General features: G+C 38.2%; 2 non-coding genes across 2 annotated transcripts; one reads left to right on the top strand and one right to left on the bottom strand.

The window, feature by feature from the left end:
• Positions 1–6,561: 6,561 nt before the first annotated feature.
• On the bottom strand, positions 6,562–6,669 carry LOC112739024 (small nucleolar RNA R71). Its single transcript, XR_003169966.1, has one exon. It is a non-coding gene; the product is annotated as a small nucleolar RNA R71 (small nucleolar RNA).
• Positions 6,670–61,519: 54,850 nt separating this feature from the next.
• Positions 61,520–61,627, top strand: LOC112738462 (small nucleolar RNA R71). The gene has a single exon (XR_003169422.1). It is a non-coding gene; the product is annotated as a small nucleolar RNA R71 (small nucleolar RNA).
• Positions 61,628–72,089: the final 10,462 nt, after the last annotated feature.

The raw sequence follows: 72,089 nt of genomic DNA on the forward strand, positions 1-72,089 counted from the left end.
TAGTAATTTTCGAAAATTAGAAGTAGAAAAGTAGTTAGGTGGTTTTGAAAAAGATAAGAAATAGTAAACTTTTTAAAATTAAAACAAACAAGTCAAGTGGTTAATTGAAAAAGATTTGAAAATAAATTTTGAAAAGATAGAAGTTAGAAAAAGATTTTGAAATTAAATTTTTAAAAAGATATGATTTGAAATTTAATTTGAAAAAGATTTGAAAAAGAAATTAAAAAGATTTGATTTTTAAAATTAAAGTTGATGACTTGACAAACAAGAAACTAAAAGATATGATTCTAGAATTTAAAGATTGAACTTTTCTTAACAGGAAAGTAACATACTTGAAATTTTTGAATCAAAACATTAATAGTTAGTAAAGTTTTCGAAAATGTGAAATAAAATTAAGAAAAAGATTTTGAAAATTTATTTTGAAGAATTTTCGAAAAACATGAAAGAAAAATGAAAAAGATTTGATTTTGAAAAAGATTTGAAAAGATAAAATTTTTAAATTGAAATTTTGGCTTGACTAACAAGAAACAACTAAATTTTAAAATTTTTTTGACTAAGTTAACTCAAAATTTCGAAATTTATGAGTGAAATAAGGGAAATATATTATTTTTTATTTTTTTTTTGAATTAATGAAGAAAGAGAAAAACAACAAAAAGACACAAGACACAAGATTTAAGATCAAAACAAATAATGCATGCAAGAACACTTTGAATGTCAAGATGAACACCAAGAACATTTTAAAGATCACGATGAACATCAAGAACATATTTTTGAAAAATTTTAAGAAAAGAAAGACATGCAAGACATCGAACTTAAAATTTTTTTACTTTTAAACACAATGAATTCAAAAATGCACAAGAGAAACAAGAAAAGACACAAAACAAGAAAATTTAAAGATCAAACAAGAAAAATCATCAAGAACAACTTGAAGATCAATGAAGAACACAATGCATATATTTTGAAAATTAAAGAAAATTAAAACATGCAATTGACACTAAACTTAAAATTTGACATTAAACTCAAACAAGAAACACAAATTTTTTTTATTTTTATGATTTTATTAAAATTTTTTGTTTATTTTTCAAAATTATTTTGGAAAAAAAAATAAAGAAATTCAAAATTTTTAATAAGAATTCCAGGATTCCTGTAATGTTAGTCTAAAGTTTCGGTCCAAAAGATTAGACATGGCCAATGGCCAGCCAAGCTTTAGCACAGAATTATAACTGAATCCAAAGGCTCATGCAATGTTATTCTAAAGCTTCGGTCCAAAAGAATTAGACATGGCCAAATGGCCAGCCAAGCTTTAGCATAACAAATACAGACATGTCCTTTCTACAATGGAAAGTGGAAACCTCGGTCCAAAAGATTAGCCATGGCTTAACAGCCAGCCAGGTTTCAATATATCTCATGAAGCTCTAGAATTCATTCTTAATAATTCTGAAGTACACATTTTTTTTGAATTTTTCAAAAACACATATATATATTTTTTTTCGAAAATAAAAATAGAAAGCTTAAACATAAAATAAAATTACCCAATCTAAGCAACAAGATGAACCATCAGTTGTCCAAACTCGAACAATCCCCGGCAACAGCGCCAAAAACTTGGTGCACGGAATTGTGATCACACTTTTCACAACTCCGCACAACTAACCAGCAAGTGCACTGGGTCGTCCAAGTATTACCTTACGTGAGTAAGGGTCGATCCTACGGAGATTGTCAGCTTGATGCAAGCTTTGGTCATCCTGTAAATCTTAGTTAGGCGGATTCAAATGGTTATGAGGTTTTGATAATTAAAAGATAAATAAAACATAAAATAAGATAAAGATACTTATGTAATTCATTAGTGGGAATTTCAGATAAGCGTTTGGAGATGCTTTGTTGCTTCTGAACCTCTACTTTCCTATTGTCTTTCTCCAATCATGCGTGCTCCCTTCCATGGCAAGCTGTATGATCCTCTCGGGTGAAAAATACCAGGTACGATCTCTGCACGGCTAATCAACTGTCAGATTTCTCATCTCGGATGAAAAATACCAGGTACAGCTACCGCACGACTAATCATCTGTCGATTCTCACTAGCGTCGGAATAGGATCTCTCTATCCTTTTGTACACTGTCATTGTGTCCAACATTCGTGAGTTTAAAGCTCGTCACAGTCATCCCTTCCCAGATCCTACTCGGAATACCACAGACAAGGTTTAAACTTTCCGGATCTCAGGAATGCTGCCAATTGATTCTATCCTATACCACGAAGGTTCTAATCTCCCGGACTCAGTCCGTAGATCAGAGACCCAAGAGAATATACTCCGGCTGTCATTCAATGACTACGTTGAACATCATGTAGACCGCTTGTGGTTGTCAGGCACGCTGATGAGTGGATAATTTATACCCTTTTTGGCATTGTTTTTACATAGTTTTTAGTATATTTTAGATACTTTTTATTATATTTTTATTAGTTTTTATTCAAAAATCACATTTCTGGACTTTACTATAAGTTTGTGTATTTTTCTGTGATTTCAGGTATTTTCTGGCTGAAATTGAGAGACCTGAGCAAAAATCTGATTCAGAGGCTGAAAAAGGACTGCAGATGTTGTTGGATTCTGACCCTCCTGCACTCGAAGTGGATTTTCTGGAGCTGCAGAAGCCCAATTGGCACGCTCTAAATCGCATTGGAAAGTAGACATCCTGGGCTTTCCAGCAATATATAATAGTCTATACTTTGCTCAAGATTTAATGGCCCAAATTGGCGTTCAAATCCAGCCTAAAACTTTCTGGCGTAAAACGCCAGAACTGGCACCAGAATTGGAGTTAAACGCCCAAACTGGCACCCAAGCTGGCGTTTAACTCCAAGAACAGCCTATGCACGTGAAAGCTTCAATGCTCAGCCCAAGCACACACCAAGTGGGCCCCGAAAGTAGATTTCTGCACTATCTGCACTTAGTTATTCATTTTCTGTAAACCCTAGTAACTAGTATAGTATAAAAACTACTTTTAGAGATTTATTTTATAACTTTTATCTTATGTAACTTTTTACATCTTGGAACCTCCATTGGAGGCTGGCCATTCGGCCATGCCTAGATCTCTTTTCACTTATGTATTTTCTACGGTGGAGTTTCTACACCCCATAGATTAATGTGTGGAGCTCTACTGTTCTTCATGAATTAATGCAAGTACTAATATTTTTCTTTCAATTCACGCCTACTTCTTCTTCAAGATATTCTCTTGTACTTAATTCAGTTAAGTCAGAATGAAGGGGTGACCCGTGATAATCACCCACTATCTTCGTTACTCGCTTAGCCATGATCCGCGTGCCTGACAACCACAAGCGGTCTACATGATGTTCAACGTAGTCATTGGACGATAGCCGGAGTATATTCTCTTGGGTATCTAATACACGGACCGAGTCCGTGAGATTAGTATCTTCGTGGTATAGGCTAGAACCATTGGCAGCATTTCTGAGATCCGGAAATTCTAAACCTTGTCTGTGGTATTCCAAGTAGGATCTGGGAAGGGATGACTGTGACGAGCTTCAAACCTGCGAATGTTGGGCACAGTGATAGTGTGCAAAAGGATAAGGGTCCTATTCTGATGCTAGCAAGAACCGACAGATGATTAGCCGTGCGGTAGCTGTACATGGTATTTTTCATCCGGGAAGAGAAATCCGATAGTTGATTAGCTGTACAGAGATCGTACCTGGTATTTTTCATCCGAGAGGATCATACAGCTTGCCATAGAAAGGAGCATGCATGATTGGAAGAAGGCAATAGGAAAGCAGAGGTTCAGAAGCAATAAAGCATCTCCAAACGCTTAACTGAAATTCCCACCAATGAATTACATAAGTATCTCTATCTTATTTTCTGTTTTATTTATCTTTTAATTATCAAAACCTTATAACCATTTGAATCCTCCTGACTAAGATTCACAAGATGACCATAGCTTGCTTCAAGCCGACAATCTCCGTGGGATCGACCCTTACTCACGTAAGGTATTACTTGGACGACCCAGTGCACTTGCTGGTTAGTTGTGCGAAGTTGTGAAAAGTGTGAATCACAATTTTGTCCACCAAGTTTTTGGCGCCGTTGCCGAGGATTGTTCGAGTTTGGACAACTGATGGTTCATCTTGTTGTTTAGATTGGGTAATTTTATTTTATGTTTAAGCTTTTTATATTTTTTATTTTTGAAAAAAATAAAAATATTATATATTTAGTATTCGAAAAATTCATCAAAATTTTTAAGAATGAATTTCATCTTCGAGCTTCATGATGGTATGTTAAAGCTTAGCTGGCTATTAAGCCATGTCTAATCTTTTGGACCGGAGCTTTAATTTATCATGTTCATTGGATTGTTGTATGTATTTGTTATGCTAAAGCTTGGCTGGTCATCTGGCCATGTCTAACTCTGTTGGACCGAAGCTTTAGAATAACATTGCATCATCTTTGGGATTCTCATTTATAATTCTATGCTAAAGCTTGGCTGGCCATTGGCCATGTCTAATTCTTTTGGACTGGAGCTTTAGACTAACATTACATGAATCCCGGAATTCTGATTAAAAATTTTGAATTTCTTTATTTTCTTTTTCCAAAATAATTTCAAAAAATACAAAAAAATCAATAAAACCATAAAAACCAAAAATTTCGTGTTTCTTGTTTGAGTTTAGTGTCAAATTTTAAGTTTGGTGTCAATTGCATGTTTTAATCTTTCTTAAATTTTTGAAAATATATGCATTGTGTTCTTCATTGATCTTCAAGTTTTTCTTGATGATTTTTTTATTTGATCTTTAAATTTTCTTGTTTTGTGTCTCTTCTTGTTTTTCATTCGCATTTTTGAATTATTAGTGTCTAAAGTTTAAAGATTTCTAAGTTTGGTGTCTTGCATGTGTTTCTTTTCTTAAAAATTTTCAAAAATATGTTCTTGGTGTTCATCTTGACATTCAAAGTGTTCTTGGTGTTCATCTTGACATTCAAAGTGTTCTTGCATGCATTATTAGTTTTGATCTTAAATGTTTATGTCTTGAGTCATTTAGTTATTTTTCTCTCTCATTAAAAATTCAAAAATCAAAAAAATATCTTTTCCTTTTTTGTCTCATAAATTTCGAAATTTTGGATTGAGTTAGTCAAAAATTTTAAAAATTTAGTTGTTTCTTATTAGTCAAGTGAAAATTTCAATTTAAAAATTTCATCTTTTCAAATCTTTTTCAAAAATCAAATCTTTTTCTTTTTTTTCTTAACATTTTCGAAAATTTCAAAGTTGATTTTCAAAATCTTTTTCTTATTTTTATTTCATATTTTCGAAATTATTGCTAAAAATTAATGTTTTGATTCAAATATTTCAAGTTGTTACTTGCCTATTAAGAAAGGTTCAATCTTTAAATTCTAAGAATCATATCTTTTAGTTTCTTGTTAGTCAAGTCATCAACTTTAATTTCAAAAATCAAATCTTTTTAATTTCTTTTTCAAATCTTTTTCAAAATAAATTTCAATCATATCTTTTTCAAAATTCAATTTCAAAATCTTTTCTAACTTCTTATCTTTTCAAAATTGATTTTCAAATCTTTTTGCAATTAACCACTTGATTTTTTGTTTGATTTTAAAAGTTTACTATTTCTTATCCTTTTCAAAAACTACCTAACTACTTTTCTCTCTCTAATTTTCGAAAACCACTAATAACTTTTTCAAAATTCTTTTTAATTAACCAATTGTTTTTAATTTTAATTTTATTTTATTTCTTTTAATATATTCGAATTCTAACCTAATTAAGTAAATGAAAATAAAAATACTTTTCTTCTCCCTCTTTTTAAAATTTGAATACTCTATCTCTCTCTCTCATCTCTTTCTATTTTATTTTATTTAATTACTATCACTTCTCTTCTACTCATAATTCGAACCCCCTCCCTCTCTCTATGTTCGAAATTTTCTTATTCTTTCTCTAACCTCATTCTTATATTCTTCTACTCACATAAAGGAATCTCTATACTGTGACATAGAGGATTCCTCTTCTTTTCTGTTCTCTTCTTTTTCATATGAGCAGGAATAAGGGTAAGAACATTCTTGTTGAAGCTGATCCTAAACCTGAAAGAACTTTGAAGAGGAAGCTAAGAGAAGCTAAAGCACAACACTCTAGAGAGGACCTTACAGAAATTTTCAGAAAAAAAAAAGAAGACATGGCAGCCGAAAATAACAACAATGGTGGAGATGCAAGGAAGATGCTTGGTGACTTTACTGCACCAACTTCTGACTTCTATGGAAGAAGCATCTCAATTCCTGCAATTGGAGCAAACAACTTTGAGCTTAAGCCTCAATTAGTTTCTCTAATGCAGTAGAATTGCAAGTTTCATGGACTTCCATTGGAAGATCCTCATCAGTTCTTAGCTGAATTCTTGCAAATCTGTGACACTGTTAAGACCAATGGGGTTAATCCTGAGGTCTACAGACTTATGCTTTTCCCCTTTGCTGTAAGAGACAGAGCTAGGACATGGTTGGACTCACAACCTAAAGAAAGCCTGAACTCTTGGGAAAAGTTGGTCAATACTTTCTTGGCCAAATTCTTTCCACCTCAAAAGTTGAGTAAGCTTAGAGTGGAAGTCCAAACCTTCAGACAGAAGGAAGGTGAATCCCTCTATGAAGCTTGGGAAAGATACAAGTAATTGATCAGAAGGTGTCCTTCTGACATGCTTTCAGAATGGAGCATCTTATGTATATTTTATGATGGTCTGTCTGAATTGTCCAAGATATCATTGGATCACTCTGCTGGTGGATCTCTTCATCTGAAGAAAATGCCTGCAGAAGCCCAGGAACTCATTGAAATGGTTGCAAATAACCAATTCATGTATACTTCTGAAAGAAATCTTGTGAATAATGGGATGACTCAGAAGAAAGGAGTTCTTGAGATTGATACTTTAAATGCCATATTGGCTCAGAATAAAATATTGACTCAGCAAGTCAATATGATTTCTCAGAGTCTGACTGGAATGTAAGCTACATCCGGCAGTACTAAAGAAGCTTTTTCTGAAGAAGAAGCTTATGATCCTGAGAATCCTGGAATGGAAGAAGTGAATTACATGGGAGAATCCTATGGAAACACTTACAATCCTTCATGGAGGAATCATCCCAATCTCTCATAGAAGGATCAGCAGAAGCCTAATCAAGGCTTCAATAATAATAATGGTGGGAGAAATAGGTTTGGCCATAGCAAGCCTTTTCCATCATCTTCTCAGAAACATACAGAGAATTCTAAGCAGAGGCTCTCTAACTTAGCAACCATAGTCTCTGATCTATCTAAGACCACTCTCAGTTTCATGACTGAAACAAGGTCCTTCGTTAGAAATTTGGAGGCACAAGTGGGTCAGCTGAGTAAAAGAGTTACTGAAATCCCTCCAAGTACTCTCCCAAGCAATACAGAACAAAATCCAAAGAGAGAGTGCAAGGCCATCAACACGTCCAACATGGCCGAATCTATAGAGGAGGGAAAGGCAGTGATTTCCAGTGCGGAAGACCTCAATGGACGTCCATTGACCACTAAGGAGTTCCCTAATGAGGAACCAAAGGAATCTGAGGCTCATATAGAGACCATAGAGATTCCACTGAACTTACTGTTGCCATTCATGAGCTCTGATGAGTATTCTTCCTCTGAAGAGAATGCAGATATTGTTGAAGAGTAAGTTGCTCGGTATCTAGGAACAATCATGAAGCTAAATGCCAAGCTATTTAGTAATGAAACTTGGGAGGATGAACCTCCATTGCTCATCAATGAACTGAATGCTTTAGTTCAACTGAAATTACCTCAGAAGAAACCGGATCCCGAAAAGTTCTTAATACCTTGTACCATAGGCACCATGACCTTTGAGAAGGCTCTGTGTGACCTGTGGTCAAGAATAAACCTCATGCCACTCTCTGTAATAGAGAAACTAGGTATCTTTGAGGTACAAGCTGCTAAATTCTCACTAGAACTGGTAGACAAATCAACGAAACAGGCTTATGGACTTGTAGAGGATGTCTTAGTGAAGGTTGAAGGCCTGTACATCCCTGCTGATTTCATAATCCTAGACACTGAGAAGGATGAGAATGAATCCATCATCCTTGGAAGACCCTTCCTAGCTACAACAAGAGCTGTGATTAATGTGGACAGAGGAGAGTTAGTCCTTCAATTGAATGAAGACTACCTTGTGTTTAAGGCTCAAGGATCTTCTTCTGTAACCATGGAGAGGAAGCATGAAAAACTTCTCTCAATACAGAGTCAAACAGAGCCCCCACACTCAACTTCTAAGTTTGGTGTTGGGAGGCCACCATTAAGCTCTGAGTCTCTGTGAAGCTCTCTAAGAGCTCACTGTCAAGCTATTGACATTAAAGAAGCGCTTATTGGGAGGCAACCCAATGTTATTTAATTATATTTATATATTTATTTTTCATTGTCATTTTATGTTTTCTTTAGGTAGATGATCATGTGAAGTCACAAAAACAATTGCAAAATTAAAGCGGAATCAAAAATAGCATCAAAAACAGCACACCCTGGAGGACAGGCTTACTGGTGTTTAAACGCCAGTAAAGATAGCAGAATGGGCGTTTAACGCCCAGTCTGGCAGCATTCTGGGCGTTAAACGCCAGAATGGGCATCATTCTGGGCGTTTAACGCCAAAAAAGGGTGTCTGGCATCTGGCTGGCGTTAAACGCCAGAAAGGGGCATCAGACTGGCGTTTAACGCCAGAAAAGGTAGCAGAGTTGGCGTTAAACGCCAGAATCGGCACACAGTGGGCGTTTAAATGCCAGAAAGGTGTAGGGAGCGGAATTCCTTGACACCTCAGGATCTGTGGACCCCACAGGATCCCTACCTACCTGACAAACCCCATTTGTAGGGTTTATCTTGTATTGATTTTTGGGGATTTTATCAACTTTTACCCACATTTATTCAAGAAATAGCATGGTTTTGTATATTCTCCTTTGATTGTGCTTAAGTGTAAAAACATACTTTTTAAGCCTTATTTTGGTGAATTCTAGTTTCTGTTTGATTTCATAAGATGCCTTGATGTGTTTGCTAGTAATTCCAGGGTTGAAATAGGCTAGGCATGGATCAAAGGAAGCAAGGAAGGAAGCATACAAGTGGAGAGAAGCATAAAAAGTCAAAGAAGCAAAGTCAGTCATGCACGCGCACGCGCACAAGGCGCACGCGCACAAGGCGCTCGCGCGCACATCGCAGAATCGACCAGGGACGCGCACGCGTACCATGCGCGCACGCGCCGATGATGGCACATGACCTCATTAATGCAACACGTGCCTGGCGATTTGAGAGGTTTTCTGAACCCATTTTGGCGCCAAATTGCTAAGGGAAAGGAATAAAAGGATGAAGGATTAAGGAGAAGGCATAATTGATCACTTTAGGTGTTAGTTACCAATTAGTTTAGTTTAGCTTTGTAGTTAGTTTCTAGAGAGAGAAGCTCTCACTTCTCTCTAGAATTAGGATTAGGTTTAGTTCAATAATCTTAGATCTAGATTTTAATTCATGCTTTCATCTCCTTCTATCTCTCAATTTTTTGTTGCTACATTCATCTTCTTCTATTCTTTTATTGTAATTTCCTTTATGTTGTTCTTATATTTTGTTGTAGATCTACTTTTGCTCCTTCTATTTTCTTTCAATTCAATAAGAGGTAATTCATAATAATTGTTCTTCTTTGCTTTTCTATTGTTGATCTCTTGCCTTTGTAGTTGTAGATTCCTTTAATTCTTGCAATTAATAATGTTTACTTCTATTGCACTCTATGTGTTTGTTGAAATGCCTCTTTTAGTTTTAGTGTAGATTTTGTTCCTCTTGGCTATGGTAGAGTAATTAGTGACGCTTGAGTTATCTAATTCCTTTGTTGATTGATAATTGGAGAGATTGCTAATTGGTTTGGAGTGCACTAAAGCTAGTCTTTCCTTGGGAGTTGGCTAGGACTTGTGGCTCAAGTCAATTCATCCACTTGACTTTCCTTTAATTAGTAAGAGTTAACCAAGTGGTAGCAATGAACAATTCTCATCACAATTGAAAAGGATAACTAAGATAGGACTTCTAGTTCTCACACCCTTCCAAGAGCTTTTTATAGTTTTTAGTTTATTTTCATTGCCATTTACTTTTCATGCTCCCTATCCAAAACCCCAAAACAAGTCCATAACCAATAACAAGAACACCACCCTGCAAGTCCTTTGAGAGACGACCCGAGGTTTAAATACTTCGGTTTATAGATTTTAGGGGTTTGTACTTGTGACAAACAAATTTTTGCATGAAAGGATTATTGTTGGTTTAGAGACTATACTTCAACGAGATTTCATTTGTGAAATTCTAAACCGTCAAAAATCCAATCGTCAAAATGGCGCCGTTGCCGGGGATTGCAATGGTGTTATGTTATTGGTTATTGTATATATGTGAATAGTGTGAATATGTTTGCTTTTGTTAGCTCTTGCTAGTTTTAGGATTTAATTTTCTTGCTTCTTATTTGATTTTGTTTTTATTTTCTTCTTGCTATCATGAATTCTCACCTTGGCTATGAGTTTGGTTATCAACATGTTGTAGGAAATGAGGACTATAATGAAGATGTGTATCAAGAATGGGATGAACAAAGGTGGGAGGAGCCATATGCATATGATCAATCCTCATGGCAACAACCTCCACCAATGCACTATGAAGAAGAGCCATTCTATGATGCATACCAATCCAATGGCTATGGTGAATCACCTTGTGACTTTCAAGAACCACCACCATATGCCTATGATCCATACCCTCAGCATAACTCCCAACCATACTCACAAGCCCCTTCTTACCAACCATCTTCATACGACCCTAATCCATATCCATCCTACCAACAACCATATGAGCAATATGAACCACACATAGAGCCACCACCACGCCAACATCAACATTTTCAAGAGCCACCTCCTCCACATTATTACCAAGATGAACCACCTCCAATATATGAAAATTTTCAACCACAAGATGAATACTACTTTTCACCACAACCTCCCATGGAAGAATACTCATATCCATTGATCCAAGAGCCACATGATCCTAATCATATTATCCAAGAGGAACAAGAGTCAAGGGATCGTCTCAAGGAAGCATTGGATCAATTTCAAGCAACCATGGAGTGTGTTGTGCAACAAGTGGAAAGAGTGGAAAACATAGAACCACCACAACTCTACCAAGAAGAACCACCTTCCTACTATGAACCCTCTCCCCAATTTAATGAACCCTTCAACCCACCCCAATCTCTAATGGATGAAACCCTTAGTGTTCTTGTTCAAGGGCAAGAAGAGATGAAAAGGGATGTGCAAAATATCATGGCCACCTTGGATGCGGTAACAAATCAATTAGCCTCCCAATGCTTGAACACTCAAGGAACTTCCATGGCTACATGTGGAGAATTAAATGAAGAACATAGCATGAAGGAGAGATTGGAAACTCCGGTGGAAAATAAGGGAGGTTGCTTTGTATTGGAACAATTGGAGGAAGCTTTAATTGTTGAAGACAAGGAAGAAATGGTAGAAGACTTAGGAGATGCGGAGCTTCCATGGGAACATAGAGTTGAAGAAAACCCCTCCAAGATGATTGAAATTGATGCTAGGGAGGAAAGTGCACACCTTCCAAGGCATATCCCATATGAAGACTTGGATGAGATAGAGAAAGAATTGAGTTCCCTTGGTGATGAAGATCACGCATCAAGTCTTAGTGGTGAAGAATCCTTTAAGCATGAAGAACCTTCTCCGGTTGGATTTGAAAGCGTTGAGGAGGTAAATTTTTCTCACCCTCCCTATTATGATTTGAGTAAAGGAAAAGGTTTAGATAAAATTGTTGAACAAAGGATTGAGATTAAGAGATCTTGTGAAGAGGTGGAAGTCCCTAGAAATAGAAGAACGAGGGTTGGTTATGCTTTGTCAAGATCTTTGGAAGCATCTTTGCCTAGGTTGTCATCTACCCCTTCACTTGAGTGGGTAAAATTCATTTCTATTAGCTTTATTGTCCCACTTGAGTATGGCTTGCTTGAAACGGATGGTCAACTTAGAATGCTTTGTGGGATGAAGCGTAAGCGAAAGATGTTTCGTGGTTGGCGTTGCAAATCAAGGCTCATTTTGGTTGATACTTCAAGAGTTGAATACAAAGGTGGGAATAATGCTCAAATAGATGGGTCTAGGAGGATTGTTGGCCACTATATAGAGAATTCACCTTACTCACCACCCGATTGGACTAATAATGATGACCAACCTCAAGACGGGTGTGAAAACAAAGTGTGGGATCCCGGATTACAAGAAGAGGATCAACTTTGGGAGCCCCAAGCTTGTGAAGAACTCCATCAAGACTTGGCTCAATCCATGAAGAATCTTGGGGCACAATGGAGAACCAAGCATTGGTGGGAGTTCCAAGATGAATACAAGCACAAGCCACCTTGATGAGGAGCTCCCCATAAGTCCAACTTAAGGACAATAAACAAAAGTGCTAGGTGGGAGACAACCCACCATGGTAAAATCCTTTCATTTTCTCTTTTGTATATATTGGTAGAATTAGTTTAATTTCATATTTTGTTTAGTTAGTTAAGTATGTTTGGTAGTTTAAGTATGTTAAATAAGGTTTTATGGTGTTTTGGTAGCTATTGGAGGTTTGGAATGCTTGGATTGGTGCAAAAACATAGAAAAAAATTTTTTGAAAAACAGAGCACCATCCACGCGTACGCGTACATGGCGCGTACGCGCACTTACAGCATTTTCGACCATCCACGCGCACGCGCCATGCGTGCGTACGCGTGGATTGAGAAGTTCCAACCTCCATACATTTTCCAGAGAGTTGTGCCTGCGCCGCGCCAACGTTATGCCTCTGGCACAAACCTATTTGCGCGCTCGCGCACATGACGCGTATGCGTCACTCTCGAAATAAGCCATCCGCGCGCGCGCGGCATGCGCGCGTATGCGCGGATTTCCTTCCTTCACAACATTTCTTTTCTTCTCCTCTTTTTATTTCTTTCCTTCTCCTTTCTCCTACTCCTCATCCAACACTTCCAAACACCATTGATAACCATTTATTTTAGTTAACAAATTAGTTAGTTAGTTAGTTGATTAGTTAGTTTTAGTTTAGTTTTCATTTTATTTTCTCTCTTTTCATCATAAGTGTTGGAGTATTGACTTTGTTTACTATACATTGCTATATCCCTTATTGCCTAAATGCTATTTTAGCATGAATGTTTTTAGATAATCTTTGTTGGATTCTATGATTGAGGTTATATTTTGTTACTTGGTTTTGAGTTCTTCATGCTTACCTTTTGAAAAATACCAAGTGATGAGAATTGTCTTCGAGCTTATAACTCTTTTGAATTGCATGTTGTAGCTAGCCACCATGTGATTTGGATCCTTTTCCCTCGATTAGGCAACCTCTTGATGGATGATGTTGTGCATTTACCTTAATGCATTGTGTTCATGATTATATCCATCCATATGTTTGACTTGAATGCTTTCATGCTTCTCTAATGCTTGTCTTACCTTACAAGCTTACTTAAAGCATCTCGAGCACACTAGGATAAGTGAAGTGCATGCTTCTTTTGTGACATAGCTTTTATGCTAATGTGTATTCTAAACCGCGCAATTTAGAACTCACACACCTAATATTTCTTAATGTCACACTAATTCACTCACCTCATTCTAGTGATTTACCTCATTCCAACAATGTATGCTTCCTTGCTTTTATATCTTCTCATCTTATGGTGTTATATTTTTGTTTTTCATAACGAATGCACCACAAGCAACCTTGGAAGCGGAAGAAAGAACACATAGCAATCCGGAGAGTCGTCGTACCCCCTTGCTCATCTTTGAGTGCACCGAGGACGGTGCAAACTTTTAAGTGTGGGGAGGTCGTCCGACCGATCGGCAATCGTGGGTGACAAATTTCTAACTCCAATACTTTTGCATTTCATTCTAGGATTTTAGGATTTTTACTTGCATTTTCTTATTTTTGCATAGGCATACACAATAAGCTTAGTCAAAATAATGAGAATTTTTCAAGATTTCTATCTATAGGGCATGTCAATTGATTTGAGTGAAAACTTTTCATAGAACTTGCTTGAATTATATGTATTATGGATCATGTTTTGAGCTAAGAACACAAGCTTGTGAGACTTGAGCCTAATGATGTGGTTACATCTTATAACCACTTATTTTTCCTTCTTGTGTGCATTATTCTCTTTCTATGATTGTAATCTTTGATTTGTTTGATTCTTTATGTCCATTATTTTGTGTATTCATGCATTTATGTGATTGAGGCCATCATTTCATTTAGCTCACTTACCCAAATAGCCTACCTTTTATCTTCCATTGTTAGCCAAATTTGAGCCTACGATTAACCCACTTGTTCTTAATTTAGCACATTACAAGCCTTAAAGCGAAAAATAATAAATGTCCTTATTTGGATCTTTGATTAGCTTAGGCTAGAGTGTGTGTATCATTCAAGTGTGGGAACCTTGGGACATTGGGTGAATAAAAGGGTAGTTTTGTATTATTATTGTAAATATTGGGAATTGGGTACATGCTCATGTATTGATTAAATGTATAGACCTTATGCATTGGTACTCTTGTATATAGTTTGAAAGAAAAAAAAATGAGAAAAACAAAAAAAAATATATGAAAAGTATAGAAAAAAATGGAAAAAGAAAGAAAACGAAAAAGAAAGAAATAAAAAGGGGACAAAATGCCCCAAGGTGAAGCTCAATAAGATCAATGCATATGAGTTGTGAAATGAAAAGAAAATGCATGAGTATGTGAAAAAGATGAAAAATGGGTAGCTAGATTAGAACTTAATTGTATAGGATGTCATAGGTTAGGTGGGAAGTTTAAGCTTATCAAAGATTCAAATTTCAAGCTCACTTGACCAAATATGCATCCTACCTTGACCCTAGCCCCATTACAACCAATGAAAAGACCTCATGATACTTGTATGCATGCATGAAATAAATGTTGATTGTTAGAAGAAAAACAAATCTTGGAAAGCATGAAATAGAGGAGAATTGAGTGAATCAACCCTAAACACTTGAGTGAATAGAGTGCAAACACTACCGGTGAGGGTTTGATGCTCAATTACATGTTTTCACCTATGATCATCATTCTTCATGCAAGTTTGTAAAAATATTTAATAACTCAATTCAATTGTGGATTAGACTTGCTAGTCCTTAGCCCTTGTGCATATATGTTTCTTGGGAATTGATTTATTTTGACCAAGCACTTGCATTCATTTAGATAGTTGCATATAGGTAGATTGCATTTAGTTAGTTTCCATTGAATAAATGCCATACCCTTACTTCATTCTTGGTTTAAGCATGAGGACATGCTTGGTTTAAGTGTGGGGAGGTTGACAAACCCCATTTGTAGGGTTTATCTTGTATTGATTTTTGGAGATTTTATCAACTTTTACCCACATTTATTCAAGAAATAGCATGGTTTTGTATATTCTCCTTTGATTGTGCTTAAGTGTAAAAACATACTTTTTAAGCCTTATTTTGGTGAATTCTAGTTTCTGTTTGATTTCATAAGATGCCTTGATGTGTTTGCTAGTAATTCCAGGGTTGAAATAGGCTAGGCATGGATCAAAGGAAGCAAGGAAGGAAGCATACAAGTGGAGAGAAGCATAAAAAGTCAAAGAAGCAAAGTCAGTCATGCACGCGCACGCGCACAAGGCGCTCGCGCGCACATCGCAGAATCGACCAGGGACGCGCACGCGTACCATGCGCGCACGCGCCGATGATGGCACATGACCTCATTAATGCAACACGTGCCTGGCGATTTGAGAGGTTTTCTGAACCCATTTTGGCGCCAAATTGCTAAGGGAAAGGAATAAAAGGATGAAGGATTAAGGAGAAGGCATAATTGATCACTTTAGGTGTTAGTTACCAATTAGTTTAGTTTAGCTTTGTAGTTAGTTTCTAGAGAGAGAAGCTCTCACTTCTCTCTAGAATTAGGATTAGGTTTAGTTCAATAATCTTAGATCTAGATTTTAATTCATGCTTTCATCTCCTTCTATCTCTCAATTCTTTGTTGCTACATTCATCTTCTTCTATTCTTTTATTGTAATTTCCTTTATATTGTTCTTATATTTTGTTGTAGATCTACTTTTGCTCCTTCTATTTTCTTTCAATTCAATAAGAGGTAATTCATAATAATTGTTCTTCTTTGCTTTTCTATTGTTGATCTCTTGCCTTTGTAGTTGTAGATTCCTTTAATTCTTGCAATTAATAATGTTTACTTCTATTGCACTCTATGTGTTTGTTGAAATGCCTCTTTTAGTTTTAGTGTAGATTTTGTTCCTCTTGGCTATGGTAGAGTAATTAGTGACGCTTGAGTTATCTAATTCCTTTGTTGATTGATAATTGGAGAGATTGCTAATTGGTTTGGAGTGCACTAAAGCTAGTCTTTCCTTGGGAGTTGGCTAGGACTTGTGGCTCAAGTCAATTCATCCACTTGACTTTCCTTTAATTAGTAAGAGTTAACCAAGTGGTAGCAATGAACAATTCTCATCACAATTGAAAAGGATAACTAGGATAGGACTTCTAGTTCTCACACCCTTCCAAGAGCCTTTTATAGTTTTTAGTTTATTTTCATTGCCATTTACTTTTCATGCTCCCTATCCAAAACCCCAAAACAAGTCCATAACCAATAACAAGAACACTACCCTGCAAGTCCTTTGAGAGACGACCCGAGGTTTAAATACTTCGGTTTATAGATTTTAGGGGTTTGTACTTGTGACAAACAAATTTTTGCATGAAAGGATTATTGTTGGTTTAGAGACTATACTTCAACGAGATTTCATTTGTGAAATTCTAAACCGTCAAAAATCCAATCGTCACTACCCCACCTCTCCTTCTCTCCTCTTCACACCTTTCCATAACACTCTTTCCCAAATACCCTTGACCAATCCAATCAATACCTCTTCCCCAAACACCATTCACCTGTCAAATCCTACCCTCTTCTCCATGCTCTCTTCACCACTTACATCCATCTATCATAATACCCCACCTACCTCACCATTCAAATTCAAACCATTTCCCTCCCAAACCCACACCTTCATAACCGAATTCCCCCTCTCTCTTACCCTATAAATACCCCCTCCTTACCACCTTCAATTTCACACATTATACACACTTAAACCCCCTTGGCCGAATCCACTCCTCCCCTCCATCTCCTCTATTTCCTCTTCTTCTCCTTATTTATTTCTTCTTTTGCTTGAGGATGAGCAAACATTTTAAGTTTGGTGTGAAAAAAGCTCTGCTTTTTGTTTTTCCATAACCATTAATGGCACCTAAGGCTAGAGAAACCTCTAGAAAGAGGAAAGAGAAGGCAATTGCTTCCACCTCCGAGTCATAGGAGATGGAGAGATTCATCTCAAAAGTGTATCAAGACCACTTCTATGAAGTTGTGGCCAAGAAAAAGGTGATCCCCGAGGTCCCCTTCATGCTCGAAAAGAGTGAATATCCGGAGATCCGATGTGGGATTCGAAGAAGAGGTTGGGAAACTCTCACCAACCCCATACAACAAGTCGGGATCTCAATGGTTCAAGAGTTTTATGCTAATGCATGGATCACTAAGAACCATGATCAAAGTGTGAACCCGAACCCAAGGAATTGCCTCACAATGGTTCGGGAGAAATACTTGGATTTCAGTCTGAAAACTGTAAGGTTGGCATTCAACTTGTCAATAATGAGAGGAGATCCTCATCCTTTTACTAAAAGAGTCAACTTTGATCAAAGGTTGGACCAAGTCCTCATGGACATCTGTGTGGAAGGAGCACAATGGAAGAGAGACTCAATTGAGAAGGCCTGACCTCAAACCCGTGGCTAGGAGATGGTTGGAGTTCAGCCAACGCTCTATCATTCCTACTAGCAACTAGTCTGAAGTTACTATGGACCGGGCTATCATGATCCATAGTATCATGATTGGAGAGGAAGTAGAAGTTCATGAGATCATATCTCTAGAACTATACGAGGTGGCTGAGAAGCCTTCCACTTTGGCAAGGTTTGCCTTTCCTCATCTCATCTATCACCTATGTAGTTTAGCTAGAGTTGTCATAGAGGAAGACATCCTCATTGAAGAGGACAAGCCCATCACTAAGAAGATGATGGAGCATACAAGAGAGCCCACTCATGGACCTTAACAAGAACATGAGGAAATTCCTCATCCAGAAATCCCCGAGATGCCTCAAGGGATGCCACAAAACTATTAGGAGCAACTCAATACCTCTTTAGGAGATTTGAGTTCTAACATGGAACAACTAAGAGTGGAGCACCAAGAGCACTCTATCATCCTCCATGAAATAAGAGAGGACCAAAAGGCCATGAGAGAGGAGAAACAAAGGCAAGGAAGAGATATTGAGGAGCTCAAGCACTCCATAGGATCTTCAAGAAGAAGAACTAGCCGCAATACTATTTTGATGTGGTGGCAATACTTTTTGTTTTTTGAATGAATGCTTGAACAGTGCATATTTTTGATATTTTTGTTTATGAATGTTAAAATTGTTGGCTCTTGAAAAAATAATGAAAAAAGAGAAATGTTATTGATGATATGAAAAAATCATAAAATTGATTCTTGAAGCAAGAAAAAGCAATGAAACACAAAGCTTGCGAAAAAAATGGCGAAAAAAAAAAAGAAAAAGAAAGAAAAAAGAAAAAGCAAGCAAAAAAAGCCAATAGCCCTTTAAACCAAAAGGCAAGGGTAAAAAGGATCCAAGGCTTTGAGCATTAATGGATAGGAGGGCCCAAAGGAATAAAATCCTGGCCTAAGCAGCTAAACCAAGCTGTTCCCTAACCATGTGCATGTGGCGTGAAGGTGTCAAGTGAAAAGCTTGAGACTGAGCGGTTAAAGTCATGGTCCAAAGCAAAAAGAGTGTGCTTAAGAGCTCTGGGCACCTCTAACTAGGGACTCTAACAAAGCTGAGTCACAATCTGAAAAGGTTCACCCAGTTATGTGTCTGTGGCATTTGTGTATCCGGTGCTAATATTGGAAAACAAAATGCTTAGGGCCACAGCCAAGACTCATAAAGTAGCTGTGTTCAAGAATCAACATACTGAACTAGGAGAATGAATAACACTATCTGAATTCTGAGTTCCTATGGATGCCAATCATTCTGAACTTCAAAGGATAAAGTGAGATGCCAAAACTGTTCAGAAGTAAAAAGCTACTAGTCCCGCTCATCTAATTGGAACTGAGCTTCATTGATATTTGGAATTTATTGTATTTTCTCTTTTTTTATCCTATTTTGTTTTTAGTTGCTTGGGGACAAGAAACAATTTAAGTTTGGTGTTGTGATGAGCGGATAATTTATACCCTTTTTGGCATTGTTTTTACATAGTTTTTAGTATGTTTTTGTTACTTTTTATTATATTTTTATTAGTTTTTATTCAAAAATCACATTTCTAGACTTTACTATGAGTTTTTGTATTTTTCTGTGATTTCATGTATTTTCTGGCTGAAATTGAGGGACCTGAGTAAAAATTTGATTCAGAGGCTGAAAAAGGACTGCAGATGCTGTTGGATTCTAACCCTCCTGCACTCGAAGTGGATTTTCTGGAGCTACAGAAGCTCAATTGGCGCGCTCTCTATTGCGTTGGAAATTAGACATCCTGGGCTTTCTAGGAATATATAATAGTCCATACATTGCCCGAGATTTAATGGCCCAAACTGGCATTTAAAGCCAGCCTAAAACTTTCTAGCGTAAAACGCCAAAACTGGCACCAGAATTGGAGTTAAACGCCCAAACTAGCACCCAAGCTGGCGTTTAACTCCAAGAACAGCCTATGCACGTGAAAGATTCAATGCTCAGCCCAAGCACACACCAAGTAGGCCCCGAAAGTGGATTTTTGCACTATCTCGGAGATTTCTTGATGAGGAATTTCCTCATGCTCTTATTGAGGTCCATGAGTGGGCTCTCTTGTTTGCTCCATCTTCTTTTTAGTGATGGGCTTGTCCCCTTCAATGAGGATGTCTTCCTCTATGACAATTCCAGCTGAATTGCATAAGTGACAGATGAGATAAGGAGAGGCTAACCTTGCCAAAGTGGAGGGCTTGTCAGCCACCTTGTATAGTTCTAGAGATATGATCTCATGAACTTCTACTTCCTCCCCAATCATGATACTATGGATCATGATAGCCCGATCCACAGTTACTTCGGATCGGTTGCTAGTAGGAATGATAGAGCGTTGGATGAACTCTGACGAATGATTTTTTGCCAGTAAAAAAATTCACAAATAAATTCTCGTTGTAAGTATAGTTTCTAAACCAACAGAGAATTCTTTCGTACAAAAGTTTGGTTGTCACAAGTAACAAAACCCAATAAATTTTATAACCAAAGTATTTAAACCTCGGGTCGTCTCTCAAGGAATTGCAGGGAAGTATGATTTATTATTGGTTATGGAAAAAGGTATATTTATGGGTTTTTGAAATAAGGAACAAGTAATTTAAAAGGCAAGAAAGTAAATTAATTATCATGAACACCAGTGCAAGGTATAAGAACTGGAAATCGCATCCTAGTTATCCTTATCAGGTGTGATGAGAATTATTATTGCTCCCACTTAGTTAACCCTTACTAAATAAAGGAAAGTCAAGTGGACTAATCAACTTGATTCCTCAAGTCCTAGTCAACTCCTATGGAAAGACTAGCTTTAGAGGGATCCAAATCAATCAGCAATTTCCAATTTTCAATCAACCGCTGAGTTTGACAACTCAAGTTTCACCAATTACTCAACCAAAGCAAAGGGGGAAAATCTAAATTATTTATATCATAAATAAAAGAAAGCAATCATAAATCTGAAATACCTCAATTTATATTAAATAAAGAAAACCAAATTCAACATAAGGATTCATAAACCAAATTGGCAACATCAAGTAATCAACTAAAGTAATAGAATAAATAAAAGTAGAAGAGAACATAAAGTAAAGGAACATTGAACCTGGAATGAAGAAATAACCATAAGCTAAGAGAAATCCTAATTCTAAAACCTAAGAGAGAGGAGAGAGCTTCTCTCTCTAAAAACTACATCTAAAACCTAAAATTATGAATATGAAAGTTGTTCTCTTAATTCACTGCACGTTCCCTGGCTTTAATCTGTGTTTCTGGGCCAAAAATTGGGTCAAAATGCGGCCCGAAATCGCCCACAGTGTATTCTGTTATTTCTGCAGATCACGCATGTCACGCGTATGCGTCGATGGTCATTTTGGTGTGTCACGCGTTCGCGTCAAGTACGTGCACGTGTCATCTTGCAGATTCCAATCCACGCGTACGCATCAGGCACGCGCACGCGTCGCTGCAAATTTCTTCATATCGCGCGCACGCGAGAGCCATGCGTGCGCGTCAATGCTCGCTGGTTATCTCCTTAGTTTCTTGTGTTCCTTCCATTTTCGCAAGCTTCCTCTCCATTTTCTAAGTCATTCCTGCCCTATAAAGCCTGAAATACTTAACACACGGATCACGGTATCGAATGGTATAAAGGAGAATTAAAATACACAAATTAAAGATCTTTAGGAAGCAAGTTTTCAATCATAGAATAAAACTAGGAAGGAATTATAAAATCATGCAATTAGTATGAATAAGTGGGTAAAGACTTGATGAAACCACTCAATTAAATATAAGATAAACCATAAAAGAGTGGTTTATCAAACTCCAACCATCCTCTAGCCATGGGCTTGAGGTCAAGCCTTCTCAGTTGAACCGGCTTGCCTTTGGAGTCTCTCTTCTATTGCACTCCTTCCACACAGATGTCCATGAGGACTTGGTCCAACCTTTGATCAAAGTTGACTTTTCTAGTGAAAGGATGAGGATCTCCTCTCATTATTGGCAAGTTGAATGCCAACCTTACAGTTTTTGGACTGAAATCCAAGTATTTTCCCCGAACCATTGTGAGCCAATTCCTTGGGTTCGCGTTCACACTTTGATCATGGTTCTTAGTGATCCATGCCTTAGCATAGAACTCTTGAACCATTAAGATCCCGACTTGTTGGATGGGGTTGGTGAGAGTTTCCCAACCTCTTCTTCGAATCCCACATCGGATCTCCGGATATTCACTCTTTTTTAGCATGAAGGGGACCTCGGGGATCACCTTTTTCTTGGCCACAACTTCATCGAAGTGGTCTTGATGCACTTTTGAGATGAATCTCTCCATCTCCCATGACTCGAAGGTGAAAGCAATTGCCTTCCCTTTCCTCTTTCTAGAGGTTTCTCCAGCCTTATGTGCCATTAATGGTTATGGAAAAACAAAAAGCAGAGCTTTGTCCACACCAAACTTAAAATGTTTGCTCGTCCTCGAGCAAAAAAAGAAATAAATGAGGAGAAGAAGAGGAAATGGAGGAGATGGAGGAGTATGTTGGATTTGGCCAAGGGGGGTTTAAGTGTTTATGATGTGTGAAATTGAAGGTGGTAAGGAGGGGTATTTATAGGATAGGAGAGAAAGGGAAATCGTGTATGAGGGGGTTGGGTTTGGGAGGGAAATGTTTTTGAATTTGAATGGTGAGGTAGGTGGGTTTTTATGATGGGTGTGATAAACCCATATTTTATGATATATTTTGTGCTTAATTTAAGTGATTTATTCAATCCTTCACCCACTTATTCATGTAAATTGCATGGTTTTACTTTCCCTTCCTTATTATGTGATATATGTGAAAAACATGTTTCCTATGTTTCAAAAATAATTATTTTAATTATCTTTTATTACCATTCGATGCCATGATTTGTGTCTTGAGTAGTTTCAGATCTTCTAAGGCAGGAATAACTTAAAGGATGAAAAGGAAACATACAAAAATGGAAGGAAAGCACAAAATGGAGTTTTTGAAGAAACTGGCAGCGACGCGAACGCATGGACGATGTGGCTGCATGCCTAGCGCGAAAAGGCAGCGACGCGAACGCGTGACTGACGCAGACGCGCGCCTTAAGCAGGACACAGATGACGCGGACGCATGACCAAAGCGAACGCGTGATAAGGAAAACTCCAGATGACGTGACCGCGTGACCCACGCGGACGCGTGACAGATGCCACGCCCTAGAAATTACAGAAAACACCCCTAGCAATTTCTGAAGCCCTTTTTGGCCCAGATCCAAGTTCAGAAAGCACAGATTAGAGGATATAAAGTGGGAGAATGCATCCATTCAAACGGAGGCCCTCAATTATTGACTTTTTATAGTTTAGATGTAGTTTTTAGAGGGAGAGGTTCTCTCATCTCTCTTAGGTTTTAGGATTAGGATTTCTTATTATTTCAATTAAGTATTTCAATTCCCTATCAGGTTCAATATTTCTTTTACTTTCTATTTCTCTTTTGCTTTCAGATATTTTAATGCTTTCCTTTAATTACTTATGTTGCCAGATTGATTTATGGACTCTTTATGTTTAGATTGATTTTCTCTTATTAATGCAATTGAGGTATTTCAGTTTATAATTCTTATTTAGCTTTTCATATCCTTGGCTTTAATTGATTAACTGGAAACCCTTGAGTTATCAACTTTATCGTGATTGATGGTTATGTCTGCTAATTGACTTGAATTCCACTAACTCTAGTCTTTCCTTAGGAGTTGGCTAGGACTTGGGAAATGTAACAAATTAGTTCACTTGACTTTCCTTACTTTTGTAAAGGTTAATTAAGTGGGATTAACTTCAATTCTCATAGGAGTAACTGGGATAGGACTTCCGAATTTTCATACCTTGCCAAAAGTTTATTTTACAGTTATTTATTTATTTTATTGTCATTTAAATTACTCGTTCATTACCTTCAAAACCCCAATTTACAAAACTCATAACCAATACTAAGAACATATTTCCCTGCAGTTCCTTGAGAAGACGACCCGAGGTTTAAATACTTCGGTTATCAATGTTAAAGGGGTTTGTTACTTGTGACAACCAAACGTTTGTAAGAAAGGACTTTTGTTGGTTTAGAATCTATACTTGCAATGGAAATTTATTCTGAATTCTAGATCACGCAAAAGTTCTCTCTTCAAAATGGCGCCGTTGCCGGGGAACTGCAAACGTGTGCCTTATTATTGGTTATTGTAAATATTTTTCTTTTAATTGTTTATTTGTTTTGTTTTTCCCTTTTTATTTTTATTAGCTACTATGAACTCTCACCCCTCTCGCTTTGAGTTTGGTTCTAATATTATTGAAGGGAATAAAAGCTATAACAGGAATATGCATCAAGGTCTACGCAATCAAAGATGGATGGAGCAAAGAGGATCTGATCACCCCTTTTGGCAACAACACCTTCCAAGATATCATGAACAAAGACCATTCTACAATGCATACCAAGATGATAGATATGGTGAACCTCCTGATAGTCACCAACAAGTCCCGCCCTGTGCTTATAGACCACCCTCTCAACATAACTTCGAACCACCACACTCACAAGCTCCTTTTTACCATTCACCACTGTATGATCCTTATTTACCCCAATTCCAATCCAATTACTCCCAAACACCACCACTTTCCTATGTACCATGTCCACATTCATCACCTCGAGAATCACAGGCTCACCTCAAGGAAATAGTAGATCAACTTCATACAACCCTTCATCAGCTGGAGCAAGCAATATATCAATTATCTTCTAGACGTTTAGACACTCAAGGAACTCCAATAGCTTTATGTGGAGAATCTAATGACGAACGTAGCATGAAGGAGACACTAGAAACCCCAGTGGGCAGCAATGAGCATAACTTTGTTCTGGAACAATTGGAGAAAGCTCAATTTATCCAAGAAGAAGAAGTACTGGTCAAAGATTTAGGAGATGCTAAACTTTCATGGGAATCTAGAGTTGTGAAAAATTTCGTCAAGGACGTTACAATTGATGCTAAGGAGGATAGTGCACGACCCCCAAAGCAGGTATTTTATGAAGAACTAGACGGAATAACCCAAGACGCAAGTTTCCTTGATGATGATAGTCACAAGTCAAGTTCTCCTAGTAATGAACTTGCATCCGCAATTGAATTCTCCGAGATTGAAGAATCTTCCCCAAGTGAATATGAAGATGATGCGGAGGTAGATTTCTCTCAACCTCCAGCTTTTGACTTGAGTGATGAGGAAGACATAGAAGACTTTGATCAGGACGATGTTGCAGCTGAAGAATTTTACAAAGAAGTGGAGGAATCCACAGAAGATTACAAGGGAGTAGAACTTACAGAACCACTAGAAACACCTATCCCAAGGCCATTACCACCTAATACAAGCTTCAAGTGGGTACAATCCTTAACCTTTATCTTTATTTTTCCACTTGAATATGGTTTGCTTAAAACAGATGGCCAGCTTAGAGCTCTCTACGGCTTTAAGAGTAAGAGGGAAATGGCTCGTACTCAGAGCTGGTGCGCAAGGTTCAATAAGGTTCCACGCTTCAATTCGAAGTGCACGGAGTGGTACCAAGTTCAATTGAATGGGTCTTGGAAGACGTTTGGTCATCTTGGTGAGAATACAATTTCTAAACCGCCCGGATGGAAGCATATAGATCAAGACAAAGGCGGATTTAAAAGCATAGTTTGGGATCCTGGAATCTATTTTGACATTTGTCACCCCGGGAGCCTGAGGACCTGTTTAAAGCTGCTCAGAAGCTTCACATGCCTGGTTTGGGATCCCGGAGGCTGTTGGCATTCCAAACATTGGTGGAGATTTCTGGACGAATTTAAGCATAAGCCACCATAACAAGAAGCTCATCCAATGTCCAACTTAAGGACTTTAACTAAAAGTGCTAGGTGGGAGACAACCCACCATGGTATGTTCGTTTCTTTTTCAGTCTTATTTCATGTTGTTTATTTTTATATTATATTATTTTTCATTGAACCTGAATATTATTCATTAACATTGCATACTGCATATCTGCATAATTACATAATTGCATAAAAAAAAGTAGCGTGTGCGATGCGACCGCGTTGCTCACGTGCTCGCATCAGTTGCGAAACTACCTCCCACGCATCCGCGTCAATCACGCGAACGCGTGATCTGGAAATCGGCGTAAAAATCCAACGCCCAGAAATCTGGGCTGGAATCGTGCGGCCGGTGTGCGTTTAGCACAAAACGGCCCACGCGTTCGCGTCCCTGACGCGACTACGTCACTTACGAAACATCCATCCCACGCGAAAGCGTGAGCGACGCGTTCGCGTCGCGAGGATATTGTGGCACCCCAATGGAGACAAAGAGTTGCACTGAAATGACGCTGGAATCGTGCGTTTAGCACAATTTCCAGCGACGCGATCGCGTGCCTCACGCGACCGCGTCATTCATCCTTATACCCATTCCAAGCGATCGCGTCACTCACGCGATCGCGTCAATCCCATTCTACCCTAGCCACGCGACCGTGTGCTCCATGCGTTCGTGTGGATTTAAATTCACTAACCCCCAGTGACGCGAAACCCTACACGTCGTGTCCCCCCATTCCCCTTCTTCTTCCTTTCTTCTCTGCAACCCACCGCCCAACCACCACCACTCCCAGCCGATCACCTCCGACCACCACAACATCCTTAATCACCCAGCCACGACCGCGACACCACCCACACTCCCCTCCTTCTCCCCTCCCCCTTCTCCTCCCTTTTCTTTCCCCCACTTCGCCACTGCCCCTCACCCCCACGGCCAACCACTGCCACCACGACAGCACCGCCGCACCTCCTACCATCCTACCCCCACCGCACAACCCTTGAACCCCCCCTTCCCCTCCCTGTACCCCAACCCTAACCCAGCACCACCAAACCATCCCTGCCGCCACCACGGTTCGCCGCCATGCCGCGTCACATCACCGCCGCGTTGCCGCTACTACCACCACACCCCCGCCATCTCTCTATTCCCTACTTTCGTTCATACGCCTATCAGGTTCTGCCGAACGCCATTTTTCCTTCATTCATAGTTAGTTCCATTTTTTTTCAGTTTATGTTTGAAATTAGGCTAGTTAGAGATGCATGTTTATAGTGGATTCTAGGTGGTTAGGTAGCTAGGATGTGGTTAGTGGATTTAGGCTTGATAATTGCGCCGTACTTGCTGTTTGTTTTACATATTCTGCAATTCTGTTCTGCCTGTGATGTTAGTATTGTTCATATGATGTTCTTACTGCTCATGCTACTATTGAGACTGCTCTTTCATGATCATATTATTTATGTCTATTTTGCAGCTTTATTTTAATTTATATGCACTATTCTGCTTGCTGTTTATTACCCGAGAACATCCAATTTTAGCCGGAATGCTGCCCAATTTTCTGTAAATTATTTTGATTTTCATTCTTGTTTTAGTTTTGGCAATTTGAATTTGGCATTCCTTAGCTTTTCCAAACCACTTCATGAATGCACGGGCCAGCATTCTCATTCCTTTCATTTCCTGGTTAATAAATTGCACTTTTGATGATTCCATTTTACTTTTTTCTATTTCTATATCTATATGAATCATCAACAACATGATTTCCTTGCTTGAATATGAGTTGACTGTTTTTTTAAAATTGTGAAATTCTTGTTACATAGAAACCGATTCTCAATGCCACTTACTTCAAGTTTCTTTTTACTAACTCACTGATTTTTGCTTTCTAACCTCTTTTTCAAATTTAACCACTTTTAACTTTCTAAACTTACCTCTTTGCTTTTTTAACTAACTCCTTCAACTTTTTACTTCATGGCATGATTATTGTTTTTTCTAATTAACAGGTATTTTACTTATAACATATTTTGGATTTTAATTTCTCATATCAGTTTTTTTTAACTCCAAAACACTCCAAAATGCACAATTATTCAACTCATTTCATTATTCTACTGCTCCTTTGCCACTATGTGCTTATCTTGTTATTTGCCTACTTGTTTTCCTGCTTTTATTATATCCTAGATTTCTGTTTTTCAGGATGTCTAACACTCAAAGAAAGGGAAAAGGAAAGGTAACAACTGGAAAACGGAAAAGAGGTGAATCCTCTATGTCCATCCTGGACATCATGCATGATGACTCCTGGCAGGAAAAGCACTTTACCCCGCAGGAGAAGGCTGACCAGCTCCTCCCTGCCAATGATCCCATTAAGTTTGCAAACCGATACTGTGAGCTGAAGTATCCCGTGTTTGCCACCTCCAGAAATCAGTACCTGGAGAGGACTCTGAAAATTCCAGAAGAACTACAGCAGTACACCTCCGATCAGATCAAACAAAGAGGCTAGTTCTTCTTGGAGAGAAATTTGACTGAGGTCAATGCTTCCTGGGTAAGAGAGTTTTACTGCAACTATTTCAAGACTTCCTTGGATGCAGTGCACCTCAGAGGGAAACATATATTGGTAACTGAGGAAGCCATTGAGGATATTTTGCGCCTTCAGCCTAAGTCCGATCAGCCGGACGGTTACCAAAAGGCTGAAGAGGACATGCGCTTTATGCGATTTGACTGGGATGCTGTCAAGGAGAGGATAGCCCTTAACCCTACTGTCCCGTGGGTCATGGGTAAGAACACCACCATGCCTAAAGGAATCAAGCGGATATACTTGAATGATGAGGCTTGGCTCTGGCACGAGATCTTGAGTAACTTTATTATGCCGAGCACTCATGAAACAGAGCTGCCTGCCACTATGATCACCCTTCTATGGTGTGTGCTGGAGGGTAAGGACCTATATCTGCCTCGTTTCATCCGGCACTATATGGCCAGGGTCCATGTCAGAGGCACCCTCCCTTTCCCTTACCTGGTCACCCAGCTAGGCCGTCGATCTGACGTGCCTTGGGAGGATGCTGATGAGAGGCCACCTGCTACGGACTGCAAGAAGATCATTCCTCACAGCAGGAACTTTCTGGCTTTAGGCTACAGACTTCCATTCCTTATTGCTTCTGATGAGACAGCCACACCTTCAGCTGCCCCCTCTTCTTCCACTGCTGCACCAGCCCCACCCACTGCACCCCCAGCTGCTCCTGAGCCTATCTACCATTTGGTGCATCGACTCTTCGCCCGCTTGGATCGTATGGAGCGTCGCAACAAGCGACGCTATGAGCACGTCAAATTGATGATCCGATCCGGCGGCGACATCCCCTCCGAGCCTGACACCCCTTCTGATACATCTGAGGTGGAGGAGGACGATCACGAGGAGGAGACACCTACCCAGGCCGCAAAGGCAGGACCAGAGCAGGCTGCGCCACAGCAGGAGGTGCCACACCAGATCCAGGCCGCAGATCCAGAGATTCCTATCCAGTCAGAGCCTCCACTGCAGCAGATAGATCCTCTTACCCTCATCTAGTCTGTAGATCCTCAGGCCACCACCGAGACCCCCGCAGCCCATCCTTCCGGAGATGACACTCCTTCACACCCAGCTTGAGTGAGCATCGAGGATGATGCTTTATTTTAAGTGTGGGGAGGTCGCCATCTCTGGCGTATTTTTTGGTGAACCACTACAGACTCTTTTATCTTATTTTGGTTATTTTTCTGTATTTTTTTATCTTTATTTTTATCTTTCAGTACTTATACATTGTTCTTTTTATGTATTTTTATGTTATTTCTGCATTTTGCACCTTAGTTCATATTTTAGCCATTTAGTTTAGTTTGCAATTCTAACTTATTAGTTATAGAATATGTGGATTAATTAGTATAGTTTACCCTTTTAGCATATGATAGTTTGGTTTAAATTGAAAATAAAAAGGAAGTAAACTAGAGACTTTAACAGAATATAAACAATCCACACCCCTTGTATATATAGCATTACATATTAGTTAGTTAACAACATTTCATCAAGGAACAACACTAAAACTTTAAAGACACCCTAAGATTTACATTGAGAATGATAAGAACTCCTAATTTTTACTTGCATGACATATATAACTGATATATGCTGTTTGAGCTAGAGAACACACAGCCTGTGAGTTTTGAGCTTAATTGTATGGTTACATTCAAACCATAATTTTTATTCCTGTGTGTTTTGCCCCTCTTTTTTTTATTCTGATGCTCTTTACTTTGTTTTAATCTATATGTCCGATTATAGAATATAGATACATACTAAGAGATGATTGAGGCCATTACTTGTTTAGCTCACTTATCCCAAATTAGCCTACCTTTTACATCACCCTTGTTAGCCCCCTTGAGCTTTTTAATCCCCTCTTTTTCTATAAACCACATTACTAGCCTTAAGCAGAAAAACAAGATAAAATCTCAAGTTGAATCCTTGGTTAGCTTAAGATAGAAATTGAGTATCGTTTAAGTGTAGGGAACTTTATGGGAACATGGATGATAGAAACAAGGGTAGAAAGCTAAAAAAAAAGAATAAAGATGTTTCAAATAAAAAAATTTGGGAAGCATGCTCATGTGAAATCAAAACAATTGAATTACCATGTGCATTAAAAAAATTTTATTTAAATAAAAGGGATACAAAAATTCCCCAATTGCAAAAAATAAAAAGAATCAATGCACATGGGATAAAATTAAAGTTAATGCATGAGCTTGCAATACAAAGTGAGAAAATTTGGGCAAATAGGTTAAGAAACTTTTGAATTACAAAATATGTATGTTAGGTGAGATCTTAGACTAATCAAGGATTCACTTATTAGCTCACTTAGCCTTATACATATACTCTTACCTTTACCTTGGCCCCATTACAACCTTAAATAAGACCTCATAATTCTTGTATGTCTGTATTCTATAATTGTTGATTGGTTAGATGAAGAACAAAGTTATAAAAAGTAAGGATAAAAAGAAGAATATAGTGATTAACCCAGTAAACACTGAGTGACTAGAGAGTAAACACAAAATCCAGTGAGGGTTCAATAACTCATCACCATATATCTCTACTTAAATTGTTAAATGTCTTGCAAGTTTGTAAAATATTTTTACCCATCTCAATTGTAAAAGTGCTTTAACAATATCTAGGGTTTGACTATGTATATATGATTCCTTGAGAATGTGAGTTAATTTAATTACATGTAAGTTTTATATACAAGTGAATAACAATTAGAATTGCATGATTCATTTAGGTAGTTGCATTTAGAATAGATTGCATTGTATGAGATTCCACAACTTTAACCTTACCTTACTCTTTATCTTGGACTTAGCATGAGGACATGCTATTGTTTAAGTGTGGGGAGGTTGATAAACCCATATTTTATGATATATTTTGTGCTTAATTTAAGTGATTTATTCAATCCTTCACCCACTTATTCATGTAAATTGCATGATTTTACTTTCCCTTCCTTATTATGTGATATATGTGAAAAACATGTTTCCTATGTTTCAAAAATAATTATATTAATTATCTTTTATTACCATTCGATGCCGTGATTTGTGTGTTGAGTAGTTTCAGATCTTCTAAGGCAGGAATGACTTAAAGGATGAAAAGAAAACATACAAAAATGGAAGGAAAGCACAAAATGGAGTTTTTGAAGAAACTGGCAGCGACGCGAACGCATGGACGATGCGGCCGCATGCCTAGCGCGAAAAGGCAGTGACGCGAACGCGTGACTGACGCAGACGCGCGCCTTAAGCAGGACACAGATGACACAGACGCATGACCAAAGCGAATGCGTGATAAGGAAAACTCCAGATGACGCGACCGCGTGACCCACGCGGACGCGTGACAGATGCCACACACCAGAAATTACAGAAAACGCCCCTAGCAATTTCTGAAGCCCTTTTTGGCCCAAATCCAAGTTCAGAAAGCACAGATTAGAGGATATAAAGTGGGGGAATGCATCCATTCAAATGGAGGCCCTCAATTATTCACTTTTCATAGTTTAGATGTAGTTTTTAGAGGGAGAGGTTCTCTCATCTCTCTTAGGTTTTAGGATTAGGATTTCTTATTATTTCAATTAAGTATTTCAATTCCCTATCAGGTTCAATATTTTTTTTACTTTCTATTTCTCTTTTGCTTTCAGATATTTTAATGCTTTCCTTTAATTACTTATGTTGCCAGATTGATTTATGGACTCTTTATGTTTAGATTGATTTTCTCTTATTAATGCAATTGAGGTATTTCAGTTTATAATTCTTATTTAGCTTTTCATATCCTTGGCTTTAATTGAGTAACTGGAAACCCTTGAGTTATCAACCTTATCGTGATTGATGGTTATGTCTGCTAATTGACTTGAATTCCACTAACTCTAGTCTTTTCTTAGGAGTTGGCTAGGACTTGGAAAATCTAACAAATTAGTTCACTTGACTTTCCTTACTTTAGTAATGGTTAATTAAGTGGGATTAACTTCAATTCTCATAGAAGTAACTGGGATAGGACTTCCGAATTTTCATACCTTGCCAAAAGTTTATTTTACAGTTATTTATTTATTTTATTGTCATTTAAATTACTCGTTCCTTACCTTCAAAACCCCAATTTACAAAACTCATAACCAATACTAAAAACATACTTCCCTGCAGTTCCTTGAGAAGACGACCCGAGGTTTAAATACTTCGGTTATCAATTTTAAAGGGGTTTGTTTCTTGTGACAACCAAACGTTTGTAAGAAAGGACTTTTGTTGGTTTAGAATCTATACTTGCAACGGAAATTTATTCTTAATGGTGGCCTCGCAACACCAAACTTAGAAGTTGAGTGTGAGGGCTCTGTTTGACTCTGTATTGAGAGAAGCTTTTCATGCTTCCTCTCCATAGTTACAGAAGAAGATCCTTGAGCCTTAAACACAAGGTAGTCCTCATTCAATTGAAGGACTAACTCTCCTCTGTCCACATCAATCACAGACCTTGCTGTCGCTAGGAAGGGTCTTCCAAGGATAATGGATTCATCCTCTCCCTTCCCAATGTCTAAGATTATGAAATCAGTAGGGATGTACAGGCCTTCAACCTTCACTAAGACATCCTCTACAAGTCCATAAGCCTGTTTCCTTGATTTGTCTGCCATCTCTAGTGAGATTCGTGCAGTTTGAACCTCAAAGATCCCTAGTTTCTCCATTACAGAGAGTGGCATGAGGTTTATTCCTGACCCCAGGTCACACAGAGCCTTCTCAAAGGTCATGGTGCCTATGGTACAAGTTATTAAGAACTTTCCGGGATCCAATTTCTTCTGAGGTAATTTCAATTGAACCAAAGCATTCAGTTCATTGATGAGCATTGCAGGTTCATCCTCCAAAGTCTTATTACCAAATAACTTGGTATTCAGCTTTTTGATTGCTCCTAGATACTAAGCAACTTGCTCTTCAACAATATCTTCATCCTCTTCAGAGGAAGAATAATCATCAGAGCTCATGAATGGCAACAGTAAGTTCAGTGGAATTTCTATTGTCTCTGTATGAGCCTCAGATTCTTTTGGTTCCTCATTAGGATACTCCTTAGTGGTCAGTGGACGTCCATTGAGGTCTTCCATGAAGGATTATAAGTGTTTCCATAGGATTATAAGTGTTTCCATAGGATTCTCCCATGTAATTCACCTATTCCATTCCAGGATTCTCAGGGTCATAAGCTTCTCCTTCAGAGGAGGCTTCTTTAGAACTTCCGGATGTAGCTTACATTCCAGTCAGATTCTGAGAAATCATATTGACTTGCTGAGTCAATATTTTGTTCTGAGCCAATATGGCATTCAGAGTATCAATCTCAAGAACTCCTTTCTTCTGAGTCATCCCATTATTCACAGAATTTCTTTTAGAAGTGTACATGAACTGGTTATTCGCTACCATTTCAATGAGTTCCTAGGCTTATGTAGGCATTTTCTTTAGATGAAGAGATCCACCAGCAGAGTGGTCTAATGACATCTTGGACAATTCAGACAGACCATCATAGAATATACATAAAATACTCCATTCTAAAAGCATGTCAGAAAGATACCTTCTAATCAATTGCTTGTATCTTTCCCAAGCTTTATAGAGGGATTCACCTTCCTTCTGTCTGAAGGTTTGGACTTTCACTCTAAGCTTGCTTATCTTTTGAGGTGGAAAGAATTTGGCTAAGAAAGCATTGACCAACTTTTCCCAAGAGTTCAGGCTTTCTTTAGGTTGTAAGTCCAACCATATCCTAGCTCTGTCTCTTACAGCAAAGGAGAAAAGCATAAGTCTGTAGACCTCGGGATCAACCTCATTGGTCTTAACAGTGTCACAGATTTGCAAGAATTCAGCTAAGAACTGATGAGGATCTTCCAATGGAAGTCTATGAAACTTGCAATTCTACTGTATTAGAGAAACTAATTGAGGCTTAAGCTCAAAGTTGTTTGCTCCAATTGTAGGAATTGAGATGCTTCTTCCATAGAAGTCAGAAGTTGGTGCAGTAAAGTCACCAAGCATCTTCCTTACATCTCCACCATTGTTGTTGTTTTCGGCTGCCATGTCTTCTTCTTTTTCAAAAATTTCTGTAAGGTCCTTTCGAGAGTGTTGTACTTTAGCTTCTCTTAGTTTCCTCTGCAGAGTCCTTTCAGGTTTAGGATCAGCTTCAACAAGAATGTCCTTATCCTTGTTCCTGCTCATATGAAAAAGAAGAAAACAAAGAGAGAATGGGAATCCTCTATGTCACAGTATAGAGATTCCTTTATGTGAGTAGGAGAATAGAAGAATGAGGTAGAGAGAGAATAAGAAGAATTCAAACACAGAGAGAGGGAGAGGATTTGAATTATGAGTAGAAAAGAAGTGTTAGTAAATAAATAGAGAGAGAGAGAGAGAGAGGAAATTTGAATATTAAAAAGAGGGAGAAGAAAAATATTTTTATTTTTATTTAATTAATTAAGTTAGAATTCAAAATTTAAGAAAAGAAATAAAATAAAATTAGAATTTAAAACAATTAGTTAATTAAAAAGAATTTTGAAAAAGTGGTTAGTAATTTTCAAAAATTAGAAGCGGAAAAGTAGTTAGGTGGTTTTGAGAAAGATAAGAAATAGTAAACTTTTTAAAATTAAAACAAACAAGTCAAGTGGTTAATTGAAAAAGATTTGAAAATAATTTTTGAAAAGATAAGAAGTTAGAAAAAGATTTTAAAATTAAATTTTTAAAAAGATATGATTTGAAATTTAATTTGAAAAAGATTTGAAAAAGAAATTAAAAATATTTTACTTTTAAAATTAAAGTTGATGACTTGACAAACAAGAAACTAAAAAATATGATTCTAGAATTTAAAGATTGAACTTTTCTTAATAGGAAAGTAACATACTTGAAATTTTTGAATCAAAACATTAATTGTTAGTAAAGTTTTCGAAAATGTGAAATAAAATTAAGAAAAAGATTTTGAAAATTTATTTTGAAGAATTTTCGAAAAACATGAAAGAAAAATGAAAAGGATTTGATTTTGAAAAAGATTTGAAAAGATAGAATGTTTAAGAGTGAAATAATGACTCAAGACATAAAAATTTAAGATCAAAACAAATAATGCATGCAAGAACACTTTGAATGTCAAGATGAACACCAAGAATACTTTGAAGATCATGATGAACATCAAGAACATATTTTTGAAAAATTTTAAGAAAAGAAAGACATGCAAGATATCAAACTTAAAAATTTTTTACTTTTAAACACAATGAATTCGAAAATGCACAAGAAAAACAAGAAAAGACACAAAACAAGAAAATTTAAAGATCAAACAAGGAAAATAATCAAGAACAACTTTAAGATCAATGAAGAATACAATGCATATATTTTCGAAAATTAAAGAAAAATTAAAACATGCAATTGATACCAAACTTAAAATTTGACACTAAACTCAAACAAGAAACACACAAATTTTTTTGGTTTTTCTGATTTTATTAAAATTTTTTGTTTATTTTTCGAAATTATTTTGGAAAAAGAAAATAAAGAAATTCAAAATTTTTAATAAGAATTCCAGGATTCCTGTAATGTTAGTCTAAAGTTTCGGTCCAAAAGATTATACATGGCCAATGGCCAGCCAAGCTTTAGCACAGAATTATAACTGAATCCAAAGGCTCATGCAATGTTATTCTAAAGCTTCGGTCCAAAAGAATTAGACATGGCCAAATGGCCAGCCAAGCTTTAGCATAACAAATACAGACATGTCCTTTCTACAATGGAAAGTGGAAACCTCGATCCAAAAGATTAGACATGGCTTAACAGCCAGCCAGGTTCAACATATCTCATGAAGCTCTAGAATTCATTCTTAAAAATTCTGAAGAACACAATTTTTTTTAATTTTTCGAAAACACATATATATTTTTTTTCGAAAATAAAAATAAAAAGCTTAAACATAAAATAAAATTACTCAATCTAAGCAACAAGATGAACCGTCAGTTGTCCAAACTCGAACAATCCCCGGCAACGGCGCCAAAAACTTGGTGCACGGAATTGTGATCACACTTTTCATAACTCTGCACAACTAACCAGCAAGTGCACTGGGTTGTCCAAGTAATACCTTACGTGAGTAAGGGTCGATCCCACGGAGATTGTCGGCTTGAAGCAAGCTACTCGGAATACCACAGACAAGGTTTAGACTTTCCAGATCTCAGGAATGCTACCAATTGATTCTAGCCTATACCACGAAGGTTCTAATCTCCAGGACTCAGTCCCTAGATCAGAGACCCAAGAGAATATACTCCGACTGTCGTCCAATGACTACGTTGAACATCATGTAGACCGCTTGTGGTTGTCACACACGCGGATCTTGGCTAAGCGAGTAATGAAGATAGTGGGTGATTGTCACAGGTCACCCCTTCATTCTGACTTAACTAAATTAAGTACGAGAGTATATCTTGGAGAAGAAGTAAGTATGAAAAAAGTGTCGAAACTCCACCATAGAAAATACATAAAAGAAAAAGGTCTAGGCATGGCCGAATGGCCAGCCTCCCAAAGAGGTTCCAAGTGTAAAAGTATCCAGGTCTACGAATACAATAGTAAAAAGTGCTATTTATACTAAACTAGTTACTAGGGATTATAGAAAATAAGTAACTAAGTGCAGATAGTGCAGAAATCCACTTCCGGGGCACACTTGGTGTGTGCTTGGGCTAAGCATTGAGCTTTACACGTGCATAGGCCATTTCTAGAGTTAAACGCCAGCTTGGGTTCCAGTTTGGGAGTTTAACTCCAGTTTTGGTGCCATTTCTGGCGTTTTATGCCAAAAAAGGGTCTCTGGTGGGCGTTTGAACGCCAATTTGGGCCATAAAATCTCGAGCAAAGTATTAACTATTATATATTTCTGAAAATCCCAAGATGTCTACGTTCCAAAACAATTGAGAGCGCGCCAATTGAGCTTCTGTAGCTCCAGAAAATCCACTTCGAGTGCAGGAAGGTCAGAATCCAATAGCATCTGCAGTCCTTTCTCAGCCTCTGAATTAGACTTTTGCTCAGGTCCCTCAATTTCAGCCAGAACATACCTGAAATCACAGAAAAACACACAAACTTATAGTAGAGTCTCAAAATGTGATTTTTGCATAAAACTAATAAAAATATAATAAAAAGTAACTACAACATACTAAAAACTATGTAAGAACAATGCCAAAAAGGGTATAAATTATCCGCTCATCAAGAATTCGAATGGAAGGAGGATGAGGGTGGCTGAATGGTATAAATAGGGATGGGGAGGGTGGGATTTCGAAATTCAATTAGATAAAAGATAAATAAGATATGAATCACACTTTAGTAAAAGGTAGAAAAAGATAAATTTTAAAATCAAAAGATATGAAAAAGATAAAAAGATAAGAAAGAATGTATGAAAAAGATTTAAAAGTTTAAATAAAAGATTTGAAAAGGAATTTGAAAAAGAAATGAAATTTTGAAAAAGATATGAAAAAGAGTTGAAAAAGATATGAGCTTTTGAAAAAGCTTTGAAAAGAATTGAAAAATATTTTGAAAAGATTTTAGATTTGAAGGAAATTTGAAATTAAAAGACGACGGTTAAAAGAATCTTGTTTAGAAGATTTGATTTAAAAAAATAAAGATTGGAAAAGATAAGTTTTGAAAAAGTCAACACCCTCCTTACCTGTTTTGGGTGTTTGAACGCCCAGAATGCCTTGATTCTGGCGTTCAACGCCATGCTGATGCCCTCTTGGGCATTGAACGCCCAGCCAGTGCCCCCTGGCTGGCGTTCAACGCCAGCTTGCCATTCCTTCTTGGGCGTTGAACGCCCAGCCAATGTCCCCTGGTGGCATTTAACGCTAGTCTTTCCTCCCCTTCAAGGTGTTCAACCTCAGTCTTTCCTCCCCTTCAGGGCATTGAACACTAATGAGCGGATATTTTATACGCTTTTTGGCATCACTTTCATATAGTTTTTAGTAAGTTTTATTTAGTTTTTATTAAGTTTTTATAGGTTTTAGTGTTAAATTCACATTTTTGGATTCTACTATGAGTTTTTGTGTTTTTGTACAATTTCAGGTATTTTCTGGCTAAAATTGAGGAGCTGGAGCAGAAGTCTGATTCAGAGATAGAGAAAGCACTGCAGATGCTGTCCAGATCTGACCTACCAACATTCGGAAGGGCTTTTCTGAAGCTACAGAAGTTCAAATCGAGCGCTCTCAACGGCTATGAAAATTTGACTTCTAGGGATTTTCAGCAATATATAATAGTCTATACTTTGCTTCGGATTAGAAGGCCTAAAACTGGCATCCAACGCCAACTTCCTGCCCCCTTCCTGGCGTCCAGCACCCAAAGAGCAGAGACCAATGTACAAACGCCCAAATAGGACCCCCTAGCTAGTGTTCCACGCCTAAGAGACCTCATAGCACGTTGATCTCATCAAAGCTCAGCCAAAACACTCACCAAGTTGGCCCTAGAAGTGGATTTTAGCACTAAATAGACTATTTTACCTTTACTAATCATCTGTTTAGTATTTAAGGGATTAAATTTATGTAATTCGGACCTTTAATCATCATCACACAGACTTTACATGTTTTTCACTTTGTATTTTACTTCAGTATGAGTTTCTAAACCTCCTAGGTTGAGGGGAGGAGCCCTGCTGAGTCTATGAATTAATAAAAGTATTAATGTTTCTTCTTCGATCCGGGTTTGATCTATTTCTAAGATGTATATCCGATCTTTATCGTGGTGAATAGGATGATCTGACAAATTAGCTCTGTTCATCACATTAAGACGAACATGCCTAACAAACACCCACGTCTACTTGGGTTTGTGTGAATACGTGACTGGAAAGCACGAGCCAACAACTATGTTTATACATCTCTCAGACGGCTAATCCACGACTTCGTTGGGGACTTCTCGAGACACCAGTTCAGCTGATTTCCGGGGAGATTAGGGCCTCCGTGGTATAGGCTAGAATCCTAAGAAGCAGCATCCTCTGATACAGAAGATTCGACTTTGTCTGTCGCGTTTTGAGTAGGATCGCCAAGAGAATGGACTGCTAAGCGCTTCACCCTTCGTCAGATTGGATGACCACGGCTAATGGCATTCAATCTGTAGTAGAGGAGATCAAGGACCACGGCCCATGGCGTTGATCACATACAGCCTGCCATAAAAGAAGATCATTCACAAGCTGAGAAGACAGTAATACCGGAGTTAATTCAGAAAGACAAAGCAACTCCAATCCTTAACCCTATTCCTATCAGTATTTTCTACCTCTTTTGCTTTATTAGTTATATCTCTTTATAGTTTCATGATCATCATAGTTCAACAACCATCTGATCTGCCTGAGTAAGACCTGCAAGATAACCATAGCTTGCTTCAAACAACAATCCTCGTGGGATCGACCCTGACTCGCTCAGGTATTACTTGGACGGCCCAGTGCACCTGCTGGTACAATAGTACGAAGGCGTGGGATTCATGCTACTAAGTTTTTGGTGCCGTTGCCAGAGATTGTTGAGTTTGGGTAAACTGAAGGATTGTCTTGCTCTCTAGATCAGGTAATTTTTATTTTCTTTTCTTTATCATTCGTAATTTAGTCTTTTAATTTTTGTTTTCTTCTTCCTTATTTTCCTTTTTTTTCGAAATTTTTTTTTCAAAAATATTTTTCTTTTCTTTGTTTAATCTTTGTTCTTTGTTTGAGTCTTTTATTTTTATTTTTCTTTCTTTTTTTTTCGAAAATTTTAAAAAGGTTTTTCAAAAATATTTTTATTTTCCTTGTTCAATTGGTTAGAGCCTTGTACTTATGTTCTTGGTAATTGTTATTCCTTTGAGTCTTATTTTCTAAAAATTTTCAAAAGTAGTTTTTCTTTGTTTAAATATTGTGTCAAGTCTTTAATTTTGGTTTTTTCTTATTTATTTTCTTTTAATTTTCGAAATTTGTGTTTTGGTTTTCTAAAAATTTTAAGTTTGGTGTTCTTTTTATGTTCTCGTGTTCTTTGAATCTTTGAATTTTGTTCTTTTTGTTCTTGTGAGTCTTCAAAGTGTTCTTGAGTCTTTTTTATGTTTTGATCTTAAAATTTTTAAGTTTGGTGTCTCTTTCTGTTTTCCTCCAAAAATTTTCGAAAATTAAGGGTGCTAGATCTAAAAATTTTAAGTCTTGTGTCTTTTACTTGTTTTTCTCTTTCATCATAAAATTCAAAAATAAAAAAATTATCTTTTCTATTTTTATTTTAACCATAATTTTTGAAAATTAACAATAAAAATTCAGATTTTAATTTAAATTTTTATCTTATCATATTTTAGTTGTAAAGTTTTCAAAAATCAAATCTTTTCAAAAGTTAAAAATCTTATCTTTTTCAAAAATCTTATCTTTTTCTCATCTTTTTCAAAATTTAAAAATATATTCTTATCTTTTTCAAATTTTAAATTTTCAAAATCATATCTTTTTCAAAATCAAATTTCAAAATCTTATCTTTTTCTAATTTCAAATTTTAATTTCAAATCCTTTCTTATCTTATCTTCTCTCTCTTCTTTTTTAAAACTGCCTAACTAACTTTTTCCCCTCTCAATTTTCGAAAATCACTTCTCCTACTTCTCTCTTTTCTTTTTCAAAACTACCTAACTAACTCTCATCTCTCTTAATTTTTCGAAACTTCTTCCTCTTCTCTCTCTTTTATTTTCGAAAATTCTAACTAATTTTCAATTCTTTTTAAATTAATTAACTTAATTTTCGAAAATAATAAATAAATAAATTAAAAACAAAAATATTTTAATTCTTAATTACTTTTTCTATTTATACTTCTTCTCATCTCAACTCATATCATTCGACTTTTATCCCTCTCTCATCTTCCATCTTCTTTTATTTGCTTCTATCCCCTATTTTCAAAGTATCCTTCTTCTACTTCTTTTATTTTTTTTCTATCTTCTTCTTCTGTCTTCACATCTCACTTTAAGGAGGAGTGATGTGTGGAAAACGATCCAACACAAAACTCACCGGCAAGTGTACCGGGTCGCATCAAGTAATAATAACTCACATGAGTGAGGTCGATCCCACAGGGATTGAGGGATTGAGCAATTTTAGTTTAGTGGTTGATTTAGTCAAGCGAATTAAGTATTTCTTGAGTGGTTTGTAATTTGCAGAAACTAAATTGCATGAATTATAAAGGGAAAAGGGGAAATTGCAGTAAATTAAAGAGCAAAGAAAGTAAATAAGCTGAATCTTAAAGAACAAGTAATGTAAATTGCAGAAACTTAGATTGCAAGAAAGGTAAATGGTTGAATCTTAAAGTGCAAGAAATGTAAATTGCTTGAATTGTAAAAGGAATTGGGAATTGGGATTGCAGAATTTAAACAAGCAAAGGTAAATTGCAATAAACAGAAGAGTATAGGAGTAATTGTATTGAACTAGATCTCAACAGAAAAGTAAAATTGCTTTGAAAATTTAAAAACAGAAAGTGAGCAATGCTTAATTTGCAGCAATTTAAAAGTGGTTGAAGATCTCAGGAGTGGAAGAGACTAGATAACAAGTCTAGATCTCAAATCCTTCCTTGATCCAACAAGAACAATTGCAAAAGAAATAAAGGAAATTAAATTGCAGAAGTAAATTGCAGAAGAGTAGAAGAATGAAGCAGTAAAGAGAAATTGAAATTCAATTATGCAGAGAAAGTAAACAAGAGATCTCAAGGTGAGATTGAAACAGAAGTTCTTCAATTCTTCACCTAAGATCCAAAGCAAGAAAAGTAAAGAGTGCTCAAGCAAGAACAAGGAAGAAGAGAGATCAATTCCTCTTCCCAATTCTCCAAGATCTAAATTCTAAAGTAAAAGCTCAAAAATGAAAATAAAAATTCAAAGTAAAGTCTAGTGGTCCTAATTACATCAAACTAGCTACTATTTATACACTTTCTATTCTTGGATTTTGGAATTTGGATGGACTTTTGATTTGGTGAAGAAATGAATTAAGTTGGATTTTTAATTCAATTTTCAGCCCAAGTGCACCTCCCAGGGGCAAGCTCAGTTGGAAAACCAAACTGAGCACTCAATTGTTGCTGCCCGTGTCAAGTATGGTGCGCGTCCTTGGTTGAGTGCGTGACACTAGAGCTCAGTTGGAATTTTGAACTGAGCTCTAGGCCGTGTCAAGTGCGCCTCATGGTGTCATGGCCGTGTCACGGTGTGCATGACAAGCTCCCTTGTAAGCATTTGTTGCGCCAAAGAGTGGGAAGCTTGGGGAGAATAGCGCTCAGTTAGGAAAACCAACTGAGCTTTCCATGGTGTAGCGCTTAGCTTTACACTCCAAGGTCCCAGGTTCAAATCCTGGTGGAGGAAGTCTGAAGCAATTTCCTTTGGAAGAGTGGGCGCTCCTCCCTTGTGTTTCCAAGAGCTCCCTGGTTCGAACCTTGGCCATTGCACCTTGGATTATTTTCCTTGCAAGCTTGGTGGCGCTCCTCCCTTATGTTTCAAAGGATTCCCAAGTTCGAAACTTGGTCCAAGCATTTTAGCTATTTCTTCTTTATTTTCCTTGCAAGGAGTAGCGTGTGGTTCCAAGTTCGAACCTTGGATGAAGCATTTTGGCTATTTCTTCTTGATTTTCCTTGCAAGGAGCGTTCCTTGCCTCCCTTTGGTCCTTGGTTCGAAACTTGGTGGCTTCCTCCCTTGGAATTTCATCTTGAATTTATTTTGAGAGGTCCCTGATAAAGCTCACTTAGTGAACTGAGCTTTATGTTGTTCCCTTGCTTTCTTTAGTGCTCAGTTAACTATTTGAACTTAGCTTGGTGCCTTACTTTCTCTCATTTGTCTTTGTGAAGCTCAGTTTGCTTTCTCAACTTGGCTTCCATTCTTCTTTGATTTTTGCCACGCTTTTCCTCTCTTGGGCATGCTTGTTGCTTCCTTTGGACACATTCCTTAGGCCACGCTTTTCTTATTTTCTTCTTTCTTCACCTATAAATAATCAAAACAACCAATTAAAGTATCATTAAATTCACAAGGCTTATAAATCATTAAAAATCAATTAAATTTGGCTTCAACCTCATGATTTAGCATCAAATAAATAATAGTTGTTTGATTCAAAGAAGTCATGCATTTTCATTCCAAATTACTTACTTAGAATGCAAGAAAGTGCATAAAACCCAATAAAATTAAAGAAAAAGGCTAGTGAAACTAGGCTAAGATGACTTGTCATCACAACACCAAACTTAAAACTTGCTTGTCCCCAAGCAAGCACTTAAACATAAGAGAAGACAGAATGAAATAGATAAGTATGCATGTCCTTATTAGGCAAATAGTTGAATTTGGTTTATGGGATTTTATGCAGATCAAAAATAGCTCATTTATTACTTGCTGTCAAAACAAACAATGTTCCCTCAAGGTTCACCAAGGTTGCTGCTACAATGCCTTACTTTTTTTGATCATTTTCCTTGTTAGCTTTTTCTTCTTTCTTTTGCATTTCAGAGCTTATTACTTATTAAAGGCTTGGTGGCAAATGTTGCAGTGGCCTTTGGCTTAATTTCACTTAACATTTCTTCACCACAGACACATGGCTCACCTTTTTCTTCCTAGGATCATTGATGTCCAGCATCTCTTTTGGATCACTAAATGTTTTGTAGCTAGGTTGCTCTTTATTGTGGACTTTCAGTTGACAATCCCAAATCAGTTGATCTAAGTTGCCAAGTTTCAAAATACTCCTTAGAACCTACTTGTCCAAGCATATCCTAGTACACAAACACCACAGGCATATGTCCTAGGGTCCAAGCTATTGGTGTCTAGCCTTATTGTTTGTTTCTTTGCCAACTTTTGGCTTTTTCTTCTTTCTTTTTCTTTCTGTTTTGGTTTATTTTCAAGGGGCTTTCATTAATTGAAGGATCATAGCAGCAAACTAGCTTAAGCTTCAAGAAACAAGTCATTCTGCAGCATTTATTCCATGAACTAATAGTTGAATCAAACACACACCACCACTAACTTTCATTCTAACTTTTGCAACATTGAACAATTACTTTTCTAAATCAAACATCTTTCTTTTATTCAAACAGCAAGGGAGACAAGACAAAGTGTTCAAGCTGATGAGTGATGACACTTATTATGAAGATATTTTATTCTTAACTAACTACTAATGTAAACAAAAGAAATAGTAAAACATGAAGCAATTGGAGGCATGTCATGTTTTAGACATGCATCTTCCTTATTTAAGTAAAAGTAAGAAAAGGAGCTTCACCACCTCTATTTGTCAGGCATTTCCATTCTTTTGGATTTGCTGGATTCTCTCTACTTCTTCTTCCTCGTCTGTGTATAATCTTGAGCTTCTTCACGAGGACATCTTCTTTCCCAAACAGGATCTGTGAGACCTGAGAGCCCAACTGCCTCTAATCTTTGGAATGCTACCTGGGTATTAAGCTGAAACTTTGCTGCTTGGCGGTCTCTAAGTTCTTGGCATTGATCAAATGATTTGATTTGTGGATTTAGTACTGGCATGCAGCGGGTTAAATACTCCAACCTTGCTTGCACATCCTCATTACAATCTGATTGTTGCACATGTCTAACCTCTCCAATGGTGTGATGAATATTCTTCCACTGGTACAGGTTGTGAGTATATTCCCCATACTTGGCTTGAGTCAGGAACATTTTGTCGTATGATTCCTTAAGATTTGTTGTTTGTTCCTTCTGCCCTTCAAGAATATTGGCTTGGAATTCTTGTTGTTGGGCCATTGATTGTTGCTGCCAGCTCTCCAATCTTTCCGCCATTCTGTGTTGCCAAGCTTCATTTTGCTCCCTGTCCTTCGAATATTGTTCTCGGTGCTCTAGATATTGCTCTTGTTGTTGCAGATAGAGTTCCTGTTGCCTTGAATACTGCTCTTGTGCTCTCACATTCTGTTGTGATATCTCATCAAGAACTTCCTGCAATTGACTCATATCTATGATACCTTGAGCTTGTTCGTCCCTCCTATGTGACCTTCTTCTTCTGTGAGTTCTTTCTTCTTCTTGATCTTCCTCCTCCTCTTCATTAAGGCCTTCCATTTTTCTCTTTGTAATTCCTCTGGTTCCTTTCACTTTCTCTGTATCTTCATCTTCGAAGAGCACTCCAGCTTTGTTACACAATCTCAGGATCGTGCTTGGGTGCCCAAGCCTACCCGATTTGTTTGTGTCTTCAGCCATCTCCTGGATACTGTCTGCTATGAGTTGGGCAAGGTCGATTTCCCCACCATGTAGGATGCAGTATGTCAGGAGAGCTCTCTTGATTATGACTGATGAGGTATTCGCAGTGGGGAGTATTGATCCCCTTACCACCTCATACCACCCCTTTGCCTCAGGTCTGAGATCAAATCTCTTCAGACAACTCAGGGTTCCTTGTGAGTCTCTTTCCTAGTCTCTTCCTTCAATACATAACCCCTCCAATATTTCATCAGGGTCATTATCACCACGCAGTCTGTCTTCATAGCTAAGCTCATCATAAGTTATGGTTCTTAGCTTTAGAGCTCTTGTGATTGATGGTGGACTAAAGTCCACTTCAACACCTCTGACATAACTTTTGTACGATGGGCTGTTTTTGTTCTCCTTAATCGCATTGGCGTAAAACTCCCTTATCATCACAACACTAATATCAGTGAGAGGACGGCACAGAAGATCCCATCTTCTTTCCTTGGTGATTTGTCGCATAATGGGATATTCTCCCTCCCTCAGTTCGAACCCTATTTCAGGGATGACAATCTTTGTTTTCATGAGTCTATTGTATCTTGCTTCATGAAATTGGGATTTGAACCTCTTTGTGTCATAGGATAGAGGTTCTGTCACTATTGGTTCCTTTCCTGGTCTTCTTCTTGAACTTGAAGGAGCCATTGAATATGTGTGTAAAGAAGAGATAAGTGGGGTTGTGTTTGGAGTGATGTCCGGTTTTATTGTGAAGAGAAGAAAGAAATTGTGTGCTTTGAGTGAGAGTGGCCTGTATGAAAGTGCTCTTTATGATGTGTTGGAGGCTATTTATGGACAAGGTTTCCAAGTTTCCCAACAAGATCACAGGAGAGGAGTGAATTCGGTTATGATGATGAAGGGTGAGGATTGAGTTGAATAGTATAGAAACTCATGAAATGAATGGTCTCCATGTATTGTTGAAGCTTGACGAGGATTCTCTTCCTATTGGCTGCATGCTTTTTCGGTGTCCAATGGTGCATGCATGCAGATTTTGCTTTCCAAGATTGGCACACCTCTCTAGGCACATGTGATCTTTCTCTTGACTTGTCATAACCGTTCCTTCTTCTTGTCTTTTCCTCAAACCTTCTTTTCTAATTAAATCAAAATGAAATGCTTCAGAACTTATTTAAAGCACGGTGGTCAAGTGGTATATGCTTACATTTTATATTATGGTCCTTAGTTGTGAAAGATCAATTGTGTCCCTAAACCAAGGTTTGGTGAACACCAAACTTGTTTCTTGCTCAGTGATTAGAATAAACGCTTGTCACAATTGATATTTTCACCATAAGTGCCAATTTATCTCTTAGCATAAATTTCTAAAGCAAAACAATGCATGATCCATCTTTGCATGATTTGATTTTCTGAACAAAAGTTGAAAATTTTTTTTCTCAAAATTCGTACACATGCAGACACCAAACTTAATGTTTGGTCATATACCTCACCAAAATGACTAAGCATATGATCTAAGAATGCTTGAAATGTTAACTTTTGTGTGCTGTCAAGCACACCAAACTTAGAAGTCTGGCATGTATTTCAAAGCAATATATGCATCTGTCAAGGATGTCTAGAAAAATTCAAAATCATGCTAAAGTGATCACACTTTATTGAATTCAAAAGCAAGCAGGAATCATAAATCATGGGTTGTCTCCCATGAAGCGCTCTTTTATTGTCATTAGCTTGACATTGACCCCCTCTTTTATGGTGGTTGATGACTGTAGTGCCTCAACTTGTCCCCTCTGATCGTGAGCTTCTTCTTTGTTCCTTGGTGCTCTATTTCAGCATGCTCTAGTGAGAGTATTTTGCTCACGGTATAGTAATCAGCAGTCTGTTGGCTTGCTCCCAGTTGTTGATAGACCAATTGTACTTTGTCACCTTTGGAAAGCCCTTCTGTTGGAATTTTTTTGTACTTCCAACCCTTTTTTACTATGTTTTTGTTTTTCTTCCCTCCTTTCGTTGACCCTTCTTCTTTGACAACAGGCTTCCTCTTGAGATTTCTTTTCTTAGTTGCCAATACTACAATGTCCTCTTGAGCTTCTTCATTATTTTGCACAGTCTCTTTCTCTTTTTGACCTGCTGTATCATCTATCTCTTGCTTGGGAGGGCAGTTGTTGTTTGTCTTGTTGATTCCTTCCTTCCACTGCAATTTCTCTTTGTCTATTTCTGTACCATACTTCTTTCCATTACTGATCTATGTTTTTGGCAGTACACTCAGAGTGACACTTTCATCATGCATCCTGAGGGTTAATTCTCCTTGCTCTATGTCTATGATGGCCCTAGCAGTGGCCAAGAACGGTCTTCCCAGTATAATGGAGTCACCCTCATCCTGATCTGAATCTAAGATCACAAAATCTGCAGGGAAGATGAATCTGTCTACCTTGACTAGAAGGTTCTCAATCATACCCCTGGGATATATCACTGACTTGTCTACCAATTCTAGAGACATTTGTACTGGTTTCACCTCTTTTATTCTTAGCTTTTTCACTAGAGTGGCAGGCATTAGATTGATACTAGCTCCTAAGTCACACATCGCCTTGTTGATGGTCATACTGCCAATGGCGCAGGGTAGAAAGAAACTCCCAGGGTCTTCGAGTTTAGGAGGAAGTCCCTTCTGGATTAGCGCTCTGCATTCCTCAGTAAGCAGTACAGTTTCATTAACTTGCCAACTCCTCTTCTTATTGATAAGTTCCTTCAAGAACTTTGCATACAGGGGCATTTGCTCAAGTGCTTCAGCTAAAGGAATATTGATCTCCAACTTCTTGAAGATTTCAAGAAATTTTGGGAAGTGTTGGTCCTTAGTCTCTTTGTTGAACCTTTGAGGATATGGCAAAGGTGGTGTGAAGTTCATTCTCTACCTTTGTTCCTTGGTTGGCTCTCTCATTGCTTCCTTCTCTTTCCTTGATTCTTGTGGTTGATCTTCCCTTTCTTTGAGCTCCTCTGAGGTTTGCTTGCTTGCTATCTCCTCCTTGTCATTGGTTGCCTCTTCTTCAGCTTGTTTCTTATCACTTTCCTTTGGCTTCTTGGTTGCTTCTTCATTTTTCACCAGGATCTTTCCACTCCTTAGTTGTATTGCCTTGCACTCCTCTTTTGGATTAGGAATGGTGTCACTTGGTAGTGAGCTTGATGGCCTTTCAATGGTAATTTGCTTGGAGAGTTGTCCAATTTGCCTTTTCATATTTTTTATGGAGGCTTCCTGGTTCTTTAATGTCATCTCTTGGTGCTTCATCATCTTTTCCATTAAGAGCTCCAAGTTGTTAATCCTCTGAGAGTCTTGTGAGATTATTTGATTGTGGGGTGTTGAGGGTTGAGGATAAGTGTTTTGATTTGAGGCTTGGTTATTGGATGGATGATGGTTAGAATTGGGGTAGGTGTTTTGTGGTTTTCTGTATGTGGCTTGGCTATTATTCTGTTGGTTGTTTAGGTTTGTGTTTTTCCAATTGTTTTGGTTTGAGTTTCTCTGCCATGGTTGTTGAGTTTGATTGTGGTTGTCTCCCCATCTGAGGTTAGGGTGGTTCTTCCATGAAGGGTTGTAAGTATCACCATAGACTTCATTTGGCCCAGAATTTTGGTTGTGCATGTATTGGACTTATTCTTGTTGTTGCTTCTCTTGAGTTTCTTCATTTTGCCCCAATGTGGTTGATGGTTGGCTAGTGTTAACTGCTGCAACTTGGAGGCTATCAATCCTCTTGGCCATTTGCTCAAATTATTGTTGAATTTGCTGCTGCATCATCTTGTTTTGAGCCAAGATTGAGTCCACTCCTTCCAATTCCATCACTCCCTTCCTCTGTGATTGTTGGCATTGCCTTTGGTGAGCAAAGAAATATTGGTTGTTGGCCACCATATCAATGAGATTTTGGGCTTCCTCTGCTGTTTTCATTAGTTGTAAAGAGCCTCCTACTGAATAATCCAAAGCCTCTTGAGATTTCAGTGTCAAGCCTTCATAGAAATTCTGCAATCTGTCCGACTCACTGAACATTCCTGGTGGACACTTCCTGATTAGAGCTTTGTATCATTCCCATGCCTCATACAAGGGTTCAGCATCCATTTGTGTGAATGTTTGCACTTCAGTCTTCAATCTAATAACTCTTTGAGGTGGGTAAAACTTGGCAAGGAACTTGGTTACTAGATCATCCCAATTGTTGATGCTATCTCTTGGGAAGGATTCCAACTATTGAGTGGCTTTGTCTCTGAGAGAAAATGGAAATAGCAGTAGCTTGTAACTGTCAGGGTGCACACCATTGGTTTTGACAGTGTCATAAATCCTCAAGAAGGTGGACAAGTGTTGGTTAGGGTCTTCAAGTGGTCCTCCTCCATAAGAACAATTGTTTTGAACCAAGGTGATGAGTTGTGGCTTTAGTTCAAAGTTATTTGCATTGACATTTGGGGTGAGAATGCTACTCCCACAATGTCTAGGATCTGCACATGTGTAGGAAGCCAAAACTCTTCTCTGTGGTGGATTATTGTTGTTATTGGCTACTCCTTCTGGTGGATTTGGTGGATATGTTAAGTGTTCCTCCATATCTTGGAATTCTTCTTCTGACTCCTCTTCTCAAACAATATTTTTCCCTCCTTCAGCTCTTATTAATCTTCTGAGGGTTCTTTCGTCTTGTTCACAAAAAGTGGGTATAATTCTCCTTGTACCTGACATACAACCAAAGTATAAGAATCACACAACACGAGAAAGGCAATATCACTTCAATCCATTGCTAAAGTGAAATGTTAGTTGACTTAAGCAAAAATTCAAACAGTTAGTGTGTTAGTCAAAAATTAAAGAAACAGAAAATAAAAAGTGCTTGATCTAGATCTCCACTTCACTTAATCATTGTCAATCTAATTCAATCCCCGGCTACGGCGCCAAAAACTTGATGTGTGGAAAACGATCCAACACAAAACTCACCGGCAAGTGTACCGGGTCGCATCAAGTAATAATAACTCACATGAGTGAGGTCGATCCCACAGGGATTGAGGGATTGAGCAATTTTAGTTTAGTGGTTGATTTAGTCAAGCGAATTAAGTATTGGTTGAGTGGTTTGTAATTTGCAAAAACTAAATTGCATGAATTGTAAAGGGGAAAGGGGAAATTGCAGTAAATTAAAGAGAAAAGAAAGTAAATAAGCTGAATCTTAAAGAACAAGTTATGTAAATTGCAGAAACTTAGATTGCAAGAAAGGTAAATGGCTGAATCTTAAAGTGCAAGAAATGTAAATTTCTTGAATTGTAAAAGGAATTGGGAATTGGGATTGCAGAATTTAAACAAGCAAAGGTAAATTGCAATAAACAGAAGAGTAGAGGAGTAATTGTATTGAACTAGATCTCAACAGAAAAGTAAAATTGCTTTGAAAATTTAAAAACAGAAAGTGAGCAATGCTTAATTTGCAGCAATTTAAAAGTGGTTGAAGATCTCAGGAGTGGAAGAGACTAGATAACAAGTCTAGATCTCAAATCCTTCCTTGATCCAACAAGAACAATTGCAAAAGAAATAAAGGAAATTAAATTGCAGAAGTAAATTGCAGAAGAGTAGAAGAATGAAGCAGTAAAGAGAAATTGAAATTCAATTATGCAGAGAAAGTAAACAAGAGATCTCAAGGTGAGATTGAAATAGAAGTTCTTCAATTCTTCACCCAATATCCAAAGCAAGAAAAGTAAAAAGTGCTCAAGCAAGAACAAGGAAGAAGAGAGATCAATTCCTCTTCCCAATTCTCCAAGATCTAAATTCCAAAGTAAAAGCTCAAAAATGAAAATGAAAATTCAAAGTAAAGTCTAGTGGTCTTAATTACATCAAACTAGCTCCTATTTATACACTTTCTATTCTTGGATTTTGGAATTTGGATGAGCTTTTGATTTGGTGAAGAAATGAATTAAGTTGGATTTTTAATTCAATTTTCAGCCCAAGTGCACCTCCCAGGGGCAAGCTCAGTTGGAAAACCAAACTGAGCACTCAATTGTTGCTGCCCATGTCAAGTATGGTGCGCGTCCCAACCTTGGTTGAGTGCGTGACACTAGAGTTCAATTGGAATTTTAAACTGAGCTCTAGGCCGTGTCAAGTGCGCCTCATGGTGTCATGGCCGTGTCACGGTGCGCATGACAAGCTCCCTTGTGAGCATTTGTTGCGCCAAAGAGTGGGAAGCTTGGGGAGAATAGCGCTCAGTTAGGAAAACCAACTGAGCTTTCCATGGTGTAGCGCTTAGCTTTACACTCCAAGGTCCCAGGTTCAAATCCTGGTGGAGGAAGTCTGAAGCAATTTCCTTTGGAAGAGTGGGCGCTCCTCCCTTGTGTTTCCAAGAGCTCCCTGGTTTGAACCTTGGCCAATGCACCTTGGATTATTTTCCTTGCAAGCTTGGTGGCGCTCCTCCCTTATGTTTCAAAGGATTCCCAAGTTCGAAACTTGGCCCAAGCATTTTAGCTATTTCTTCTTGATTTTCCTTGCAAGGAGTAGCGTGTGGTTCCAAGTTCGAACCTTGGATGAAGCATTTTGGCTATTTCTTCTTGATTTTCCTTGCAAGGAGCGTTCCTTGCCTCCCCTTGGTCCTTGGTTCGAAACTTGGTGGCTTCCTCCCTTGGAATTTCATCTTGAATTAATTTTGAGAGGTTCCCGATAAAGCTCACTTAGTGAACTGAGCTTTATGTTGTTCCCTTGCTTTCTTTAGTGCTCAGTTGACTATTTGAACTTAGCTTGGTGCCTTACTTTCTCTCATTTGTCTTTGTGAAGCTCAGTTTGCTTTCTCAACTTGGCTTCCATTCTTCTTTGATTTTTGCCACGTTTTTCCTCTCCTGGGCATGCTTGTTGCTTCCTTTGGACACATTCCTTAGGCCACGCTTTTCTTATTTTCTTCTTTCTTCACCTATAAATAATCAAAACAACCAATTAAAGTATCACTAAATTCACAAGGCTTATAAATCATTAAAAATCAATTAAATTTGGCTTCAACCTCATGATTTAGCATCAAATAAATAGTGGTTGTTTGATTCAAAGAAGTCATGTATTTTCATTCCAAATTACTTACTTAGAATGCAAGAAAGTGCATAAAACCTAATAAAATTAAAGAAAAAGGCTAGTGAAACTAGGCTAAGATGACTTGTCATCAAGGAGCTTCTTGCCAATTAGCACAAAAAGCTTTCTTGTGCTTTCCTTTCCTTCTTTTCTTTTCTTCTTGTTTATGACCAGGAATAGGGATAAAGAACCCCTCTTAACTCCTGATCCTGAACCTGAGAAGACTTTAAGGAGGCGTTTACAACTAGCTAAAGCACAACACTCCGAAAGAGACCTTTCAGAAAGTTTTGAACAAGAAAAGGAGCACATGGCCGAACCTCAAGAGGAGCCAAGAAAGGTCCTTGGTGACTTCACCATGCCTACCTCTGACTTTTATGGCAGAAGCATTGATGTACCTGCCATCGGAGCTAACAATTTTGAGCTTAAGCCTCAGTTAGTCTCTCTTTTGCAGCAAAGCTGTAAATTCCATGGACTCCCAATGGAAGATCCACATCAGTTTTTAGCTGAGTTCTTATATATCTGTGATACTATAAAGACTAATGGCATTAATCCTGAAGTCTACAAGCTTATGCTCTATCCCTTTGCAATAAGAGACAGAGCTAAGCTATGGTTGGATGCCCAACCAAGAGAGAGTCTTGACTCTTGGGAAAAGCTGGTTAATGCTTTTCTAGCTAAATTTTTTCCTCCTCAAAGGATGAGCAAAATTTGAGTGAAAGTTCAAACTTTCAAACAACGAGAAGGTGAATCCCTCTATGAAGCTTGGGAAAGATACAAGCAACTGATTAGGAGATGTCCTCCTGACTTGCTCTCAGAATGATCCATCATAGGCATGTTCTATGATGGCTTGTCTAAGATATCCAAGATTTTATTGGATAGCTCTGTAGGTAGATCCCTCCACTTGAAGAAAACACCTGCAGAAGCAAGAGAACTCATTGAAATGGTTGCTAACAACCAGTTCATGTACACTTCTGAAAGAATCCCTGTAAACCATGGAATCTCTCAGAAGAAAGGAGTTCATGAAGTTGAGACTCTGAATTTCATCTTGGCTCAGAATAAGATCTTGACCCAACAGGTCAACATGATCTCTCAACATCTGACTGGGATGCAAACTGCAGCTGGCAGTAATCAGGAAGCTTCTTCTGCAACAGAAGCTTATGATCCTGATCAACCCACCATGGAAGAGGTGAATAATATAGGAGAACCCTATGGAAACACCTACAATCCTTCATGGAGGAACCATCCTAACCTCTCATGGAAGGATCAGCAGAAACCTCAGCAAGGTTTCAATAATAATCAAGGTGGAAGGAACCAGAATAGGTTCAATAACAGACCTCCATTCCCATCTTCTCAATGGAATATAGAAACCTCTAAGCAGAGTGATGCACGAAATTGTGATCGTTCATTCCTTGGTAACGGCGCTAAAAAACTTAATACGCACGTTCATAATTTTAGTTCTTTTTCACAATTTCGATACAACTAACCAGTAAGTGCACTGGGTCGTCCAAGTAATAAACCTTACGTGAGTAAGGGTCGATCCCACAGAGTTTGTCGGCTTGAAGCAAGCTATGGTCACCTTGTAAATCTCAGTCAGGCGGATTCAAAAGGTTATAGAGTTTTAATAATTAAAAGATAATTAAAACATAAACTAGGATAGAGATACTTATGTAATTCATTGGTGAGAATTTCAGATAAGCGTATAGAGATGCTTTCGTTCCTCTGAACCTCTACTTTCCTGCTGTCTTCATCCAATCATTCCTACTCCTTTCCATGGCAAGCTTTATGTAGGGCATCACCGTTGTCAATGGCTACATCCCATCCTCTCTGTGAAAATGGTCCAATGCGCTGTCACTGCATGGCTAATCATCTGTCGGTTCTCGATCATACTGGAATAGGATTTACTATCCTTTTGCGTCTGTTACTACACCCAACACTCGCGAGTTTGAAGCTCGTCACAGCCATCCCTTCCCAGATCCTACTCGGAATACCACAGACAAGGTTTAGACTTTCCGGATCTCAGGAATGGCCATCCATGGGTTCTAACTTATACTACGAAGATTCTAATATCTCGGACTCGGTCCTCTGTATTAGATATCTAAGAGATACTCATTCTAGCTTGTTTGCATGTAGAACGGAAGTGTTTGTCAGGCACGCGTTCATGAGTGAGAATGATGATGAGCGTCACATAATCATCACATTCATCATGTTCTTGGGTGTGAATGGATATCTTAGAATAGGAATAAGCTTGAATTGAATAGAAAAATAATAGTACTTTGCATTAATACATGAGGAACAGCAGAGCTCCACACCTTAATCTATGGTGTGTAGAAACTCTACCATTGAAAATACATAAGTGATGAAGGTCCAGGCATGGCCGAATGGCCAACCCCCAAACGTAATCTAAAGATGAAACTAAAGATAATCCAAAGATGTTCAAAAAATCAAAATACAATAGTAAAAAGTTCTATTTATAATAAACTAGTTACTAGGGTTACAGAAATGAGTAAATGATGCAGAAATCCACTTCTGGGGCCCCCTTGGTGTGTGCTTGGGTTGAGCATTGAGCTTTACACGTGTAGAGGCTTCTCTTGGAGTTGAACGCCAGTTTGTAACCTGTTTCTGGCGTTTAACTCCAGAATACAGCATGGAACTGGCGTTGAATGCCAGTTTGCGTCATCTAAACTCGGGCAAAGTATAAACTATGATATATAGCTGGAAAGCCCTGGATGTCTACTTTCCAACGCAATTGAGAGTACGCCATTTGGAGTTCTGTAGCTCTAGAAAATCTACTTTGAGTGCAGGGAGGTCAGAATCCAACAGCATCTGCAGTCCTTCTTCAACCTCTGAATTTGATTTTTGCTCAAGTCCCTCAATTTCATCCAGAAAATACCTGAAATCATGGAAAAACACACAAACTCATAGTAAAGTCCAGAAATGTGATTTTTATTTAAAAACTAATAAAAATATACTAAAAACTAACTAAATTATACTAAAAACTCTGTAAAAACAATGCCAAAAAGCGTATAAATTATCCGCTCATCACAACACCAAACTTAAATTGTTGCTTGTCCCCAAGCAACTGAAAATCAAATAGGATAAAAAGAAGAGAATATACTATAAATTCCAAAATATCAATGAAACTTAGCTCCAATCAGATGAGCGGGACTTGTAGCTTTTTGCCTCTTGAATAGTTTTGGCATCTCACTTTATCCATTGAAGTTCAGAATGATTGGCATCTATAGGAATTTAGAATTCAGATAGTGTTACTGATTCTCCTAGTTCAGTATGTTGATTCTTGAACACAGCTACTTTATGAGTCTTGGCCGTGGCCCTAAGCACTTTATTTTCCAGTATTACCACCGGATACATAAATGCCACAGACACATAACTGGGTGAACCATTTTAGATTGTGACTCAACTTTGCTAAAGTCCCCAATTAGAGGTGTCCAGGGTTCTTAAGCACACTCTTTTTTTGCTTTGGACCTTGACTTTAACCGCTCAGTCTCAAGTTTTCACTTGACACCTTAACGCCATAAGCACATGGTTAGGGACAGCTTGGTTTAGCCGCTTAAGCCAGGATTTTATTCCTTTAGGCCCTCCTATCCACTGATACTCAAAGCCTTGGATCCTTTTTATTACCCTTGCCTTTTGGTTTTAAGGGCTATTGGCTTTTTGCTCTTGCCTTTTGGTTTAAAGAGCTTTTGGCTTTTTCTGCTTGCTTTTCTTTTTTCTTTTTTTTTTTTGCTTTTTTTTTCTGCAAGCTTTTGTATTCACTGCTTTTTCTTGCTTCAAGAATTATTTTTATGATTTTTCAAATTATCAAATAACATGTCTCCTTTTTCCTTATTCTTCAAGAGCCAACATATTTAACATTCATAAACATCAACTTCAAAAGGCATATGCACTGTTCAAGCATTCATTCAGAAAACAAAAAATATTGTCACCACATCAAAATAATTAAACTAGTTTCAAGGATGAATTCGAAACCATGTACTTCTTGTTCTTTTGTAATTAAAACATTTTTCATTCAAGAGAGGTGATGGATTCATATTCATAACTTTCAGGCATAGACACTTAGACACTAATGATCATGTAATAAGACACAAATATAAATAAACATAAAGCTCAAAAATTGAAAAACAGGAAAATAAATAAACAAGGAGATTAAGGAATGAGTCCACCTTAGTGAGGGTGGCGTCTTCCTCTTCTTGAAGAACCAATGGTGCTCTTGAGCTCCTCTATGTCTCTTCCTTGTCTTTCTTGCTCCTCCCTCATAGCTATTTGATCTTCTCTAATTTCATGGAGGATGATGGAATGCTCTTGGTGCTCCACCCTTAGTTGTCCCATGTTGGAACTTAATTCTCCTAGGAAAGTGTTGATTTGCTCCCAATAATTCTGTGGAGGAAAGTGCATCCCCTGAGGCATCTCAGGAATTTCATGTTGAATTTCCTCATGCTCATGTTGAAGTCCATGATCTCTTATTTTCTTAGTGATGGGCTTGTCCTCTTCAATGAGGATGTCTCCCTCTATGTCAATTCCAGCCGAATTGCAGAGGTGACAGATGAGGTGAGGAAAGGCTAACCTTGCCCAAGTGGAGGACTTGTCAGCCACCTTGTAGAGTTCTTGAGGTATAATCTCACGAACTTCCACCTCTTCTCCAATCATGATACTATGGATCATGATGGCCCGGTCTATAGCAACTTCAGACCGGTTACTAATAGGAATGATTGAGTGTTGAATGAACTCTAACCATCCCCTAGCCACTGGTTTGAGGTCATGCCTTCTTAATTGAACCGGCTTGCCTCTTGAGTCAATTTTCTATTGAGCTCCTTCCTCACATATGTCTATGAGGACTTGGTCCAACCTTTGATCAAAGTTGACCCTTCTTGTGTAGGGGCGTGCGTTCTCTTCCATCATTGGCAAGTTGAACGCCAGCTTTACATTTTCCGGACTGAAATCTAAGTATTTCCCCTGAACCATGGTGAGCCAATACTTTGGATTCGGATTCACACTTTGATCATGGTTCCTAGTGATCCATGCATTTGCATAGAATTCTTGAACCATTAGGATCCCGACTTGTTGAATGGGGTTGGTGAGAACTTTCCAACCTCTCCTTTGAATCTCAAGTCGGATCTCCGGATACTCATTCTTTTTGAGCTTGAAAGGAACCTCATGGATCACTTTCTTCTTGGCCACAACTTCATAGAAGTGGTCTTGATGGACCTTTGAGATGAATCTCTCCATCTCCCATGACTCAGAGGTGGAATCAATTGTCTTCCCTTTCCTCTTACTAGAGGTTTCTCTGGCCTTAGGTGCCATTAATGGTTATGAAAAAACAAAAAGCTATGTTTTTACCACACCAAACTTAAAATGTTTGTTCGTCCCCAAGCAAAAGAAGAAAGAAAGAAAGAGAAGAAGAAGAGAAATGGAGGAGAGGGAGAGAGAGGTGTTTTCGGCCAAGGGGTGAAGATAGGGTTGTGTTGTGTGAAAATGAAGAAAGAATGAGGGGTTTATATAGGAGTGGGGGGTATAGGGTTCGGCCATTAGGGTTGGGTTTGGGAGGGAAATTAGTTTGAATTTGAAGGTAGGTGGGGTTTTCGGGGAAGAGAGGATGGATGTGAGTGGTGAAGAGGTGATGGGAAAGAGTGATTGAGGTGATTGGTGAAGGGTATTTGGGGAAGAGAGTTATGAAAATCTGTGAAGAGGAGAGAAGAAAATGTGGGGATCCTGTGGGGTCCACAGATCCAATGGGGCCAAGGACTTAACATCCATGCTCCAATTAGGCATGTAAAACGCCCTTGCTGTGCAATCCTGGCGTTTAACGCCAGACTGCTGCCTGTTTCTGGCGTTAAACGCCCAAATGTAGCTTGTTTCTGGCATTTAACGCCAGGTAGATGCTTGTTTCTGGCGTTTAAATGCCAGACTGCTCTCCTCCAGGGTGTGCTGTTTTTTTCTGCTGTTTTTCATTTTGTTTTTGATTTTTCAGTAGTTTTTGTGACTCCACATGATCATCAACCTAATAAAACATGAAATAACAAAGAGAAAATAAAATAGATATGATTAAATAACATTGGGTTGCCTCCCAACAAGCGCTTCTTTAATGTCAATATCTTGACAATGAGCTCCCATGGAGCCTCACAGATAATCAGAGCAAGGTTGGAACCTCCCAACACCAAACTTAGAGTTTGAATTTGGGGGTTGATAAACCACTCTTTTATGGTTTATATTGTGTTTAATTGTGTGGTTTTATCATGATCCTTACCCACTTATTCATTAATTTAGCATGCATTTATATTTCCTTCCTGAAATTATTACATGATTGAAAACTGCTTCCTAGGGACTTTTAATTATGCATTTTAATTCTCCTTTATTCTATTCGATGTCGTGATCTGTGTGTTAAGCGTTTCAGGCTTTATAGGGCATGAATGAGTTGGAGATTGGAAAGGAAGCTAGCAAAAATGGAAGGAACACAAGAAATTGAGGAGATAACCAGCGAGAAGTGACGCGGACGAATGGCTCACGCGACCGCGTGGAAGAGGAGAAATCGCAGTGACGCGGCCGCATGGCTCACGCGAGCGCGCAGAATGAAAAACCACAAGCGACGCGTTCGCATGGATGACGCGATCGCGTGACATGCGCGATCTGCATAATCTACAGAATTCGCTGGGGGCGATTTTGGACCCTATTTTGACCTAGTTTTCGGCCCAGAACAGCAGACTAGAGCCAAAGAACATGCAGAAACCAACACAACATTCATTCTACACAGTTTTAGTTTTAGATCTAGTTTCTACTCCTCCCCTAGGTTTTCTCTCTACACATTCATAGTTCTTAGGATTTTAATTTTCTCTTGCTTTTGCATTGGGATATTGAGAAGAGTTATTACCTCATCAAGACTTTGTCATTCTAGTTCGTTTTCTTTACTTGGCTTTACTCTTCCATGTTCTTTGCTTTGTTTAATTTTACCATTGGAATATTTCTAGGATTATTTAATACAAGGGTCACTTTTATTTTTAATTGACTATTTTGATTTTTATTTACAATGTCTTTCTTTAATTCCCTCTCATATGCTATGAATTTTACATTCACAATGAGCGAGTAGTTCCCTAACTTGATGGGGAGTTGATTGAAAGGAACCTTTGAGTTGGAAAGCTTAAAAGACAGATTGCAATTGGGTTTATGGTTGGATTGCCTTCTAGTCACTAACACCAATCTCTTTTAAATAAGTGGATTGCAACTTGTGAACAGACATAGCATTCCAACTTGTTTGACTTTCCCTTACCTAGTAAAGGATAACTAAACAGGACAACCTTTAATTGTCAATTAATCTTGAGAGTATTCCAAGAATAATAGGATTCCAACTAATCAACTCCCAGTCAAGGCTTTTATTTACATTATTCAAATTCACCAATTTAATTTCCTGTTTACTCAACTCAAACCTCTTTGAAACATCTGATTAATAAAATAGCACACTTTTCTGCAACTCGTTGGGAGACGACCTGGGACTCATACTCCCAGTATTTTAATTTCAATTTTCTGTGACACCTTTTTAAATTGATAGGCAGATTTCTGGCGAGTTAAGAACTATACTTGCAACGTATATAAATTAACAATTTTTAATTCGCCAATTTCTGCCCGCATCAGGGGTTCAACACCAAACTTAGAGTTTGGTTATGGCCTCTTAACACCAAACTTAGAGTTTGACTGTGGGGGCTTTGATTGACTCTACAGTGAGAGAAGCTTTTCATGCTTCCTCTCCATTGTTATAGAAGGAGATCCTTGAGTTTTAAACACAAGGTTATCCTCATTCAGTTGAAGGACCAACTCTCCTCTGTCCACATCAATCACAGCTCTTGCTGTGGCTAGGAAAGGTCTTCCAAGGATGATGGATTCATCCTCATCCTTCCCAGTGTCTAGGATTATGAAATCAACAGGGATGTAAAGGCCTTCAACCTTTACTAACACATCCTCTACTTGTCCATAAGCCTGTTTTCTTGAGTTGTCTGCCATCTCTAATGAGATTCTAGCAGCTTGCACCTCAAAGATCCCAAGTTTCTCCATTACAGAGAGTGGCATGAGGTTTATCCCTGACCCAAGGTCACATAGAGCCTTCTCAAAGGTCATGGTGCCTATGGTACAAGGTATTAAGAACTTTTCAGGATCCTATTTCTTCTGAGGCAATGTCAGTTGATCCAAATCACTCAGTTCATTGATGAGCAAGGGAGGTTCATCTTTCCAAGTCTCATTACCAAATAATTTGGCATTCAGCTTCATGATTGCACCAAGGTACTTGGCAACTTGCTCTTCAGTGACATCTTTATTCTCTTCAGAAGAAGAATACTCATCAGAGCTCATGAATGGCATAAGGAGGTTCAATAGAATCTCTATGGTCTCTAGATGAGCCTCAGATTTCTTTGGTTCCTCAGAGGAAAACTCCTTGTTGATCACTGGACGTCCCAGGAGGTCTTCCTCACTGGGATTCACGTCCTCTCCCTCCCTTGTAGGTTCGGCCATGATGGTTAAATCAATGGCCTTGCACTCTCTTTTTGGATTCTCTTCTGTATTGCTTGGGAGAGTACTAGGAGGAGTTTCAGTGACTCTTTTACTCAGCTGGCCCACTTGTGCCTCCAAATTTCTAATGGAGGACCTTGTTTCATTCATGAAAATTAAAGTGGCCTTAGATAGATCAGAGACTATATTTGCTAAGCTAGATGGATTCTGCTCAGAATTCTCTGTCTGTTGCTAAGTGGATGATGGAAAAGGCTTGCTATTGCTAAACCTGTTTCTTCCACCATTATTAAAGCCTTGTTGAGGCTTTTGTTGATCCTTCCATGAGAAATTTGGATGATTCCTCCATGAGGGATTATAGGTATTTCCATAGGGTTCACCCATGTAATTCACCTCTGCTATTGCAAGGTTCTCAGGATCATAAACTTCTTCTTCAGAAGATGCCTCTTTAGTACTGTTGGATGATTCCTTCAATCCATTCAGACTCTGAGAGATCATATTGACTTGCTGAGTCAATATTTTATTCTGAGCCAATATGGCATTCAGAGTATCAATTTCAAGAACTCCCTTCCTCATAGGCGTCCCATTATTCACAGGATTCCTTTCAGAAGTATACATGAACTGGTTATTTGCAACCATGTCAATGAGTTCTTGAGCTTCTGCAGGCATTTTCTTTAGGTGAATGGATCCACCAACAGAATGGTCCAGTGACATCTTTGATAGCTCAGATAGACCATCATAGAATATATCCAGGATGGTCCATTCTGAAAGCATGTCAGAAGGACACTTTTTGGTCAGTTCCTTGTATCTCTCCCAAGCTTCATAGAGGGATTCACCTTCTTTCTGTTTGAAGATTTGAACATCCACTCTAAGCTTACTAAGCTTTTGAGGAGGAAAGAACTTGGCTAAAAAAGCTATGACCAGCTTATCCCAAGAGTTTAGGCTATCCGTAGGTTGAGAATCCAACCATATTCTAGCTCTGTCTCTTACAGCAAATGGGAAAAGCATAAGCCTGTAAACCTCGGGATCAACCCCATTGGTCTTAACAGTATCACAGATCTGTAAGAATTCAGTTAAGAACTGAAAAGGATCTTCAAATGGAAGTCAATGAAACTTGCAGTTCTGTTGCATCAGAGAAACTAATTGAGGTTTAAGCTCAAATTTGTTTGCTCCAATGGCAGGAATTGAGATGCTTCTTCCATGTAAATTAGAATTTGGTGCAGTAAAGTCACCAAGCATCTTCCTTGCATTGTTATTATTTTCGGCCATGTCTCCTTCTTTTTCGAAAATTTCTGTCAGATTTTCTCCAGAGAGTTGTGCTTTAGCTTCCCTTAGCTTCCTCTTCAGAGTCCTTTCAGGTTCAGGATCAGCCTCAACAAGAATATTCTTATCCTTGTTCCTGCTCATATGAAAAAGAAGAAAACAGAAAAGAAAATATGGAATCCTCTATGTCATAGTATAGAGATTCCTTATGCAAGTATAAGAAGAGAAGAATGTAAGAAGGAGAATAGGTAAAATTCGAACACGGAGCGGAAGATGGGGTTCAAATTTTGGGTGGAAGAGAAGTGTTAGTAGATGAATAAATAAATAGAAGGAGATGAGAGAGAGGAAATTTCGAAAATTAATTAAATTAAAAAATAAAATTTAAAGTTAAACTTCGAAAATTAAAATTGAAATCAAATTAAATTAAAAATTAAAACAATTGGTTAAAAAAAGGGAATTTTGAAAAAGAGGGAATGGATTTTCGAAAATTAGAGAGAGAGAATTAGTTAGGTAGTTTTGAAAAAGATAAGAATCAATCAAAAAGTTAAGTGGTTAATTGAAAAAGATTTGAAAATCAAATTTGAAAAGATAAGAAGTTAGAAAAGATTTTGAAATTGATTTTGAAAAAGATGTGATTGAAATTTATTTTGAAAAAGATTTGAAAAAATTTAAAAAGATTTGATTTTGAAAATTAAAGTTAATTACTTGACTAACAAGAAATTAAAAGATATGATTTTAAAATTTAAAGATTGAACATTTCTTAATAGGCAAGTAACAACTTAATATTTTTGAATCAATCACATTAATTGTTAGTATTAAATTCGAAAATATGAAATAGAAATAAGAAAAAGATTTTTGAAAATCAATTTGAAATTTTCGAAAATTATGAAAGAAAAATGAAAAAGATTTGATTTTTTTGAAAAATATTTGAAAAAGATAGAGTTTTTAAAATGAAAATTTGATTTGACTCATAAGAAACAACTAATTTTGAAAATTTTTTGAAAAAGTCAACCCAAATTTTCGAAATTTTATGATAGAATAAGGGAAAGATATTTTTTTGATTTTTTGAATTTTTAATGATGAAAGAGAAAAACATCAAGACTCAATGCATGAAATTTTTGGATCAAAACATGTGATGCATGCAAGAACACTATGAATGTCAAGATGAACACCAAGAACACTTTGAATGTCAAGATGAACACCAAGAACTTATTTTTGAAAAATTTTCAAGAAAAGAAAACATGCAAGACACCAAACTTAAAAATTTTTATTCTTTAGACATTAATGTTTCAAGAATGCATATGAAAAACAAGAAAAGACACAAAACAAGAAAATATGAAGATCAAACAAGAAGACTGGCCAAGAACAACTTGAAGAACATGAAGAATGCAATGCATAAAATTTTCGAAAATAAATTTTTTTAGAAAATTAAAAAGATGCAATTGACACCAAACTTAAAACTTGACTCTAAACACAAACAAGAAACACAAAATATTTTTGATTTTATGATTTTATAAAATTTTTTTTTTTTTGAAAATTAATTGGGAAAAACGAAAAATAAGAAATTATTATATTTTTTTTTGAAACTAAGAAATAAAAAGCTTAAAATTAAAATAAAATTACCTAATCTGAGCAACAAGATGAACCGTCAGTTGTCCAAACTCGAACAATCCCCGGCAATGGCGCCAAAAACTTGGTGCACGAAATCGTGATCGTTCATTCCTTGGTAACGGCGCTAAAAAACTTAATACGCACGTTCATAATTTTAGTTCTTTTTCACAATTTCGATACAACTAACTAGCAAGTGCACAGGGTCGTCCAAGTAATAAACCTTACGTGAGTAAGGGTCGATCCCACGGAGATTGTCGGCTTGAAGCAAGCTATGGTCACCTTGTAAATCTCAGTCAGGCAGATTCAAAAGGTTATAGAGTTTTAATAATTAAAAGATAATTAAAACATAAACTAGGATAGAGATACTTATGTAATTCATTGGTGAGAATTTCAGATAAGCGTATAGAGATGCTTTTGTTCCTCTGAACCTTTGCTTTCCTGCTGTCTTCATCCAATCATTCCTACTCCTTTCCATGGCAAGCTTTATGTAGGGCATCACCATTGTCAATGGCTACATTCCATCCTCTCTGTGAAAATGGTCCAATGCGCTGTCACTGCATGGCTATTCATCTGTTGGTTCTCGATCATACCGGAATAGGATTTACTATCCTTTTGCGTCTGTCACTACGCCCAGCACTCACGAGTTTGAAGCTCGTCACAGCCATCCCTTCCCAGATCCTACTCGGAATACCACAGACAAGGTTTAGACTTTCCGGATCTCAGGAATGGCCATCCATGGGTTCTAACTTATACTACGAAGATTCTAATATCTCGGACTCGGTCCTATGTATTAGATATCTAAGAGATACTCATTCTATCTTGTTTGCATGTAGAACGAAAGTGTTTGTTAGGCACGCGTTCATGAGTGAGAATGATGATGAGCGTCACATAATCATCACATTCATCATGTTCTTGGGTGCGAATAGATATCTTAGAATAGGAATAAGCTTGAATTGAATAGAAAAACAATAGTACTTTGCATTAATTCATGAGGAACAGCAGAGCTCCACACCTTAATCTATGGTGTGTAAAAACTCTATCATTGAAAATACATAAGTGATGAAGGTCCAGGCATGGCCAAATGGCCAGTCCCCAAACGTGATCTAAAGATGAAACTAAAGATAATCCAAAGATGTTCAAAAAATCCAAATACAATAGTAAAAAGTTCTATTTACAATAAACTAGTTACTAGGGTTACAGAAATGAGTAAATGATGAAGAAATCCACTTCTAGGGCCCACTTGGTGTGTGCTTGGGCTGAGCATTGACCTTTACACGTGTAGAGACTTCTCTTGGAGTTGAACGCCAGTTTGTAACCTGTTTCTGGCGTTTAACTCCACTTTGCAACCTGTTTCTGGCGTTTAACTCCAGAATGCAGCACGGAACTTGCGTTGAACACCAGTTTGCGTCATCTAAACTCGACCAAAGTATGGACTATTTTGAGTTCTGTAGCTCTAGAAAATCCATTTTAAGTGCAGGGAGGTCAGAATCCAACAGCATCTGTAGTCCTTCTTCAACCTCTGAATCTGATTTTTGCTCAAGTCCCTCAATTTCAGCCAGAAAATACCTGAAATCATAGAAAAACACACAAACTCATAGTAAAGTCCAGAAATGTGATTTTTATTTAAAAACTAATAAAAATATACTAAAAACTAACTAAATTGTACTAAAAACTATGTAAAAACAATGCCAAAAAGCATATAAATTATCCGCTCATCACAAAGCCTTCTGACTTAGTAACTCTGGTTTCTAGCCTCTCTAAGACTACTCATAGTTTCATTAATGAAACAAGGTCCTCCATTAGAAACTTAGAAGTACAAGTTGGTCAACTGAGCAAGAGGATCCCTAAGACTCCTTCAGACACTCTTCCTAGTAATACTGAGGTGAATCCAAGAGAAGAGTGCAAGGTTATAACCATGGAGGTAGAGGCCGAATTAGAGGAGAATAGGGTGGCATTGAACACCAGTGAAGAAGCCTTCACTGGGAATTCAACGCCCACAATGGCAGCAAGCCTGGCGTTAAACGCCAGTAAGGAACCCCTCACGGGGCGTTTAACGCCCATCCTGGCAGAAAAGTTGGCGTTGAACGCCAGCCAAGGAGCACTGGCTGGGCGTTCAACGCCCAAACACCCAGGCTTTCTGGTGTTGAATGCCAGTGAGGAACCCCTCACTGGGCGTTCAATGCCCACTCACCCAAGGAAGCTGGCGTTCAACGCCAGCACGGACATCCCTGTTGGGCGTTCAACGCCCAGAATGCTAGATGGACTGGCGTTTAACGCCAGTATGGGTGAATGATAAACCCATATTTTATGATATATTTTGTGCCCAATTTAAGTAATTTATTCAATCCTTCACTCACTTATTCATGTTAATTGCATGGTTTTACTTTCCCTTCCTTATTCTGTGATGTATGTGAAAAACATGTTTTCTATGCTTTAAGAATAATTATTTTTAATTACCCTTTATTACCATTTGATGCCGTGATTTGTGTGTTGAGTAGTTTCAGATATTCTAAAGGCAAGAATGACTTAAAGGATGGAAAGGAAACATACAAAAATGGAAGGAAAGCACAAAATGGAGTTTTTGAAGAAACTGGCAGCGACGCGAACGCATGGACGACGCGGCCGCATGCTTGGCGCGAAAAGAGCGCGACGCGAACGCGTGAATGACGCGAACGCACGCCTTGAGCAGAACGTAGATGACGCGGACGCATGGCCGAAGCGAACGCGTGATAAGGAAAACACCAGATGACGCGACCGCGTGACCCACACGGACGCGTGACAGAGGCCACACACCAGAAATTACAGAAAATGCTCTCAGCGATTTCTGAAGCCCTTTTTGGCCCAAATCCAAGTCCAGAAGGCACAGATCAGAGGTTATGAAGGGGGGGGAATGCATCCATTCATGGAGAGTCTCCAATTAGTTACTTTTCATGATTTAGATGTAGTTTTTAGCGAGAGATTCTCTCCTCTCTCTTAGGATTAGGATTTAGAATTTAGGATTTTTCTTGCTTTCATGATTGTCCCTTTTTATCAGGTTCAACTTTTCTTTTTATTATCTTCTCAATTTAATTTATGAACTTTCCTATGTTACAGATAATTCTCTTAATTAATGTTATTTGAAGTATTTCAGTTTATTATTGCTCTCTTTTATTTATGTTACTGTTGCTTTCAATCTGAAGACATTTTTATTCCAGTAAATTTACTTTTTCCCTTTTGGTCTTGGTTAAGAAATCAGTAACTCAGGAGTTATCAAACTCAACGTGATCGATAATTGTTATATTTGCTAATTGAATTAAACTTCAATAATTCCAGTCCTTTCTTAGGAATTGACCAGAACCTGAAGATCAAACTAATTAGTCCACTTGACCTTCCCTTGCTTTAGTAAAGGCTAACTAAGTGGGATTAAGATTCAATTCTCATCTCCATTGATAAGGATAACTAGGATAGGACTTCCAATTTCTCATACCTTGCCAAAAGTTTATTTTACAGTCATTTACTTATTTTAATTGTAATTTAAATTACTTGCTCCCTACTTTCAAAACCCCAATTTACAATCTGCATAACTAATAATAAGAACATACTTCCCTGCAGTTCCTTGAGAAGACGACCCGAGGTTTAAATACTCGGTTATCAATTTTAAAGGGGTTTGTTACTTGTGACAACCAAAACGTTTGTAAGAAAGGTTGATTGCTTGGTTTAGTAACTATACTTGCAACGAGAGTTTACTATAACTTCTAAACCATCAATCTTCAGTTCTTCAAAATGGCACCGTTGCCGGGGAACTGCAAACGTGTGCCTTATTATTGGTTATTGTAAATATTTTATTTTGCCTGTTTATCTATTTTTATTTTTGCTTTTTAATTTTTATTAGCTACTATGAATTCTCACCCCTCTCGCTTTGAGTTTGGTTTTAATATTGTTGAAAGGAGTGAAAGCTATAACAGGAATATGCATCAAGGTCAGAGAGATCAAAGATGGATGGAGCCAAGAGGATTTGATCAACCCTTTAGGCAATAACACCCTCCAATATATCATGGACAAAGGCCATTCTACAATGCATACCAAGCTGAAAGATATGGTGGACAACCTTGTAACTACCAACAAGCCCCACCCTGTGCCTATAGACCACCCTCTCAACGTAGCTTTGAACTGCCACACTCACAAGCACCTTTTCACCATTCACTACCATATGATCCTTATTTACCCCAATCCCAATCCGATTACTCCCAAACACCACCACTTCCCTATGTACCATATCCAAATCCATCACCTCCAGAATCACAGGTTCGCCTCAAGAAAACAGTAGATCAACTTCAAACAACCCTTCATCAACTGGAGCAAGCAATAAATCAATTATCTTCTAGACGTTCGAACATTCAAGAACCTTCCACAACCCCATGTGGACAATCTAATGAAGAGCGTAGCATGAAGGAGATACTAGAAACTCCAGTGGACAGAACAGAGCATGACTTCGTACTGGAACAAGTAGAGGAAGCTGTCATTATAGAAGAAGAAGAGTTGGTTGAAGACTTAGGAGACGCTGAACTTCCATGGGAATCCAGAATTGTGGATAATTCTGTCAAGGACGTTACAATTGATGCTAAGGAGGATAGTGCACAACCCCCAAGGCAAGTCTTCTATGAAGAACTAGACGGAATAATCCAAGAAGCAAGTTTCCTTGATGATGGTAGTCACAAGTCAAGTTCTCCTAGTAATGAACTTGCATCCGCAACTGAATTCCTTGAGCCTGAAGAACCTTATCCAAGTGAATACGAAGATGACGTCGAGGTAGATTTCTCTCAACCTCCAGCTTATGACTTGAGTGATGCAGAAGACATAGAAGACTTTGATCAGGACGATGTTGCATTTGAAGAATTCTGCCAGGAAGTGGAGAAATTCACAGAAGATCACAAGGGAGTAGAGCTTACAGAACCACTGGAAACACCTACCCCGAGGCCATTACCACCTAATACAAGCTTCAAGTGGGTACAATCCTTCACCTTTAACTTTACTTTTCCACTTGAATATGGTTTGCTTGAAACAGATGGCCAGCTCAGAGCTCTCTGCGGCTTTAAGAGTAAGAGGGAAATGGCTCGCACTCAGAGTTGGTGCACAAGGTTCAATAAGGTTCCATGCTTCAACTCGAAGTGCACGGATTGGCATCATTTCAATCGAACGGATCTTGGAAAACGTTCGGTTATCTTGGTGAGAATCTACTTTCTAAACTGCCCAGATGGAAAAATATAGATCAAGACGGAGAAGGATTTAAAAGCAAAGTTTGGGATCCTGGAATCTATTCTGACATTCGTCACCCCGGGAGCCTGAGAATCTATTTGAAGCTACTCAGAAGCTTTACATGCCTAGTTTGGGACCCCGGAGGCTATTGGCATTCCAAGCATTGGTGGAGATTTCTGGATGAATTTAAGCATAAGCCACCATAACAGGAAGCTCATCCAATGTCCAACTTAAGGACTTTAACTAAAAGTGCTAGGTGGGAGACAACCCACCATGGTATGGTCGTTTCTTTTTTCAATTTTATTTCTTGTTATTTATTTTTATTCTTTTTCAATTGAACCTGAATATTATTTATTAGCATTGCATATTGCATAATTGCATAATTGCATATATACATATAATAAAAAAAAAGGGCGTGTGACGCGACCGCATTGCTCATGCGATCGCGTCAGTTGCGAAAACCACCTCCCATGCGTCCGCGTCATTCACGCGGCAGCGTGATCTGGAAATCGGCATAAAGATCCAATGCCCAGAAAGTTGGGCAGGAATCGTGCGGCTGTTGTGCGTTTCGCACAAAACGACCCACGCGGTCGCGTCCCTGACGTGATCGCGTCACTTGCACAACACCCATGCCACGCGATAGCGTGAGCGACGCGTTCGCATCGCGCGGATATCATGACACCCCAGTGGAGACAGAGAGTTGCGCTGAAACGACGCTAGAATTGTGCGTTTAGCGCAATTTCCAGTGACGCGATCGCATGCCTCACGTGATCGCGTCATTCAACCTTTTACCCATTCCATGCGATCGCGCCACCCACGCGATCGCGTCAACCCCCATTCCACCCCAGCCATGCGACTGCGTGCTCCACGCGATCGCGTGGATTCAAATTCATTAACCCTCCAGTGACGCAAAACCCTACCCTGTCGCGCCCCCTCCCAAACCCCTTATTCTCCCTCCCTTCTCTGCAACGCACCCCCAACCACCACCACCCCCAGCCAGCCACCTTCAACTGCCGCACCACCCTCGCCTCCCAACCACGACCGCGACGCCACCCCCCCCTTTTTTTCTCCCTTCCCTCTCTTTCTTCCCTTTCTCTTCTCTTCCCCCATCCACCACCACTGCTCCCTCTGCCGCACAGCCACCACCACCGCGCCATCACAACCACGCCTTCCACCACCACCCACACCCCCTCCCATCCTTCCCCCTTAACCCCTACCCCTCCCATTACCCCTATCCGAACCCCCTACCACCGGACAGCCACCACCGCCGCGCCAACCGCCTGCACCGCCACGTCAGTCACCACCACCACCACCCCCTACCATCTCTCTGCCCTACTTTCATTCATACGCCTACCAGGTTCCGCCATATGCCGCTCTTTCAATTCATAATTAATTGCATATTTATTTTTTCCATTTACGTTCAACATTAGGCTAGTTAGATATGCATGTTTGTAGTGGATTCTAGGTTGTTATGTAGACTAGGATGTGGTTAGTGGATTTAGGCCTGTTTAATTGCGCTGTTCTTGCTTCTTGTTTTATCAATTTCGCAATTCTTATGTTGTTACTGTTCATATGTTGTTCTTTACTGTTGCATACTGCTTTTTTTATACTGCCTTTTCATGTTCATATTCCGTATCTGTATTTGAAGCTGTATTTTAATTCATATGAACTATTCTGCTTGCTGTTTATTTTCTGGAAACATCCAATTTTAGTCGGAGTGATGTCCAATTTTCTGTAAACTGTTCTGATTTTCCTTCATGTTTTGGTTTTGGCAATTTGCATTCTACTTTACTCAACTTTTACCAAACCAATTTATGAATCCAAGGGCAAGCTTTCTTATTCTTTTCGATTTCCTGGTTAATTAATTGCATTTTTGATGATTCAATTCCAGTTTTGCTATTTCCATATCTATATGAATGATCATCAACTTGATTTCCTTGTTTGAATATGAGTTAACTGTTGCTTATAATTGTAAATTCTTGTTACTTAGAAACTGTTCATCATGCCACTTACTCTAACTTTCTTTTTACTAACTCACTGATTTTTTATTTCTAACCTCTTTTTCAATTTAAAACCACCTTTGACTTTCTAACCACCCCCTCTGCTTTTTGACTCACTCTTCACTTCTACTTTTTAACTCAAGGCATGTTTATGGTTTTTCCTAATTAACATGAATTCTATTACTTTTTGGATTGAAATTTTTCATCTCAGCTTTTTATTCCCGAACCAATCCAAAACGCACAATTCTTCAACTCATTTAATTATTCTACTACTCCTTTGCCACTTTTTGCTTATTTTGTTATTTACCTACTTGTTTTCCTGTTTTTATTATCTCATAGATTTCTATTTTTCAGGATGTCTGACACTCAAAGAAAAGGAAAAGAAAAGGCAACAACTGGCAAACAAAAAAGAGGAGAATCCTCTATGTCCATCCTGGACATCATGCATGATGACTCCTGGCGAGAGAAACACTTTACCCCACAGGAGAAGGCTGACCAGCTACTCCCTGCCACTGATCCCACTAAGTTTGCAAACAGATACTGCGAGCTACAGTATCCGGTGTTTGCAACTTCCAGAAATCTGTACCTGGAGCGGACTCTGAAAATTCCGGAAGAACTCCAGCAATACACCTCCGATCAAATCAAACAAAGAGGCTGGTTCTTTCTGGAGAGAAACCTGACAGAGGTCAATGCTTTTTGGGTAAGAGAGTTTTACTACAATTACTTCAAAACTTCCCTAGATGCAGTGAACCTAAGAGGGAAGCAGATACTGGTCACTGAAGGGGCCATTGAGGATATTCTGAAGCTTCAGCCTAAATCCGATTAGCTTGATGGTTACCAAAAGGCTGAGGAGGACATGCGCTTCATGAAGTTTGACTGGGATACGGTCAAGGCAAGGATTGCCCTTGACCCGACTGTCCCATGGGTCATGGGTCAGAACACCACCATGCCTAAGGGAATCAAGCGGATATACTTAAATGATGAGGCTCGGCTCTGGCACCAGATCTTGAGCAACTTTGTTATGCCGAGTACTCACGAGACGGAGCTACCTGCCGCTATGATCACCCTCCTATGGTGTGTGATGGAGGGTAAGGACCTATACCTGCCACGTTTCATCCGGTACTACATGGCCAGGGTCCACGTCAGAGGCACTCTCCCCTTTCCATATCTGATCATCCAGCTCGGCCGTCGAGCTAATGTGCCTTGGGAGGATACTGATGAGAAGCCAT

This window comes from Arachis hypogaea, chromosome 13 (genome assembly GCF_003086295.3).
Source record: "Arachis hypogaea cultivar Tifrunner chromosome 13, arahy.Tifrunner.gnm2.J5K5, whole genome shotgun sequence".
In the NCBI taxonomy this organism is placed as follows: Eukaryota; Viridiplantae; Streptophyta; class Magnoliopsida; order Fabales; family Fabaceae; genus Arachis; species Arachis hypogaea.